At 39.5% G+C, this 70,679-nt stretch overlaps 7 protein-coding genes across 9 annotated transcripts; 2 read left to right on the top strand and 5 right to left on the bottom strand.

Moving 5' to 3' along the window:
• Positions 1-9,535: 9,535 nt before the first annotated feature.
• Positions 9,536-10,816, bottom strand: LOC126719755 (uncharacterized). The gene has a single exon (XM_050422276.1). It carries the CDS (start codon positions 10,814-10,816, stop codon positions 9,536-9,538), a length of 1,281 nt encoding a protein of 426 aa, XP_050278233.1.
• Positions 10,817-14,113: 3,297 nt separating this feature from the next.
• LOC126718300 (small heat shock protein, chloroplastic-like) lies at positions 14,114-15,584 on the bottom strand. Its single transcript, XM_050420418.1, has 2 exons — positions 15,162-15,584; positions 14,114-14,756 (listed from the first exon to the last, which is right to left on the bottom strand). The coding sequence occupies exons 1-2, from the start codon at positions 15,400-15,402 to the stop codon at positions 14,290-14,292; spliced, it is 708 nt and encodes a 235-aa protein (XP_050276375.1). The 5' UTR covers positions 15,403-15,584; the 3' UTR covers positions 14,114-14,289.
• Positions 15,585-23,831: 8,247 nt separating this feature from the next.
• On the top strand, positions 23,832-25,275 carry LOC126719754 (uncharacterized). Its single transcript, XM_050422275.1, has 4 exons — positions 23,832-24,011; positions 24,104-24,496; positions 24,589-24,804; positions 24,877-25,275. Exons 1-4 carry the CDS (start codon positions 23,832-23,834, stop codon positions 25,273-25,275), a joined length of 1,188 nt encoding a protein of 395 aa, XP_050278232.1.
• Positions 25,276-29,667: 4,392 nt separating this feature from the next.
• On the bottom strand, positions 29,668-30,042 carry LOC126719753 (uncharacterized). The gene has a single exon (XM_050422273.1). It carries the CDS (start codon positions 30,040-30,042, stop codon positions 29,668-29,670), a length of 375 nt encoding a protein of 124 aa, XP_050278230.1.
• Positions 30,043-34,214: 4,172 nt separating this feature from the next.
• LOC126718297 (tryptamine 5-hydroxylase-like) lies at positions 34,215-41,761 on the top strand. The gene is made up of 2 exons (XM_050420414.1): positions 34,215-35,270; positions 41,063-41,761. Exons 1-2 carry the CDS (start codon positions 34,356-34,358, stop codon positions 41,687-41,689), a joined length of 1,542 nt encoding a protein of 513 aa, XP_050276371.1. The 5' UTR covers positions 34,215-34,355; the 3' UTR covers positions 41,690-41,761.
• Positions 41,762-41,845: 84 nt separating this feature from the next.
• Positions 41,846-45,071, bottom strand: LOC126718298 (protein HHL1, chloroplastic). Of its 3 annotated transcripts, none has more exons than XM_050420416.1 (6): positions 44,754-45,069; positions 43,512-43,649; positions 42,799-42,885; positions 42,588-42,635; positions 42,273-42,431; positions 41,846-42,162 (listed from the first exon to the last, which is right to left on the bottom strand). In XM_050420416.1, exons 1-5 carry the CDS (start codon positions 45,024-45,026, stop codon positions 42,285-42,287), a joined length of 693 nt encoding a protein of 230 aa, XP_050276373.1. In that variant the 5' UTR covers positions 45,027-45,069; the 3' UTR covers positions 41,846-42,162; positions 42,273-42,284. The 3 variants fall into 3 exon arrangements, with proteins under 3 accessions (XP_050276373.1, XP_050276372.1, XP_050276374.1); XM_050420415.1 differs by having other exon boundaries at positions 42,289-42,431; positions 44,754-45,067; XM_050420417.1 differs by lacking the exon at positions 41,846-42,162 and having other exon boundaries at positions 42,297-42,431; positions 42,588-42,658; positions 42,764-42,885; positions 44,754-45,071.
• Positions 45,072-49,313: 4,242 nt separating this feature from the next.
• On the bottom strand, positions 49,314-50,612 carry LOC126719752 (GRAS family protein RAD1-like). The gene has a single exon (XM_050422272.1). The coding sequence runs from the start codon at positions 50,610-50,612 to the stop codon at positions 49,314-49,316; it is 1,299 nt and encodes a 432-aa protein (XP_050278229.1).
• Positions 50,613-70,679: the final 20,067 nt, after the last annotated feature.

Here is a 70,679-nt window from a genome sequence, read left to right as displayed (position 1 = left end):
CTCTCTCTCTCTCTCTCTCTCTCTCTCTCTCTCTCTCTCTCTCTCTTTCCAGAAATACTTTGAAGTGAAAATGAAAGTGTAAAATGATTTCCAAAGTCAAAGCCTTTTTTTTTTCGGTCAACGGAAATCAATTTCCGGAAAATTCTATTTTCTGGACCAACCAAACACCCGCATTTCCGGAAAAGCATTTCCGGAAGTGATTTTCACCCAAAACAAACACACCCTTAGTTTTTGTAGGGTCGGTTTTTGGGGCCCAGGTCCAGCAAGTAAGTGGATCTGGCCTAAAGGACCCTATACAATGAATTTGTAGAGAGCGGGTTATAGAACTAGGGCTGGACGAAGTGAACGTTAGTTAATTGTATGCCATGCAGCAGTCTGAACGTAAGACTATCTCCTTTATGTCCACGGAATACTCGGTCCGAAGAGACGTATAGGTGCACCTCTTTTTATGATTAAAGACTACAGCATTCCTCTCTCTCGCTCTCTTCTTTCTCTTCTCCAATTTTCGATCCCTTCTTCAAGGGGATTTCCTTCTCTTATATAGCCTCCTTAAATTGATAAGAGCCTTACACTTGTTAACCATCTGGACCTTCACTTGAGTGCCTGTCCCATCGGACATCCACCTTATCTTTCTGTGAGTTGCATCCACCTTATCTTTCTGTGAGTTGCACTGGAAAATGTATTCAGGTTGTTTGGCTGTCTCGGAAATTGTTTTACGGAAAATCAATTTCGGTGTTTGGTTCGTCCAAACATTTTTACAGAAAATGCTTTACATAGCCAAGCCACCCAATTTTCCATACACTTCCTCAGCTGTAAACATGTGGATAATGAATCAATTCCACACTCATTCACAAAAGAAACAAAACCCAGCAAAAAAAATCATCAAATCCGGTCAAATTGAGATCGCGCGGCGAAGGAGAAGGTGAGATCGAGCGGAGGCGAGATTGGAGACGAGATCGAGCGATGAGATCGAGCGGCGCGGTGCTGCGATCGAGCGGTGCGGTGCTGCGATCGAGCGGTGCGGTGCTGCGATCGATTAGCGGCGCGGTGCTGCGATCGTCGGACTGGAGCTTCGTCTGTGGTCGCCGGCGAAGTCTCTTCTTCCTCTCTCTCTCCGATCTAGGCTCTCTCTTCTCTCTCTCTCTCTCTCTCTCTCTCTCTCTCTCTCTCTCTCTCTCTCTTTTTCCAGAAATACTTTGAAGTGAAAATGAAAGTGTAAAATGATTTCCGTAGTCAAAGCCTTTTTTTTTTTGGTCAACGGAAATCAATTTCCGGAAAATTCTATTTTCTGGACCAACCAAACACCCGCATTTCCGGAAAAGCATTTCCGGAAGTGATTTTCACCCAAAACAAACACACCCTTAGTTTTTGTAGGGTCGGTTTTTGGGGCTTAGGCCCAGCAAGTAAGTGGATCTGGCCCAAAGGACCCTATACAATGAATTTGTAGAGAGCGGGTTACAGAACTAGGGCTGGACGAAGTGAACGTTAGTTAATTGTATGCCATGCAGCAGTCTAAACGTAAGACTATCTCCTTTATGTCCACGGAATACTCGGTCCGAAGAGACGTATGGGTGCACCTCTTGTTATGATTAAAGACTACAGCATTCCTCTCTCTCGCTCTCTTTTTTCTCTTCTCCAATTTCCGATCCCTTCTTCATGGGGATTTCCTTCTCTTATATAGCCTCCTTAAATTGATAAGAGCCTTACACTTGTTAACCATCTGGACCTTCACTTGAGTGCCTATCCCATCGGACATCCACCTTATCTTTCTGTGAGTTGCATTGGTCAATGTAACACTGTTCGCCTGTCTTCTCCACATTAATGCGGCTGGAAAAGTAGTTTCCTTGCATTTAATGCGGCAGTTGTGGTTTCCCCCTGGACGTCTTACATTTTCTTCCTTCTTCCTGCTTTGTGAGGCTCATCCTACTACCCACATTTGTTTGGGATGATTCTTCACTGTAGATGGGGCGCATATTGGGCCTGTATTTGGTGTGTTCGAGGAGACATTCCTCCTCAGACGTCTTTTAAGTAAGTTGGGCTCAACAGGATTGGGCTGGAAATCTTTTGGTCCCCCTTTTCCCTTTTGGTCATGGCTAGACTCCGTGCAGGGCCCAAGGCCCATTGTTGACTCGGGAATTTTACCCCTACAATAGCCCCTCAAAATTCCGGCTCTTTCTCTCTCGTCCGAGGAGGAAAGGCGGGATTTTGACATTCGTAGGATTATTTATTGTGGATTCCTGCTTCACCCGTGCGAAGATATGCTTCCCACGTGCCTCATTAATGCTGAAGGCGTTTAATGAGCCATGAGGTGCTAATTATTGCTTTTAGCGGTTTTATATCTTTTCAATCCGACGGTTGGGTGCCAGATCAACGGTTGATATCATTTCCATTTCTCTAGGCGGGAGTATGTCTGTCTAGCTTCTCCCAGATATATAAGATTTTTAAAGGCATTTCCTCCCCATTTTTTGGACAAGCACTCAAGCACTCAGAGCACTCCAGTACCTTCCCTTTCAAAGTGTTCAAGCCTTCGCAGTCATCCCTTTGAAGATTTCTGACAAGTTCCTCACCCGTAAGTGCACATTTCTTTTCCGTTGCCTTTCCCAGCGTTCTTCCTTAAGTAAATCATCTTTGCATTGCCTAGGATTAGGGGGATGGGTAAGCTTAAGAAAATGGTAGACTCTCCGGCTGGTATGGAAGGCTTTAGGGCGAAGTACCGTATTCCGCCGGAAGTTGGTCTAGAGTATTGCCATTTGGAGGAAATTTTCATCAAGAGAAAGACGGGGCAGGTCGCCATTCCAATGATAGCCTTCGTGGAAGGAGGAATGACGATCCCAATAGGGAGGATAACTAGGGATTATTTGCGTGGTCATAGGTTGGCCCCCCACCAGTGCGCCGCGAACATGTTCCGGATCCTGGGTGCATAGATGCCTTGAACGATCAGATGAACCTCGGCCTTTCGTGGCACGACGTGGTTCATCTATATGAATGCCATACCCTCGGCGACTCATATTACCTAAAGTCCAGGTCCAACGAGGTGAGGTTGATATCCTGCCTTCCCAAGTCCAACAAAAGCTTGAAGGACGACCTTTTGATCGTCTTCGGACCATGGCACGACGGTATTCACTGTCCAGTCAGGGCAGGAACACCAGGTGGGGCATCGTAGAATTAGATCCCCTAAAGGGGACCTTAGTTTTGAGCTTTCTTTTCCTTTTTCAGTTCTGGTTTTGTTTATTTGCCTCCTCGGACTAACGTACCCCTTTTCTTTGGGCTTTGCAGACAAGGAGCGAACGTCTCCTCGGCTAAGCTTGGTTAACGTCCCGGCACTCAATTTTCTTCTAAGATCTGAGATTTACGTGAACGCGGACGGGCAACTGCGGTTCGCTCCTCTGATTTTGGACTACGTGCCTCTCTCGCGATCCGTAGTAGACGCTGGTCAAGCCATCAGGGCCGGTAGTCCAAGGTTAGCACGCATTGACGTTTCCATACCAGGATTTCTCGCTTCGAGAGACCTACCTCCTGTCCGGCTGCCTGCTCAGCGCGTTCTTCCCGCAGCAGTTGTCCCAAGGGAAGAAGCTGGTTCCTCGCACTTGTCCTTGGAAGATCAGATAGATCGGTTCCATTTCGCCGAGGAGGGAGAGGTGTCAGCCAGGCCAGTAGAGCTCTCGGACTCTGATTCAGACTTAGACCGCGCCTCGGCAGTCCCTAATCTTGGTTTGGTAATTACACAAATTGATACCAGCCAAGAGATCGAGGAAAAGGGAATGGATCTGAAACCAAGGTCTGGTCTCAGGGGCCTCCTTTCCAACAGAAACAAGGGGCAGTCCTCCAAAAATGCCCCAAAGGAACAGCCTATCTCCAAGGCTCCTCCTCCTCTTCCTCCCACATTGGATGCAGCACTACAACCTATGCCCAATTTGAGACGAAAAAGGCCTGTGGAAGAATTGGAGGAGGGCAAGGTTGGCCGTGAAAAGGCCAAGAACCAGAAAAAAGGCAGAGAGACTAAAGAGCCTAAGGAGAAGAGGACCAGGTCTGTTGATAGCCGAGACGAGGCAGCTATTCGGAGGGAATAGCGGACATGGTCGCCACGGCTCGAGTTGGACGGCGCCCCAATTTCCTGGGATGCGACTTTGTGGGAGTCCCAACGAGGGCAAGCGTCATTCCTGGGCGAGGCCCTACATCAGCCCCTACTTTTGCCTCGAGATATGGAGGGTCTTCGGGCTACTCGGCAACCAGACCTTTTCATGTTGCTAAAGAGGGACATGGCTATGGTAAGTAAAACTTCTCTTATCTAGCTTTCTTATTCAGTATCTATTTGTTCGTCATTCTCTTTTAATTTGGTGTCTATTTTTTGCGTAGGTCACTCAACAAATTTTCGTTGCCGAGGAGTGGGCCAAGAAGGCTCGCGAGGACCTGCATAATGAGGCTAAGTCCCTCCTCGCTACTGAGACGGCTGCTGGCGACCTTAGGCAGGAAAAGGATCGCCTGAGCAGCAAGGTGAAGGAGGCGCAGAGGGCTCGCGCGAGCGCCGAGGCCGGACATAAGAATGTCACCAAGCAGGCTGAGGATCTGTGCCAACAGCTCCAATAGTCTGAGGCAAACCTCGTGACAGAGAAGCAGGCGGTCTTAGATCTCAGGGTCGAGCTTGCAAAGGTCAAGGAGGCGGCTCACATGGCCAGGGAGGCGGTTGAGAAAGCGGTGTCGGCCTCATATGATCGGGGTGTTAGGGACACCTAGATTAGGCTGACTAAAGAGGTGGCCACCGTATGCAGGGATTACATCACTATATCTTGGGGTGTAGCCTTGGATCGGGCGGCAGTTCCAGCGGACTCCGATCTCCGGAAAGCTGAGAATATCTTTTTCCCGGAAGATATTCGAGAAATTCCGGATTCGGCTACTCCTGAGGAACCTCTTCCTTCGAAGGACCTAACTTCGAACTCCCATGTGCCCGAGGCTGAGGGGACACAACCGGCCGCGAAGGATAAATCGCCCGAGGACAGTCTCTCAATCAGGGATGTTATCGCTCAAGCCAAGGGGGCTATTCCGGGACCTCAGCCAGGAGATGTTCAACTTGAGCCTACTCAGGGTTAGGATTTAGGAAAGTAGTGTAGGACTTTATCTGTAGCTATTTTCTTTAATCCTTACATTTTGCACTGTTAATGTATGTGGAAGAACACTTTTGGATTTCAATGAATGATGTCATTTTCCTTTAGATTTTGTTGCACTGATATCTTTCTGCTTTCATTATAAATGAATATCTACTTTGCTACTAACTGTTGAGAACCAAGCATGAAAGAGTGAATGTGTAAAAAATGATAATCAATGAGTAAAAAATGATAGTCAACGACTAAGTAAAACTGCTCCCAGGTTAACTTCCTCAAAGCCTGTGATCTGAGGGACCAGGCAGGACTTGGATTCTATCTAATACTTAGCGAGAAATGATAGAGTTGTTAATTTCCCCCAAGCATGTGGTCCGAGGAGCCAAGCAGTACTTGGGTTCTGTTTAATACTTAGTGAAAATGGCTTCAAGGTTAATTTCCCCCAAGCCTGTGGTTCGAGGAGCCAGGCAGTACTTGGGTTCTGTTTAACACTTAGCGAAACTACTAGAACTGTTAATTTCCCCCAAGCATGTGTTCCGAGGAGCCAGGCGGTACTTGGGTTCTGTTTAACACTTAGCGAAACTGGTTTCAAGGTTAATTTCCCCAAAGCCTGTGGTCCGAGGAGCCAGGCAGTACTTGGGTTCTGTTTAACACTTAGCGAAACTGGCTTCAAGGTTAATTTCCCCTAAGCCTGTGGTCCGAGGAGCCAAGCAGTACTTGGGTTCTGTTTAACACTTAGCGAAAATGACTTCAAGGTTAATTTCCCCCAAGCCTGTGGTCCGAGGAGCTAGGCAGTACTTGAGTTCTGTTTAACACTTAGCGAAACTGATAGAACTGTTAATTTCCCCTAAGCATGTGTTCCGAGGAGCCAAGCAGTACTTGGATTCTGTTTAACACTTAGCGAAATTGGCTTCAAGGTTAATTTCCCCCAAGCTTGTGGTCTGAGGAGCCAGACAGTACTTGGGTTCTGTTTAACACTTAGCGAAAATGGCTTCAAGGTTAATTTCCCCCAAGCCTGTGGTCCGAGGAGCCAGGCAGTACTTGGGTTCTGTTTAACACTTAGCGAAAATGGTTTCGAGGTTAATTTCCTCCAAGTCTGTGGTCCGAGGAGTCAGGCAGGACTTTGGTTCTGTTTAACACTTAGTCCAAAGGCGTGGCACTACGTGTTCATCCAAATCTTCCAAAAAGTAGGCTTCTATGCCGGCTATGGAGGTGATACAATATGGGCCTTCCCAATTTGGTCTGAGTTTCCCTCACACAGGGTTTCTTGCAGTGCCAAAGACCTTCCTCAGTACCAGATCCCCAGGCACCAAGGGCCTCAGCTTCACCTTGGCATCGTAACCTTGCTTGAACTTTTGCTGATAGTGGGCAAGCTGGACCATTGCGCTTTCCCTTCTTTCCTTAATGAGGTCCAAGCTTTTTTCCAGAAGTCTGTTGTTGGCACCGGGGCAGAATGCAGTGGTCCTTTGTGTTGGGAAGTTTACCTCCAGTGGAATGACAACCTCGGCCCCATAGGTCATCGAAAAGGGGGTTTCCCCTGTGGACCTGCGAGGCGTGGTGCGGTATGTCCACAAGACATGGGCCAACTCTTCGACCCATCTCCCTTTCGCGTCGTCTAATCTCTTTTTCAGCCCGTTCACTATAGTTTTGTTGACGGCCTCCGCCTGCCCATTGCCCTGCGGGTAAGCTGGTGTGGAGTATTTATTGGTAATTCCCAGCTCACTACAGTACCTTCTGAAAGCTTTACTATCAAACTGGAGGCCGTTGTCCGAGATCAGTGTGTGAGGTATCCCGAATCTAGTGACGATATTTTTCCAAATAAATTGCTTAGCATCAACGTCCCTAATATTCGCTAGCGTCTCGGCTTCAACCCATTTCATGAAATAATCTATGCCGACGAGAATAAATCTCTTGTTCCCTGCCGCTTTGGGAAATGGTCCCAGGATGTCTAGGCCCCACTGTGCGAATGGCCAAGGGCTGGACAGCGGGTTAAGGTTTCTGCCAGGCTGGTGTATATTCGGAGCGAACCTTTGACACTAGTCGCACTTCTTCACATATTCCTGCGCCTCTTTCTGCATGCTCGGCCACCAGTAACCCTGCGTTATGGCCCTATGGGATAGGGACCTACCCCTCGTATGACTTCCATAAATTCCTTCGTGTAATTCCTCCAGGATGAGTTCAGTGGCCTCTGGGTGCACACACAGCAAGTACTGCCCTGAGAATGAGCACCTGTACAGTTTGGAGTCCTCGGACAACTAGAATCGTGAGGCCTTCCTTCTAATCTTGTCGGCCTCGTTCTTATCATCTGGTAAAGTATCGTGCTTTAAGAACAGCACTAGAGGGTCCATCCAACTAGGCCCAGCCCTAACGTTGTGAACCCGTATTTCATTGGCCCTCGTCATCGTTAGGCGGTAGAGATCTTCTACGAGAATGACCCGGGGAAGTGGTTGAGCCGAGGAGGTGGCTAGCGTTGCAAAAGAATCAGCATGGGTGTTCCCGCTTCTTGACACATGCAATAGATTGAAGTGACAAAAATGGGTCTGCAGGCGTTTAACTTGGACTAAGTACTCTTACATTCTTTCATCCTTCGCCTCCAGCTCCCCGTTTACTTGTGCCACGATGAGTCTCGAATCCGAGAACATGTTCACGAATTTTCCACCTAGTTTCGAAATCATTGACATTCCTTCCAATAGTGCCTCATACTCGACTTCGTTATTCGTGGCGGAGAATCCAAGCCTCAGCGATTTTTTGATGGTTATCCCCTTGGGGGAGATCAGAACGAGCCCCACTCCTGAGCCCCTTTGATTGGCTGCACTGTCGACGTGTGCTTTCCACCAATTGTGTTCCTGCTGAGAGATTGTGCTGATCAGTTTCCCATCAGGACTTAGTGATTCTGACCCTTCCTTTCCTTCTAATGTGGGCTCCGCAAATTCGGCTACCAGATCGGCGAGGACCTGACCTTTCACAGCGGTGCAAGGCATGTACCTAATGTCGAAGGCGCCCAGAATCGTTCCCCATTTTGCAATTCTGCCTGTGTAGTCGGCGCTGCAAAGAATGGATCTCAACGGAAGTTGAGTTAGCACAACCACAGTGTGTGCCTGGAAATAGTGGGGGAGCTTTCGCATGGCTTGTACGATTGTCAAGATGGCTTTTTCGAGAGGGAGGTAACGTGTTTCTGCCTCGTGCAGTGATTTGCTCACGTAATAGACGGGCCGTTGCGTGCCATTGTCTTCTCGGATTAGCACTAAGCTCACTGTATGAGAGGCCACTGCAATGTAGGCGAATAGCACCTCGTCGGCCTCAGGACTGGACATAATTGGTGGTCGGGCGATGTAATCCTTAAGCTGTTGGAAAGCTAAATCACACTCCTCGGTCCACTTGAAGCCCTTCCACTTGTTTAATAGGAGGAAAAAGGGTCTGCATCTGTCTGCTGAGCGGGAAATGAAACGGTTTAAAGCGACGATCATACTGGTGAGCTTTTGGACCTCTTTGGGATTCCGAGGTGGTTGTAGGCTATGTATAGCCTTAATTTGGTCAGGGTTGACTTCGATGCCTCGGTGGGTCATCATGTAACCTAAGAATTTCCTTGATCCCACCCCAAATGAACACTTGGACGCGTTAAGTCATAGCTTGTACTTTCTCAGAATTCGAAAGATGTCGCCGAGGTCTCTAACGTGGTCGGCCACCAATTTGCTTTTTACCACCATGTCATCTATATAAACTTCAATGCTCTTTCCCATCTGCTGTTCAAACATCCTGGTCATCATCCTTTGGTAGGTCGACCCGGCATTCTTTAAGCCAAAGGGCATCACCTTATAATGATAATTTCCAACGGAGGTGACAAAAGTAGTTTTTTCTTGGTCCTCAACGGCCAGGGGTATCTGATGGTAGCCCTGGAAGGTGTCCAAAAAACTCATTCGGGGGTGTCCGACGGTCGAATCTACCAATCGGTCTATCCGTGGCATGGGGAAGGGATCATTTGGGCAGGCCTTGTTTAAGTCCATGAAGTCTACGCAGACCCGCCATTTCCCGTTCTTCTTTTTTACCATGACCGTGTTGGCTAACCATTTGGGGTAGAATACCTCCTTGATAGCCCTTGCTTTCTTCAATTTTGTGACCTCCTCTCTCACAGCGTTTGCATGTTCTTTCGACGGTCGCCGAGGAGGCTGCTTCTTAGGCGTTATGGCCGGGTTAACATTAAGGTGATGGCAGATGAGATCTGAGTCAACCCCAGGGGCCTCGTAGGGATCCCAGGCGAATACGTCCACGTTCTGTCGGAGAAAATCAATTAGTGTTGACTTCTCTTGGGGCGGTAATTCTGAGCCGACCTGAAAAAACCTCTCGGGGTCTAATCCGACGAGTACTTTCTCCAGATCCTCACAACTCACCTCCATGGCTGGTCCTCCACCACTCAAAGCTAGGACCGGGGTCATTAATTGCTATAAACCGTTCTCGGCTGAGGTGGAAGGTTCACTATTTGGTCGTCGTGAGATTGCGGACATCATGCATTGCCTGGCCATCGCTTGGTTCCCTATTATTTCTTTGACTTGACCTCCTGACGGATACTTCACTTTTTGGTGTAGGGTTGATGGCACAGCCCCTAGTGCATGAAGCCATGGTCGGGCCACGATAGCTGTGTAGGGGGAATATGCATCTACCACAATGAAGTTCACTTCCACCACGTTTGAGTCTATTTGTACAGGCAGCCTGATCATGCCTTTCGAGGTGACTGTTTTTCCTTCAAAACTGACCAAAGGGGAGTCGTATGCCGACAGGTCCTCTGGCTTCAGGTTCAATCCTTTATACAAGTCGGGATACATTATTTCCACGACGCTGCCTTGGTCAACTAGCACCCTCTTGACGTCATAACCCCCAATTCTGAGTGTGACGACTAGGGCGTCGTCGTGGGGTTGAAGGGTTCCCAGTTTGTCCTCATCCGAGAATCCGATTAAGGGCGTGGGACTCGCTCTGGCCCTTTTAGATTCCCTGTCATCGGCTTCAGACGGGAGCCTGCCCACTGATATTACTCTGAAAGGATTGGATCCGGTCCTTCCAGGTGCGGCGAGGATGACATTTATTGTGCCAATGGACGACCTCAATACGTTTTGTCTGGTTTCGTTGTTTGATTGTTCCTGCCATCCCACAGGGTGATGTAATAAATGTCTCAACTTCCCCTCTCGGACTAGCTGGTCCAAGTGGTTTTTCAGATTCCTACAATCATCAGTGAGGTGACCCGGCTCTTGGTGGTACGCGCAATACAGATTCTGGTTACGTTTTGAGGGGTCACCTGCCATCCTACTCGGCCATTGAAAGAATGGTTCGTACTTCACCTTCTCTAGGATCTTGTGTAATGGTTCTCGGAACACAGCATGGACTGCCTGTGCCCCAGTGGATCCAGACTGTTCCGCGTAGTCTCTTCTCGGCCTGTTACTACTGTTAAAGCGGTCAGACCTGAAGTCTCTCATTTCTTGAGGGACAACCTTCGCTATACCCTTCCCCATCTGCTGGTCCTCCTCGACCCTTTTGTACTTGTCAATTCTATCCATGAGTTGGCGCATGCTAGTGACCGGTTTCCCAGTCAGGGATTTCCTTAAGCCATGCTCCGTCGGCAAGCCCCTCTTGAACGTACTAATGGCGACATCGTCGTAGTTTCCCTCTATCTCATTATACATTTCCCAGTACCTGTCTGAATAAGCCTTCAGTGTTTCTCCTTCTCGCATGGACAAGGATAGGAGGGAATCTAGGGGCCGAGGGACTCTGCTGCTGGTGATGAAGCAGGAACCAAAAGCCTATGTCAGCTGCTTAAAGGAATTTATGGAATTTGGCTTAAGGTCATCAAACCATCTCATCGCCATAGGTCCCAGGCTAGACGGAAACACCTTACACATTAACGCATCGTCTCTGGAATGGACAACCATCCTCTGGTTAAATTGGCTTACATGCTCTACTGGGTCAGTCCGACCATTGTATATGAAAAATGTTGGTTGATGGAACCGCCGAGGAAGCTCTGCCCCCTCTATTCTACGCGTGAAAGGCGACTGGGAGATGCGATCCAGGGCCTTGCTCATGGCATCGTTGGCCAGGCCTTGGTAAGATGGGCTTTTGTGGCCACATTTGCGAGGTCGCTCTTCCTCATAGGAAAAAGTCTCGCTTGGAGGGGTTCTTGATCTCCACCTGTATTCATTATCCTCATCACTGCTAGTGTCCGAGCCAGGTGAAGGATATTTTCGCTGCGCTTGGCACAGCTTCTTCTTCAAATCATCAATTTCTTACTGTAAAGCTTTTCGATCGTTTTGCTTATGGGATGCATGACCTTTCCCTTTCGAGCGGCTCCTGCTTGTGTGAGAGGTGTTCACACTGCCCTCTCGTTGCTTGTTTTGATCTTTCTCCCGTTCGAGATTCAAAAAATTGTCCTGCTGTTGGGAATCTGCACGTCCGGTTTGGCGCGGACCTGATCCTTCCATTTCTTACAGTTTCACTTGTCGAGACACAAGTTTCCCCACAGACGACGCCAATTGTAGGGTCAGTTTTTGGGGCCCAGGCCCAGCAAGTAAGTGGATCTGGCCCAAAGGACCCTAGACAATGAATTTGTAGAGAGTGGGTTACAGAACTAGGGCTGGACGAAGTGAACGTTAGTTAATTGTATGCCATGCAGCAGTCTGAACGTAAGACTATCTCCTTTATGTCCACGGAATACTCGGTCTGAAGAGACGTATGGGTGCACCTCTTGTTATGATTAAAGACTACAGCATTCCTCTCTCTCGCTCTCTTCTTTCTCTTCTCCAATTTTCGATCCCTTCTTCATGGGGATTTCCTTCTCTTATATAGCCTCCTTAAATTGATAAGAGTCTTACACTTGTTAACCATTTGGACCTTCACTTGAGTGCCTGTCCCATTGGACATCCACCTTATCTTTCTGTGAGTTGCATTGGCCAATGTAACACTATTCGCCTGTCTTCTCCACATTAATGCGACTGGAAAAGTAGCTTCCTTGCATTTAATGCGGCAATTGTGGTTTCCCCTTGGACGTCTTACATTTTCTTCCTTCTTCCTGCTTTATGAAGCTCATCCTACTACCCACATTTGTTTGAGATGATTCTTCACTGTGGATGGGGCGCATATTGGGCCCGTATTTGGTGTGTCCGAGGAGACATTCCTCCTCGAACGTCTTTTAAATAAGTTGGGCTCAACAGGGTTGGGCTGGAAGTCTTTTGGTCCCCCTTTTCCCTTTTGGTCATGGCTAGACTCCGTGCGGGGCCCAAGGCCCATTGTTGACTTGGGAATTTTACCCCTACAATTTTCATTTTCAGTATCCTAAAAGTTGAATTTGAATACAAAAAATAAAAATAGCTTTTTAGCATTTTTGTTTTCTATGAATATGAATGTAGAGACACATTGGTAAATATTATGAAAATACAAAGTTACTTTTTTTGAGTGATAAGTGTGTGTAAGTGAGAAAAATTACTTAAAAAAATAAAATAAAAAACAATGACCAAACTAAAATATGATGTATCCTATACCCAAATTATGTATTTAAAACAACTTATCAAATATTACCAAATGTGAAAATAAATGATTTTTTCTATATTCAAATTCAGAATTTGAATATAGAATAAAGAAAATGAAAAGTGGATGCACCACTTTTTGAAACCAAATAGCTTCTAAAGTCTCTTTCATCTTCTCACTTTTTCATCCCCTCCTTATTTCCTATTCTCCTATTTTTCCATCTCCCAACTAAATGGATCCTTGAGTGAGAAGGTTGTGAATTGACTTAAGAGGAAGGAGCACTCATTCTTAATAGTAATTTACCACTAGTCCTTTATGTGAGGCAATGCATACAGATATAGCCCTAAACGGCTAAACCTCTTTTAGTTTTCTACCTGATATAAACATGCCACGTCTTGATGGAATAGGTTGGATAATTAGTGAATATTCTCTTAAAATAAAGCTACAATATGATGAAATATGACATGTTATTATTATATTTGATAAGCACACATGCTCAAATCTGAGCGTGGTATGATGATTTGTGATTATGACAAATACGATGAACATATAATTCTTTTTTGATGATTTTTTTTTTAATTTTTTTTATGAATGATGAACGTATAATTCTAGTTATGATTGTCAAAACTATTTTGATAGTATGTTCATGGTATGATGATGGCATGATATGTATTGTATGTTTGATTTTTTTTTTTTTTTTTTTTTTTGAGAAAGTTGTATGTTTGAATTTTCATAACATGATATGACTATTAAATTAATCTTTTAAGACCGACTTTTAGCTTAGTGCCTAACACCTTTCACTTTTGTAATCTTGCCTTCAACTTTGATTTTGGGCTCTGGATTAGCTAATTATCCATCTAAGTTTATATTTTGCCCACCATGTTTATAGAATTAGGAATTCTTATGATGAACTATTTGGAGTTTGGATTTAATGAGTTTGGGATTTATGAGAGTCTCCTTATTACTATTATTTTATTGTAACTTTCTTATACTTTGTCTGTGAATATAGAGGCAGAACAAGTAAATCTTTGTCTTTCATGTGTAATTATTATTATTTTTTAAATTTCTAATTCGCATAAAATTTTTATTTACTTACATTCTCAGTATCAAGGTTTCCGTAATCTCAAAATTGCCTCCATTATTACCAAAGAAATTAGATATTGCAGCCTGTCAAGTTATATTGTTTGGCATGTTAGTGCTGCTACAATCATGCAAACTTGCTCACATTACCTTAAACTTGTTTTAATTAGGAGACCGAAGATTAAATAGAATGTTCAAGAAAAAGTCCCGAGGCATTGAACACTCTGGAAGCCTCAAGCGTCTGTGATAAAGGGCCAGTGTTTGTTGTCATGTTGTGAAATGTAGTTTTCACAATGTCTTCAGAAGCTACCTTTTACTATTACATGATTAAGAAATTCAATCATATTCACAAGGGCCCTTGAGGAAAAATATAGACTACTAGAAACTAAGGTTACACACACACACTCACAATTGCTTTGCAGACCTTCGCATTAAGTCATAAACAGGAAATAGCATCCAAAACATAGCTAAATAAATCCAAAATGAAGTAAATACACCTTAAATTTGCAAATGATTCTCTTTACGCCTATAACTTTGAAAGACATTTGCTAAAATTCATTAAAAAACAAAACAGAAAAAGCATACATTTACTCTAGCACACAAATTTTCATTCAACACTGATGTCCAAAACTTTGCCAGGCCTGTTAGCCTTAGGAATAGTTATATACAAAACCCCATCTTTCACCTCTGCCTTAATTTTCTCAAACTGAATATTATCTGGCAAAGCAATCCTACAGCTATACTTCCCATAGCTCTTAGCAGACCACTCTTCTTCTTCCTTATTATCCTGACCTTCGTTTTTGAGCACCTTCTCAGCCTTCAAAACCAGCATATTCTCCTCCACACAGACCTTCACATCTTCCTTTGCCATACCAGGCATGTCAAACCTCATCTTGTACTCACTCTCACCCTCCTTGATCTCCCATGGTGTCCTTCCCCTACTGTACCCTCTTCCCTCACTAGGCACAGGTGATGCCCACCCACTAGAGTAGGTAAATGGGTCCTCCATCATTCTTTCCATCGTCTCCATCATCTGCTGCACTGTCCTTGCTGATGGAAATCGATCCCACAACCCTGCATATGTACACACAAATTAAAATAAAAAAACAAATAAATCAGTACCCAACAATTATAGTACTAAGTTCATGAAAGATTAAGATTAGCTGGGCTAATACTAAGAATAAGTGCAAAATTCAAATCCCTCCACCCCAATTACTAAATATAAAATAAATAAAGTAATAAACCAACAATGGCTAATAGATTTGGCCACAAAGTGTTATTTTTAGCTGTTTTTTTGGTGTTTCGTCTAAACTAATGTATTTTGATATGTTATGTCACTCCTTTCCCTTACATCTTGTGTTATACATAGTTGTATGTAGAAGATCTTTCTCTGATAGTAATATTTCCCAGTACCTACATCGAAAAGAAAAAAGAAAAAAAGAAGGTAACTAAACTAAGATTGAGTTTGGATATAGTTACCTATGGGTGCAACAGGCGCAACTCGGCTCTTGGGGTTAGGTTGCTGTTGCTTGCTGTTGGTTCTCTGCAAGTGGTCAAGATTGTCTTTGGTCTCCCCTGCCATGGCCCTGAGGCTTAAACCTCTGCAGCCAATTGGTTTGAAAAAGTGGGGGAGTGTTGAACATAGAGGCTTATAAGAATTACTGGCTCTTCCACATGGCAGAGGCAAAGAGAGGCTCAAATTTGAAACAGCTTGGGACATGATGAAGAAATGGTTAGGGTGTTTAAGGTTGTTGCTAGTAGTCTAGTAGATGTGAGGCAAAGATTTTGATGAGAATAAGAGTTGGGGACCAAATATTTAAAGGGAAGTGATGAGGTTTCTGGAAAGTACATTGCCACATTGGGAGAGTAGTGTAGAAGGTTTTGGTTTCTCGAGAAATCCAGAAACCTTAGCTTGGATAAATGAAGATCCCCTATGGGCAGAGAATTTCTAGTAACTTCTGATATGACAAAATTGACTACTTTTTAGTCCAAACGACTCAAAACCGGTTGAGGGAAAAAAAGTAACCAACATCTCAATTCATAATAAACGACATGCCGTTCCTACCATCTTCTCAACCACGGCAGACCGTACTTGTGTAAACCAGAACTGTTTTTAAAAATATTTGTTTCACACTTCCTATAATCCTATGCGCACAAGGTATACACTTTCATATAGAATGTCCACAATATTTTATTTATTTATTTATAAATATCCTCATTTAACACGATGACACAGGATATGTATAGAGTGTGAGACAGTTAAAGGTCTTTTAAAATTAATATTAACCATGAAATCAATGAAATGCATCAATTTCGAACAAAGATTTGTTTTACCGTTCTTTCTTTGATTTCTCTACACGTCTAATGTCACTTTGACATGTGTAACTAAAAACCAATAATTATACTACTCTTAGGCCCGTTTGGTTGGAGAATTTTATTAGGAAAAATTGGTGGAATTTGAATGTTTTCTCTTGGACACGCTAAAATGTTTTTTCTTTAAATCGGGGAGAAAATTAAGTTGATTTTATGGAATGTTGCTTCAACCCGTACTTTTACGTTTTTACTACTCTTTAAAATAGCAACTATGTGTGGGTTCCAAGTAGCTCAGCTGATAAAGTTTCTAAAGGTTGTATAAGAGATTTGGAGTTCAATCCCCGCCTACACCAAAAACTGATTAGTGTCTTGGTCTGATGATAAAGAGCAATCATTAGAAGCGGACGCTATAGGTTGAAACTCTCTCAAAAAAAAAAAAATAGCAACTATGTCCCACTAACCACACATCTTATCTCTCTCTCTCTCTCTCTCTCTCTCTCCACTACATTCCACAGCTCTCTCTCTAGAGTCTCTACCCAGCCAAATCTTCCCTATTTTGTTTTTATCCCTCATTATAATGTGTCCAGATTTTTATTTTTATTTTTATTTTTTTATACAAAATATATAATATAATATAATAACAAGTAAAAGTAATATGATATAATATTTATGATGTATAAATTTTTATAAAATGTTATTTTATTAATTTTAATTAAAATTAAGTAATTATTTGATGAGTATAAAAAATTATTGAGCATAAGGATAAATTTATACAAATTATCTTTTCCATCCTCTCATTCTAATTTCTCTACTTTTCCAACTCCAACCAAATACACAGAAGAAAAACTAAAATCTCTTCTATTTCCCAACTTTTCCATTTCCTCCCCATTTTTTGTTATCCCACTTTTCAATCGCCCAATCAATTAGACCTAGGCAAGCCATATTGGAAACCGTTTTAGTTTGGTCAAGAAACAAAATATTTGGGTACTGGTGTACCATTTCAAGGTTATCACTCTCTCTATATATATGTGTGTGTGTAATCAAATGTAATAATTGTAATTTACATTGACTTTTAAAACAAATAATTTTAATAATATGCATCTCAACAAGATAAAATTTTTCTTGAGTAATCTTTTTTTTTTTAAGTAATTATTGAGCTAATTAATATAGTTTTGTTTTTATTTTTGTCCATACCAAAACAAAATACACTAGTCCAAAATTATTTCCTTCTATTTTTTTCCTCATCTATTCGTTTCTCCCCATTGAAATGTGTCCTTTTTTCCTCCCACCCGCACCCACACCCGCACCCGCATGTATGGTTGGTAAAACAAATAGTGCAAAGAACCAGAGAATGGAGATGTTCAAAGGTTTAAGGCCAAACTGGAGTTCATCAAGAATTTGAACCATGATGATGATATAATTAATTTAATAATATATAAAGTTCAATAAGATAGAATAATTTTTATAAAAAAATTAGTGACCTTGATTGTAAAAAATGTTATTGAAATTTAAGTCATTTTCAAACAAAGTCATTATATATATATATATGTATGAGAAGCAGATAATAAAGTATTGGTTGCGTTAACAGGCACCACCCGTTAACAACTAGGTTTGTGTTAGTATTTTTGTCAGCCTTATAGACTTGGGGGTTAACTTTATATCGTATTTTTTTTTTCCTTCCATTTATCCAATTTTTTTATTAAGTGGGACCCACATTATTTTAACCTTAACAAGTACCACACAATACTTGTTAACATTTTCCATAAAGCATTAAAATATAAGAACTCTAAAATTATAGTTAATCCTTCAAGAGTTCAAGTACAAGGGATAATTTTATTTTATTTTTTTGAGGGGAAAGTATAAGGGATAATTGTATCAACGAAGAAATAGTTTCAAATTTTCCAAAAAAAAAAAAAAAAAAATTATGTATAGATTTTCCTTTTAAAGAAGACTAACTAAAATAAAATTATGTGGCACTTTAAATAGAATATTTTTTGCTGGGATTTCATCCCTTGTGATATCTAAAAAATAATTGCATTAGTTTTTCAATGTGCAGTGTATCGATCAAGAAGTGGGCTAGTTTGGTGGTTGGTGCTTAGCTTATAGTTGGAGCAGTAACAGCATGGGAATTGAACCTTTCAATTGCATCCAAAGAAACATCAGACCCAAACTTGGTACAATGAACCACCCAAAAATTTTTCCTCACGATTTCATATAAAAAATAATTTTCTTCATGGATTCATATATAAAAAATTGCTTTCTGGTTATTAATTTTCTTTCCATCTACGTCAAAAACTGATTAGTGTCTTAATTTGATGATAAAAAACTATTATTAAAAGCGGACTCCATAAATTTAAACTCTCTAAAAAAAAGTTAAATTGGTCGAACAAGACAGACTTGTTCGGGTTTTAAAACAGTGTCCATGATCTTCTTCAATGTTGAATTCTCTCTCTCTCTCTCTCTCTCTCTCTCATCAATGGCTCAGTGGTTGAAGTAGCGAACCATCCTATACCATTTCCTATACAATATTCAATGCTCGGTATGGTTTTAAATATTTTGATAACTATGACTTTAAAGCGTTCACAGTACGTAAGTGTACAGAATTTTGAGTACATTCTAATTAAAACCCAATTTTTTTAATTAAAAATCTATTCGCATACATGCCCATCAAACTCTATTTATTTCTCAATTCTATTTAAATATTATTTAATTTTTTATTATTTTTTCTTGTCCAAGATAAATATATATATATATATATATATATATTTTTTTTTTTTATTTCACTTTTGGCATGTCTTCTCTTCTATTAACTCTCCTTGTTCACAAGAAAAAAAAAATCACAAATTTAGAAAAATAAAAATTTCTTACAAATTTATGGTCCGTTTGGATTAAGAGAGAGTAGAGTAGATTTAGCACAAAATTAGCTTATTTTTAGTCAACTTTATTCTACTCCTTTTCACTCCCCTCCTTTCTTCCTCCATTCAAACAGGCCATTAGAGCAACAATTGTGGATGCCATGGGCAATTTTGTGGTGTAGAAGCCTCAGTTGCCTATTTGACTCTATTGAAACAATGGTGGTGATGTAGTTTTGTTGTTGACCACCGAGAAGACCGCATCCCCAATGCAATTTCACATTCACCTTCTTTTGGAACTTGGACTTTAAATTTGCGATCGAACCATCCAACAAAAATCCACATCAAAAGAGCCATTAGTTATAAATGGACTTCAATGAGAGAGAGAGAGAGAGAGAGAGAGAGATCAAAAATGGTTTGTTGAGATACATTTAATGGGGTGAGGTAACATTTCATATTTTTTTAGGGGGTTTGGCTTACTTTCGGTACTTTTTTAATTGGAAGCCTCCTTTTGTTTTAAATACACCATGGTAAGTGGTAGTGAAATTTAATCTCCACATTTTATTTAGGTAGTGAGTAATGTGACAATTTCTCATTAAAATAAAAAGAGATTTTAATTAAAGCAGTACTGGAAGTAAACCAATTTTTTTTTTTTTTTTTTTTAGTTAAGATTAATGAAAGGATCTTTTTTTTTTTTTTTTTCTTTTGGTTTTAGATAGATAGGTAGTAATTAAGAGAGAGGTGAGGTTCGAAACACATAAATGAGATATCATAAAATGATACTATTTGCCTATTTCTACATGGAGAGCTTGGTGTGAACAATGATATTCATTTGCTTTAAAACAAAGAATGTCAATCCTATGGTAAAGATGTGATATTCCATAATTTTAAAGAAATTTATGATGTTCTTACGTTATTTAAAATCTTATTTGATTCAGTAAGAAATGATAACTAATTTTAAATAACATGATACCATACACATTTTTTTATAACCTTAAATTGTTTTTTAAAAGTTTTTGGCTAAACATATTTTTTAGCTTTTTTAAATTATTCAAAACTTCACTTTTTCTAAGTTCAACTATAGTTTTATCCTCTTATTTATTTATTTATTTAAGTTAAATATATAAGTCAAGCAAGTAAGTTATCATAAAAATTACATAAATTTTGATAGTAGAATAGTATCTTTCTTTTTCTCTCTTTATTTCAAACAACTAGTATGAGGGTTAATACTAATTAGGGTTGTTAATGAACTAAGATGTTTATGATCTAAGATGTTTATGACTTGTTTGGTGCTTGACTTGGGAAAAAATTTGTTTAAGTTCATTTATTTAGAAAATGAGTCAAGCTCAAGATTAACTTTAGGCTCGATATATTAAGTAAGCCGAGTTCAAACACAATAATGTGCTCTGTAAATAAGCTTGTGAGTATGTGGCTTAATTTAAATATATATATATATATATATATATATATATATAATATTATATGTCTATGTGTCCATTTGGATTTTGGATACCTTATTTTTTTGCTAGTTTATTTTACTATTCAGCTTATTTTTGCCACTATTCATGAACTCTATTACACTTTTTGGTGCTATTCATAGGTCTCACTATACTGTTTCGGTTAACTTTTATCTTTATCTACAGTACTTTCAATAAAAAGTTTTCAGTTTCAACAAAATAAATGGATCCCAAACAGACTCTATGTGTGTATTTGGCATAAATTATTCTTGCCAACTTATTTTATTATTCAGTTTATTTTTATTACTATTTATAGGTCCCACTGCAATTTTTGGTACTATTCATGAGTTCCACTATATTATTTTAATTAACTTTTATCTTTATTTACAGTACTTTTAACAAAAGAATTTCAATTTTAGCAAAATAAGTGGATCCCAAATGGACACATATGTATATAATGTATAAAATATACTTATAAAAATTTGAAATTAAATTGTATAAGTTTATAAGATATTAAACTATTATTTGAAATATTATAATATGAATAGTCCTATTTTTTTACGTTGGCATCCTATTTTATATAATAATATAAATAAAATCATTCTATCTTATTAATTTAAGTAGTTCACAATAAGTCGAGATTGTTTAATAAGAAAATAAATCAAACTTGAATATGTCATATGGTTTGGTAATGAGCTTAAATTTGACTTGTGTTTTAATATATACATATATATATATATATATATATATATATATATATATATATATATATATATATGTAGGAACACGATTTTTGTGGACCCGACCCTTATAGGTCAGATCTTGGCCCAAAAGGTCCCACACAATGAATTTTTTGTAGAGTATGGGCTGGAGAACTTGGTTTCAGTTAGCTAAACAGTTTATTGCTTGGGCTCAGGGTATATGGATACTAGAACAAAAAGAGGTAGCAGTGAAGAGAGGCCCTTCTCAAATGATCAGGTCTCAAACTTGATTAATAGCACAGATTCATACGAATAAAAGTTCTCTACAGTGTTCTCTCTTCTCTCTTTCTCTCCTTTTTGTCCCCTTCTCTTGGGGGACCTTTACATATTATATAGACCCTCTCCTATCATTTGAGCTTTACACTTGTTGATCATCCAAACCCCTACTTGAGCACTTGTCCCATCAGACACCCTTATCAGTTCTTTGTGAGTTGCAGTGACCAATGTAGCACTATTCAGGGGTCTTCTCTTCATTAATGTAGCCAGGAGAGTAGTTGTGGTGCATTTAATGTGGTGGAGGCAGCTTTAGCTGAGATATTTTGGGTTTCCTTTCTTTTCACGTGCTTAGAGGAAGGACTACAGTAGCCAGGACGCACCCTTGACTCGGATTTTGGAATGTCCAAGGAGGAATTACTCCTCGGATGCGTTCTCTTTTCCCTAGTGGGCCTAAATAAGGATTCTGGGCCATGACGTCTCCTCGGACGGACCGTTCCTCGGACGGGCCCAAGGCCCAGCCAACCAATTATTCTGGGCCGGTCCCCACAATAGCCCCTCAAAACTCCGATTTTTGATCTCCTTCCGAGGAGGAAAGTGGGGTTTTGACATTGTGAATGATGGAATTAATGGGATCTTGGTTTGTGCGTGCGGGCAGTTACTTTTAACGCTCTACAATTTACGAGGCGCGACCATTTACTCCAGGTAACTTTATGTTTCCTTCATCCAACGGCGAGGCGTGGATCGGACGGCCAGCATTTTTCCTCGAATTCTTGAGTGGGAGTGGTTTTCTCTTTCTCTCTCTTGCTATATAAAGCGCTAGAGAGGCTCATCTTTTCTTTTTTATCTGCATATCAGAAGTCCAGAGAACTCCAGAGAACTCCAGCGCCCAGAAGTCCACAAGCACTTCCGTTCTTCAAATTTCCATCACCATTTCTGCGAAGTGCCCTTCCTAGAAGATATTTTCAAGCATCTTACTGGTCGTTTGTGAAGATACTCGTAAGTTCCGTTCGTTTCGTTGCTTCGAATTTCTCCTCGGATTTCACTTTTCTCCTCGGTTTTTATTTCCGTCCCTCCAGTTCAACTTAGATGGGTAGATTCAAAGACCTAGTAGACACTCCGGCTGCCATGGAGGCTTTTAGGGCAAAATACCACATCCCGCAGGGGGTGGTTCTGTGGTACTGTCCCCCAGAAGGAGTATTGGTAGATAGAGACGTGGGTGAAGTGGTCATTCCTATGATTGCCTTTATAGAAGGAGGAATGACACTTCCCATGCGTAGGATTACCCGGGACTACTTGTTCCACCATAGGTTGACACCGCATCAGTGCGCTCCAAACATGTTCAGGGTATTAGGCTGCATAGATGTCTTGAACGAGCGGATGGGTCTAGGCCTGACCTGGCATGATGTGGTTCATATGTACGAGTGCCATTACCTCGAGAAGGGAGGGTATTACCTTAAATCTCGATCCGAGGTGGTTAGGCTAATCTCCTGTCTCCCCATATCCAATAAGACTATGAAGGATGACTTCCTCATTGCCTCAGGAGAGTGGAGCGATGGTTTTCATTGTCCAACTCGGGCAGGAATTCCAGGTGCAGCGCCTTTAAGGCCAGTCATTTAGGGAGAGGGCTTAGCTCTTCGAACTCACTCTCTTTGTTTTTGCTTAAGTCATAAATTTTATATTTTAATTCTAACTTCCTTCTCGGCTGTATTGCAGATAGAACTCTGGTTGCCCCCAAGTTGATCCACGTGAACGTTCCGGCCTTGAACTATCTTCTAAGGTCTGAAATCTACGTTACCGAGGACGGGCAGCTGCTCGCGTGTCATTTGGTATTGGGCTACCGACCACTAACCCGCTCTTTCCAAGCCATTGGCTACGCCATAAGAGCTGGTAGTCTAAGGTTGGCTAGGATTGACGTATCCAAGCCCAAGTTTCTAGCCTGACAAGATCTTAAGCCCGTCGTGTTACCTAGCGCCTGGAATCCTCCACCAGCCGTGCAACTACCCCCGCCAGACAATCTTGACGTTGCTGCGCCAGTTGAAGGAGAGACCGAATCATCTCGTCTTTCTCTTGAGGAGGAGATAGACGAGTTCTATTTTGAAGAGAAGGCTCATCAAGCCCCTTTAATTGAGCTTTCAGACCCTGAAGGGGAGCAGGATCGAAACTCCGTGGTCGGCGCTCCGATTATTATAGCCTGCTCGAACGACTCATCAGACGAGGAGGTAGACAATATGGCTGGCAAAGGAAACCTTACGAGAATTGATGTCCTCCCGAGGAAAAGGCCAATCTTCGAAGGCGCCTGCTTAGTCGCAGACCCAGGACCTTCCTCCAGTTGCTCCTCAAGTTCCTTTTGACCTTGGCTTCAAGGTTAACCCGGACCTAAAAAAGAAAAGGCCGACTGAAATCCCCGAGAAACGCGAGGTGGTGCCCCGCCAAGGCAAGCAGCAAAAAACCACCCGGGGGCAAAGGAATAAAAGGGCTTCCTCCGTAGAGAGCTGAGAGGAGGAGAACCGGGCTGAAGTGCGTGTTCAACTGCGTACTTGGAGCCCAAAGATGGAGCTGGATGGGGTTGCTATCCCTTACACTGCATCGGTCCGAGAATACAATAGAGGTCGAGCAGGATACATAGCTGAGGCCCTGGAGCAGCCAGTACTCCTTCCTCGGGACATGGAGGCTTACAGGCGATTCTCCCAGCCTGAGCTCTTTTTGTCCCTCAAGAGGGACCTTGCAATGGTAAATGACTCTTCTATCCTTCCATTAAATCATTAGACCTTGTAGCATTCTAAGACGTTGTCTTCTTGTTTTGTGGGCAGATCACTCAATAGGTGTTTGTGGCCGAGGAATACTGCTACGACAACCGCAAACTAGCTGAAGCTGAGGCTCAGTCTCGTGCCGAGGTTGAGAAGTTTGTAGAGTCCTTTAAGCAGGAGAACTTTGAACTTACGGAGAAGTTCAAAGAGTCGAAGAAAGCCCGCAAGAGCGCCTTAGCCGGGCTAAAGAACGCCGAAACTCAAGCTGAGGACCAGCGCCAAAAGTTATTTGTGACCGAGACCAGCCTTGCAACTGAAAAGCAGACAGTGCTGGATCTCAAGGCCACGCTACAAAAAGCTGAGGAGGAAGTCCGGCGGGCTAAAGAAGAGGCTCAGCTGATTCGGGAGGCTCACAGGCGATTCTCCCAGCCCGAGCTCTTTTTGTCCCTCAAGAGGGACCTTGCAATGGTAAATGACTCTTCTATCCTTCCATTAAATCATTAGACCTTGTAGCATTCTAAGACGTTGTCTTCTTGTTTTGTGGGCAGATCACTCAGTAGGTGTTCGTGGCCGAGGAATATTGCCGCGACAACCGCAAACTAGCTGAAGCTGAGGCTCAGTCTCGTGCCGAGGTTGAGAAGTCTGTAGGGTCCCTTAAGCAGGAGAACTTTGAACTTATGGAGAAGTTCAAAGAGTCGGAGAAAGCCCGCAAGAGCGCCTTAGCCGGGCTAAAGAACGCCGAAACTCAAGCTAAGGACCAGCGCCAAAAGTTATTTGTGACTGAGACCAGCCTTGCAACTGAAAAGCAGACAGTGCAGGATCTCAAGGCCACGCTACAAAAAGCTTAGGAGGAAGTCCGGCGGGCTAAAGAAGAGGCTCAGCTGATTCGAGAGGCTGCCGAGGCTAAAAAGAAAACTGCTTATCAGCTCGGGGTTGGAGAAACTGAAGCCAGGCTCTCCGAGGAAATTCCGGAGGTATGTAGGGATTATTGTAGCATCTCATGGGCTCATGCCCTTGATGCTGCAGGAATTCCTGCAGACTCGGCGCTGAGGATGCCTGGGAGTGTGTTCTTTCCGCCGGAGATCCGAGAGAATCCTGATGGCGCTCCTGAAGCTTCTGAGCAGGCTATGACTATTCTTGATACCATCCCTTTGCTTGATAAAGCCAAGAATCCTGCCAAGGAGTCTATCTCCGAGGTTCCTCCTCCTCAGCCAGAGCAGAAAGAGAATCCTCCTGCTGAGGCTTAGATTTTAGGTTTTTAATTATTGTATTTTTTTTAATGAGAGTTGTCTTATTTTTGTTCTTTTGTAAAGACCTCTCTTTGTATGGACTTCGGCTTATTAATATAGAATGTTCTCTTCTTTCTTCCTTCTTTTTTTATTCTCTCCTGATGTTTACTAACACTGTTCCTTTATTTAACGTTTGCAACAATATAAACGAGTATAAACGAATAAGAAAGAGGAATGCCGTGCAGCGAATTTGAATGATAGTGGTAATAATACTAAATTACGCACGTACCTTGAAATTGCACAAGAGTTCCAAGTTATTAATTTCCCCTAAGTCTGTGGTCCGAGGAGCCATGCAGGACTTAGGTTCTGTTTAAAACTTGTGGAGATGCCGTAAGTTATTAATTTCCCCTAAGTCTGTGGTTCAAGGAGTCATGCAGGACTTAGGTTCTGTTTAAAACTTGGATAGATGCCATAAGTTATTAATTTCCCCTAAGTCTGTGGTCCGAGGAGCCATGCAGGATTTAGGTTCTGTTTAAAACTTGGATAGATGCCATAAGTTATTAATTTCTCCTAAGTCTGTGGTCCGAGGAGCCATGCAAGACTTAGGTTCTGTTTAAAACTTGTGGAGATGCCGTAAGTTATTAATTTCCCCTAAGTCTGTGGTCCGAGGAGCCATGCAGGACTTAGGTTCTGTTTAAAACTTGGATAGATGCCATAAGTTATTAATTTCCCCTAAGTCTGTGGTCCGAGGAGCCATGCAGGACGTAGGTTTTGTTTAAAACTTGGATAGATGTCGTAAGTTATTAATTTCTCCTAAATCTGTGGTCCGAGGAGCCATGCAGGACTTAGGTTCTGTTTAAAACTTGGATAGATGCCATAAGTTATTAATTTCCCCTAAGTCTGTGGTCCGAGGAGTCATGCAGGACTTAGGTTCTGTTTAAAACTTGGATAGATGCCGTAAGTTATTAATTTCCCCTAAGTCTGTGGTCCGAGGAGCCATGCAGGACTTAGGTTCTGTTTAAAACTTGTCGAGATGCAACTGGACTAATAGGTGTGCGATGATCGTGGAATAAAACATAGGCAGAGCTACTTTCATTAATAATAATATCTTCTTAGATTATTTACATTCCATGGGCGAGGTACAATTTTTTCATCTAAGTCTTCTAGGTAATAAGCACCTATTCCGGCCACGGATGTGATGCGGTATGGTCCTTCCCAGGTTGGTCCCAGCTTGCCCCAGGAAGGGTTTTTAGCACTGTCGAGAATCTTTCTCATCACGAGGTCACCTGGACTCAAAGGTCACAACCTTACATTAACGTCATATCCCTGCTTTAGCTTCTGGTGATAGCAGGCCATATGGATCATCGCCCTTTCCCTTTTTTCCTCGGCCAAATCTAGACTTCTCCCCAATAACTCGTCATTATTGTCTGGGGTGAAGGCGTTAGACTTCAAGGTGGGGAAGTTGTTCTTGATTGGGAGTACGTCCTCGGCCCCATAAGTCATTGAAAAGGAAGTTTCACCCGTTGACCGCCGCGGCGTCGTCCGATAGGTCCATAAAACATGTGGGAGCTCTTCCACCCATCTCTCCTTTGCCTCATCCAACCTCTTTTTCAGCCCACTCACTATGACTTTGCTCACGGCCTCGGCCTGTCCATTTCCCTGAGGGTAGGCAGGAGTGGAATACCGGTTAATGATCCCAAACTCCCAGCAGTACTCCCTGAAGTTCTTACTATCAAATTGGAGACCGTTGTCCGAGATAAGTGTGTGCGGAGTTCCGAAGCGTGTAATAATGTTTTTCCAAATGAATTTCTTGGCGTCCACGTCCCTGATGTTGGCCAAAGGCTCAGCCTCCACCCATTTGGTGAAATAATTAGTTCCGACTATTATGTATCACTTATTCCCTGCTGCTTTAGGGAAAGGACCGACAATATTAAGACCCCACTAAGTAAACGGCCAGGGGCTGGAGAGAGGGTTAAGGACTCCTCCGGGTTGGTGGATATTTGGGGCGAATTTCTGGCACTGATCACACTTCTTTGCATATTCTTGGGCCTCTCTTTGCATGTTTGGCCACCAGTATCCTTGGGTAAGTGCCCTGTGCGCCAGCGATCTCCCTCCGGTGTGACTTCCACAAATCCCCTCATGTAACTCTTCAAGCAAGGACTCGGATTCTTTTGGGTGTATACATAATAGGTACGGCCCAAAATAGGAGCGTCGGTATAGTTTGTGGTCTTCCGATAACCAGAACCAAGGAGCATTCCTCCATATTTTCTCAGCTTCCAGTTTTCCTTTTGGTAATGTATCGTCCTTGAGGAAGTTCACTATAGGATCCATCCAACTAGGACTCTTTCTAACCTGATGAACCTGAGCCTTCTTTCTTCTAATGGAACTTGCCTAGCATAAATCCTTAACAAGGATCATCCTAGGCAGGTCATGTGCAGAGGATGTGGCTAGAGTGGCTAGGGAATCCGCATGTGTGTTCTCGCTTCTCGGAACATGCGTTAAGTTAAAGGATTCAAAGTCTGACTGTAGGCGTTTGACCCGGCCGAGATATTCCTGCATTCTAGCATCTCTAACTTCTAACTCACCCATCACTTGGCCAACGACCAATTTGGAGTCCAAGAACGCTTCCATTGCCCTTCCACCCAATTTTTGAACCATCATCATCCCTTGAAGTAAGGCTTCGTACTCGGCCTCGTTGTTCGTAGCCGAGAACCCGAATCTTAGCGATTTCTCAATGGCAATGCCTTCGGACGATATTAAAACTAGCCCAATTCCAGATCCTCTTTGGTTGGCCGCGCCATCCACGTAGACTTTCCAGCGCAAGGTTTCCCGTGCTGAGATTGTGCCAACCGATTTTCCATCCATGTCTTTCTTCTCGGTTATTATTTCTATAGAGGGTTCAGCGAATTCTGCGACTAAATCCGCGAGGACTTGACCCTTGATAGAAGACCTAGGCATGTATTTAATGTCAAAAGCACCCAACAGCGCACTCCACATGGCGATCCTTCCTGTGTAATCGGCGCTTCGGAGCATCGATCGAAGGGGAAGTTGTGTTAAAACAATAACCGTATGTGCCTGAAAGTAATGAGGGAGCTTCCGTGTGGCGTGCACTACCGCAAGAATTGCTTTCTCCAATGGTAAGTATCGCACTTCGGCCTCACGTAATGATTTACTCACGTAGTACACTGGTCGCTGTACCCCGTTGTCGTCCCGTATCAGTACTGGGCTTACAGCATGAGGGGCTACGACTATGTATGCATACAGTACCTCGTCTGCCTTAGGGCTAGACATGATGGGTGGTCGCGACAAGTATTCCTTAAGTTGCTGGAAGGCCCGGACACAATCCTCCAACTACTCAAACCCTTTCCATTTATTTATCAAGAGGTAGAAAGGTCGACATCGGTCTGTAGATCGTGATATGAACTGGTTTAATGCTGCGATCATGCCAATAAGTTTCTGTACTTCTTTCGGATTCCGAGGAGCCTGTAGGCTATTAATCGCTTTGATTTGATCTGGGCTTACCTTTATCCCTCTGTGGGTTACCATATAGCCTAGGAATTTCCCAGACCTGACCTCGAATGAACATTTGGAAGCATTGAGCCGCAACTTGTGCTCCCTTAAGATGTCAAAGATGATCTCCAGGTCCTTTACGTGCTCGGATACTATTTTGCTTTTTACGACCATGTCGTCTATGTAGACTTCAATAATTTTGCCCAGCTGTGGTTTGAACATTCTGGTCATCATTCTTTGGTAAGTTGACCCTGCGTTCTTCAGTCCGAAGGGCATTACCTTGTAGTGATAGTTCCCGACGGGTGTCATGAACGCCGTCTTCTCCTGATCCTCTAATGCAAGGGGTATCTGATGATAGCCTTGGAAGGCGTCCAGGAAGCTCATTCGAGGGTGGCCTACAATTGCGTCCACCAGTCGGTCAATTCGAGGTAAAGGGAATGGGTCTTTTGGGCATGCCTTATTCAAGTCTGTGAAGTCCGCGCAAACTCGCCACTTCCCCGTTTTCTTTCTAACCACCACCGTATTTGCCAGCCATTCAGGGTAAAAAACTTCTTTAATGGCTCCTGCCTTTTTGAGCTTTATCACTTCGTCTCTAACAGCACTGGCATGTTCCTTCAAGGGACGTCGAGGTGGTTGCTTCTTTGGAATGGAAGATGGGTTAACATTCAAGTGGTGACAAATAAGGCTAGGGTTAACCCTCGGGGCGTCATAAGCGTCCCATGCAAACACATCGACATTTCTTCTCAGAAATCTGACCAGTTCCTCTTTTTCTTGAGGAGGCAACTCGGAGCCGACCTGGAAAAATCTCTCCGGGTCATTGTTAACGATAAACTTCTCTAAACCTTCACACCTCATCTCCTCGGCTGACTCATCGACTTGCCTTGCCGAGGTGGCTGGTTGCTATAAGTTCTCAGAGGCCGAGGACTCTGCATGGGACCTACGTGAGATGGCGGCCACCATACATTGCTTGGCCATGACCTGATCTCCACGAATCTCTTCAACTTGGCCTCTGGAAGGGTATTTTACCTTTTGGTGAAGTGTGGAGGATACAGCTTCTAGGGCATGGATCCATGGCCTAGCTACTATCGCTGTGTAGGGCGAGTAGGCATCGACCACGATAAAGTTCACCTCCACCACCTCTGATCCAGTCTGTATGGGTAGCCTGATCTGCCCTTTTGGCGTAACAGTCTTCCCTTCGAAACTGATAAGGGGAGAGTCATAAGCCGTCAAATCCTCCGGCCTCAGGTTTAGCCCCTTATATAGATCAGGGTACATTACCTCTACTGTGCTACTCGGGTCTACCAGCACCCTTCTCACATCGAAGCTTCCGATTCTCAGCGTAACCACTAAGGCATCGCCGTGAGGTTAGATAGTTCCCCTCTTATCCTCGTCCGAGAATCCTAATATTAACGAGCTTCCCTTTTTAGGCCTTTTAAATTCTCTTCCCCCGTCCTCGGCAGAGAGCCGAGCCACAGACAGCACCCTGGAAGGAAATGACCTGGTTCTTCCTAGAGCAGCGAGGATGACATGAATCGTTCCTGCGAGGGGTCTTAAGGATACATCTTTTCGAGGCTCTTGTATTGCTTGGCTCGGATGACCGCTTGAGGGGTGTAAAAGGTGACGTAACTTTCCTTCTCGGACCAACTGATCTAGGTGATTCCATAGATTCCTGCAATCCTCAGTGGTATGTCCATGGTCCTGATGATAGTGGCAATACAGGTTCTGGTTACGTTTTGAAGGGTCTCCAGCCATCTTTCCCGGCCATCTGAAGAAGGGTTCGTTCCTCACTTTCTCCAGCACTTGTTGTACTGGCTCTTTGAACACGGCATTCACCGTTTGCATGTTACTTTGTCCAGCCTGTCTCGAAAAATCTCTCCTCGGCTGGTTATGGTTATATCGTTCTGACCTGAAATCATTCGCTTTGGGGGGAATGATCTTCTCCTTTCCCTTTCCTTGTAGCTGATCTTCTTCCACTCTTTTGTACTTATCAATCCTATCCATCAACTGATGAACGTTGGCAACTGGTTTACCAGTGAGAGATTTCCTTAAGCCATGCTCGGTGGGGAGACCGCTTTTGAATGTGCTGATAGCGACTTTATCATGGTTCTCATCCAACTCGTTATACATCTCCCAATATCTATTCGAATACGCCTTCAGGGTCTCTCCCTCGTGCATGGATAAGGACAACAACGAACTTAGGGGTCGAGGGACTCTGCTATTTGTAATAAAGCGAGAGCAGAAAGCTTGAGTGAGTTGCTTATATGAGCCTATGAAATTTGTCTCCAGGCTGTTGAACCATCTCATTGCCATTGGTCCTAAGCTGGATGGGAAGACTTTGTACATTAGGGCTTCATTTTGCGAGTAAATAGCCATTTTTTGGTTAAATTGACTCACGTGCTCTACCGGGTCTGCTCGGCCGTTATAGATGGCGAACGCCGGTTGATTAAAGTGTCGAGGCAACTTAGCCCCTTCAATTCTGTACATGAAGGGTGACCTTGAAATCTGGTCTAGTACCCTATTCATAGCATCGTTTCCCAAACCCTTGCTGGATGGGCTCTCATACTTTCGTACAGGGCGAGGCTCCTTCTCGCAAGAAAAGGTTTCACTTGGGGGCGTTCTCGATCTCCATCGATAACTCATGTCCTCCTTGTTAGAGGACGCACCTGAGCTGGAGGGAGATCGCTTTCGTTGAACATGTCGCAACTTCCTTTTCAGGTCATCTATCTCTCGCTACATGGTCTGATGACTGTTTCGCCTTTGGGATACGTGACTACCTATCTGGGATACGTGACTACCTATCTGGGTAGTATGTACGCTTCCCTCACGATTTCTTCTGCTGCCTGGGTTGGCAGTATTATTTTGCCGTTGGGACTCAATGGGTTCTGTCTGTTGAGGGTTAGCTTGATGAGGATTCTCTTGGTGTGGACCTAATTCTGCCATGCTTGTCCGTTGTGCTTACTGATATTTTAGTTCTTTCCACAGACGGCGCCAATTGTAGGAACACGATTTTTGTGGACTCGATCCTTCTAGGTCAGATCTTGGCCCAAAAGGTCCCACACAATGACTTTTTTTGTAGAGTATGGGCTGGAGAACTTGATTTCAGTTAGTTTAAACGGTTTATTGCATGGGCTCAGGGGATATGGATATTAGAACAAAAAGAGGTAGCAATGAAGAGAGGCCCTTCTCAAATGATCAGGTCTCAAACTTGATTAATAGCACAGATTCATACGAATAAAAGTTCTCTACAGTGTTCTCTCTTCTCTCTTTCTCTCCTTTTTGTCCCCTTCTCTTGGGGGACCTTTACATATTATATAGACCTTCTCCTATCATCTGGGTTTTACACTTGTTGATCATCCAAACCCCTACTTGAGCACCTGTCCCATCAGACACCCTTATCAGTTCTTTGTGAGTTGCAGTGGCTAATGTAGTACTGTTCAGGGGTTTTCTCTTCATTAATGCGGCCAGGAGAGTAGTTGTGGTGCATTTAATGTGGTGGAGGCAGCTTTAGCTGAGATATTTTGGGTTTCCTTTTTTTTCACGTGCTTAGAGGGAGGACTACAGTAGCCAGGACGCACCCTTGACTCGGATTTTGGAATGTCCGAGGAGGAATTACTCCTCGGATGTGTTCTCTTTTCCCCAGTAGGCCTAAATAAGAATTCTGGGCCACGACGTCTCCTCGGACGGACCGTTTCTCGGACGGGCCCAGGGCCCAGCCAACCTATTATTCTGGGCCGGTCCCCACAATATATATATAGAAATATATATGTTCCAAATAAAATTAATTGAAATAATCTTGTATTTTTAATGATCCGTTCCACTTGTTTACAATCCTAATATTATTAACACTAACATCAAGAGTGTGTTTAGATGTGCTTTCTGGATTACTTATCTTCTAAAAGTACTATTGAAAATTGGAGAAATTTATTTTTATTTTTATTTTTGGATTGAGGTCTGTCAAAACAAATTACTAAAATGTGGCTTTTTATTTATTTATTGAAGCCATAAACTCAATTAATAATAGACTAGTTTGATATCTCATACGTGACCTCTCACATGCTAATTTTTTTTAAAACTTTTTCATGAGATATTGGCACTTATCACATCATCAAATTCTATTAAAATTATTGAAAATATCTCATAAAACAAACTATAAGGGAGGTAAATGTCTCATAAACAAACCACAAGAGATAAACCACATGATAATTAATGTCAAAAAAATGTTTAAAAAATTATGGTTTTAATATTATCTAACATAAATATATTTTTTTCCTGCCCCCTCCAAGTGCATAAGTCTTCATGACGTGAAATCAATTTTCATTTTCGGATTGAGGTCTAACAAAATAAACTAAAAAGAATAGCCTTGTTTTTTTTATTTTTTAAGCCACCAATGTAGACTAGTTTGATATCTCACTCTCGCATCTCACCTGCTAATTTAAAAAAAAAAAAAAAAAAAAAAAAATTTCTCTATATGAAATATCTGCATTTATCATATCATCAAATTCCGTCAAAAAATAATTGAAAATATCTTATAAAACAAACTAGACTCTATGAGAAAGAGTTTTTTTTTTTTTTTTTTGATCTTACTATATGTGAAAGGTAAATGTCTCGTAAGCAAACTGCAAGAGATATTTGTTGAAATAAACCATATGATAGTTCCATATTTTTTAAGAGTTAGCACTAGAATCCTTCCCGCAATTTATCAATTTAAAAAAAAAATTTTTTTTGTTACAAAAATTTAATGTGAGCGTTTGGTTTCAGCTGAAACCAACGTTCACGTTTTCATTTCCGCGTTTCTGTCCTTTTTTTTTTTTTTTTTCTTCAGCGCATGAACAGTAAATTTATTGTACAGAGACAAAAATTACTGTTTATGCATTGTAGCAGTACTGTTCACGTACTGTATCAGCACTGTTCACGCATTAAAAATATTAAAAATGGGTCCCACGGTATTTTTCACACATTTAAAAATTATTTTGTTACCGTGTTTTCAGTTTTCAGTTTCAACAACAATGTGAGCGTTTGGACAGGGCTGAAAGTTGCGTTTCAACCCTGCGTTTTCATGTCTTTTTTTTTTTTTTTTCTCTGCAATGAACAGTAAAATCACTGTGCAGGGGACAAAAAATACTATTTGTGCACTGTTCACGCACTGTTCATGGGTCCCATGACACTATTCACACATTTAAAAATTATTTTGCTACAGTATTTTCAGTTTTCAGTTTTAGCAATAATAAACTCAATCCAAACGGATCTAATAAACTCAATCCAAACGGACCCATTATTTTGATATTGTCTAGCGTAATTTTTTTTTTTTCTCTCATTATTTATTTATTTATTTTCTTTTCCAAGCTGATGAGACTCATGAGAGCACAATTAACCATTTGACAGATAAGAAATCATCATGTGATGTGAAAGCACATGAGTCTTAAAGAAAAGCACACTTTTTGTCAAACATATTGACCCAATTCTTTATGAGGGTTTATCTTGATCTCAACTTTGCATTACTTCACCATGGTTCTTCTGACTAATACGTAACTCTCTTCTTGATCTCTCTATTATATAGCCCACTTTCTCATCCTTCTTTCCCGCAAAAAATGTTGTCTCTTACTCCACAGTCTCTCTTTCTCTCACCACTATTACTTTTTTCCATCTTCTTCTTAATCTTTAACCTACGAAAATGGCGGAGCAGCTCACGGTCACAGTCACTGAAACCACCGTCACCACCAGGCCTCCCAATAATCGGTCACCTCCACCTCCTCACCGACATGCCCCACCACTCCTTGGCCCAACTCGCCCAAAAACTCGGCCCCATAATCCACCTCCAACTCGGCCGAGTCCCCACCATCGTTGTCTCCTCAGCTCACCTCGCTAAACTCGTCCTCAAAACCCACGACCACGTTTTCGCAAGCAGACCAAACCTTCTCTCGGCTCAGTACCTCTCCTTCAACTGCTCAGACGTCACTTTCTCACCCTACGGTCCTTACTGGCGCCAAGCCAGGAAGATCTGCGTCACCGAGTTGCTCAGCTCCAAACGGGTCAACTCGTTCCAACTCGTCAGGGACGAGGAGGTGAATCGGTTGCTGGGCTCCGTGTCAGCTCAGTCCGGGTCGGAACTCGACCTGGGTAAGATGTTTTTCACTCTGGCAAACGATGTGCTGTGTCGCGTGGCGTTTGGGAAGAGGTTTAAGGAGGAGAGTGGGGAGGACGAAGGGCAGAAGCGTCATTTGGTTGGGGTTTTGACCGAGACACAGGCCTTGTTTGCTGGGTTTTGTTTGGGTGACTTTTTCCCGGGTTGGGACTGGGTTGACTCACTGAGTGGGTACACGAAAAGGTTGAGCAAGAACTTGGAGGATTTGCGAGCTGTTTGTGAAGAAATTATAGAACAACATGTGAAGGAACAAGGTGTGGGCAATGGTAAAGAGGATTTTGTTGATGTTTTGCTTCGAGTACAACAACGTGAGGACTTGGAAGTGCCCATTACAGATGATAATCTCAAAGCTCTTGTCCTGGTATTTCTCTTTTTTTTCCTCTCTTTATAATATGGGAATTGGCTAAATGTTCTAAAAATCATATTAAAATTTTGATATACAAAATGAAAATGTAAGAATAAAATTAAAATGGAAGGATAATCCATTTGGACTAAATTTATTGTTGCTGAAACTGAAAATATTGTAAGAAAATAATTTTTAACTTGTGAAAAATACCTTAGATCCATTTTTAATGGGTAAACAGTATTACTACGTTATGTAAACAGTATTCATACAGTATATAAACAGTAATTTTTATTTTTATACAGTAAATTTACTGTTCATGGAAAAAAAAAAGAAAAAAAAGAAAAGAGAGACGAAAACGTGAAATGTGGTTTCAGCTGAAACCTAACGCTCACTATAAAATGCTGAAACCATCTAAACTCCGAAAATACAGGTTTATGCTAATGCTAATAAAGTTCAAAATGTTTCAAAACTGATTTAGTCCTTAAATTCAATTTGGTTCTTTAAACTATTACTCGTTTTTAAAATACCAATACCCATTTACACAACATCAACATGACATTCATAGCAAATAACTTAAGTACACATTCATTCTTAGTTTCTTACACACACAAAAAAAATACATTGAAATCATAACTTAAAATCACGATTACACACACAAAAAGCATTGAAATCATAACTTAAAATCAAGATTTTCAAGTTAGAAATTTATGCCTTCAGAGTTCAGAATATTTAAAGTGTGTGTATTGGTATTTTCCCTAATCAAATTTTTATAATAGGTTAAAATCAAGATTTTCAAGTTAGAAATTTATGCCTTCAGAGTATTTCAAGTGTGTGTATTGGTATTTTCCTTAATCAAGTTTTTATAATAGCTTAAAATCAAAATTTTCAAGTTAGAAATTTATGCCTTCCAGAGTATTTCAAGTGTGTGTATTGGTATTTTCCCTAATCAAGTTTTTATCATAGCTTGTTTCTTCTTACTATTAGGATTTCTCTCACCACGTGAGGATATAGGATATTATAGATAAGATTGTCCATTATTAAAAAACTGGACAATACTCAGATTTTTTACATTCATTTTTCTAATAAAGATGACACAGCTGCTTGATCACTTTTATAATTGGTAGTGCATGCAGTATGAAATTAATGATCAAATTAATTGAATAGTTGCTCTGGTGGAACACCTGCGCTGGCCACTGTGTTAATAGTGGCATGACTGAGTGGCAATAAGGTTTCGGCCCACTGTGTTACCTACTCTATTACAATTATCTTCCTCTTCCGTTTTTGATTTTTTAGAATAACCATTAAATAATCCTACTCAAAAAAAGAAAAAAAAAAAGAAAAGAAAAAATTAAATAACAACTGTGCTAACGAAACACGTTAAGGAATAATAAATGTTAGATTTATAAGTTTTAATACTCATTTTTTGAAAAAAAAAAATAGTTATTACTGTATTACTTTATTAGCTTGCACTCATAAGTTCATTGGAATTATATATATATATATATATATATATATGTATGTATAGTTTGACTTAAGTTTTTGAAAATTGTATAAAGACGTACCCATGTCTTGGGAGCATTAAATATACCTTAACCTATGTCTAGGGGGTATACAAAGGGTATTAATTAAGAAAATGTTTTTATAGAAACTTTTTATGAGAAAAAGGAAAAAAAAATGATTATTTTGACAGTTTTTTATATATTTTTTTATTAAAGTGGTATCAAAACTTTTTAAAAATAGTTAATTAATAAATGCTCTAAGGGTACTCGTTAACTGAATCTTATTACAAATTTTCCAATTTAGTCTTTACAAACTAATTTGTCATTGATCATTAAAAGTACAAATTTTCCAATATGGTCTTTACAAACTAATTTGTCACTGATCATTAAAAGTAAGTAAAGATTCATTTATTATGTTTTTAAAAATCAATCAATTACATTTATTTCTCAGTTTGTAATGGTTATATAGTGTAGTGGTGATGGTGGTTGAATGCTTGAAGATATAATATATTAATATTTGAATTTTGTGTGAATGCGATGGTTTTGAAATGAGTAGCTATTTGAGTAAAGAAATGTTAGTCTATTTGTGCTATGGTACCATATAATAAACAAAATTATTGATAGTAATTTCCCATGGAATAAACTGAGTTTTATTTATTAAAAATTATCAAAATTATTATTTTTTTTAAAGGAAAAATTTGGTTACTTATTCGGCTTTGGCAAATTACACTATTTCACTATTTTGCACAAAGTGCTTGGGAGTATGAGGAGAAAGGGGTTGAATTGCAGGATTAGTAGCATATTGTAATTATCTCTCTCAAAAAATATTACGCTCAACCTTTTGAACTACTCAAACACATGATGGACTTTTCAAATTTTAAATTCATTTTCAATGTACCCCTTGCTGTCTTTTTTGTTTTGTTTTGTTTTGTAAACGTTGATGAAAAAGAGATGCACTAATACCACATGTGACTTTTAGACCCACTAACTAAGGTGAAGCCTACCACTTATAGTTAAAAGATAAAAATACCCTTCCAACTTTGTTTGTTTCCCTAGAAAATTAAAGAGCAGAAAGAACAGCTTAGACAATTGGAAGCAAAACAAACTAAAAAAACCCACTTAAAGAACAACCCAAAGAAGGAAAAGCCTTCATAGTTATTAGACTTGTACTTTTTATTAGTAAGGGGTACCATTTAAATTTAAGATGCATATGTTTAAGGGACCAAACAAACCTACAATATAAGAGTATTTACATTAGCTCGTGCAAAAATTTGTATTTATTTTAGTATAAGAACCTACTTTTTCTATTTTACAAACTTTTCAAAAATCCCACATCAAGTGTGCGTTTGGCAAAAATGATTTTTGCCAACTTATTTTACTATTCAGCTTATTTTTACTACTATTCATGAGTTTCACTGCACTTTTTAATACTATTTATGGGTCACACTGTACTATTTCAGCTAATTTTTACCTTTATCTACTGTATTTTTAGAAAAAAGTTTTCAGTTTCAGCAAAATAAACGGATTCCAAACGGATTATAAATCATCTATTCTACACTCAATTTTATTAAAATATCAAATTTTCTTTATTTTTAAAATTTTTTCAATTTCTTCACACACAATAACCACTATCCACTCTCTCCCTTCATGGGATACATAAAGAAAAAGAAAAAAGAAAAAAGAAATCAATAATGTCAATGTAAATTTACATAGTTACTGTAACAACTTTGTAAATTTACACATTTTTAACTTGATTAATATCGGTGATTTTGAGGTTTAAATGTGTAAAATAAAGCTAGTTTTCTATTTTGCATTATTTGATGCAAATGCTCTGAGACAACTATTAAAGATGGAAGCAGTAAAATCTTTCTAAGAGTGATACAAGGTACATGACACATTTTGAAACTATTGACATGATCTATTATGATTGAAGTGACATCAATTTTACATGAGTCTACCATTAACACAACTTTTATTACACATTATATCAATAATTATGTAAACATTGTAAAAAATGGGAGAAATTACATTTTACTCTCCTAAATTATACCCCATTTTATACTTACCTCTCAAACTATGAGAATGCACATTTTATCCCCCAAACTATTACCCGTGTAACACCTAACCACTAAACTATGAGAGTGCACATTTACTTCCTTAAACTGTTACTTGTGTGGCACACCACATCCTATGGGTAATAATTTAGCGAAAAAAGCATTCATTCTCATAATTTAAAGAGGTAAGTGAATGAGAGTGCACACTTACCTACCTAAACTATACACTTACCTCTCTAAACTATTATTTGTGTATCACTTTATACCACATCTCATGGGTAATAGTTTAGGAAAATAAGTGTGCATTCTCATAATTTAATAAGGTAAGTGTAAAATGAGTCATAGTTTGGGGAGGTAATTGTAAAAAGAATTATAGCTTAGGGGGTGTAAAGTGTGTATTTTCATAGTTTAGGGAGGTAAGTGTAGAATGATGTATAGATTAGGAGGGGGGAAGGGGGGGGGGGAGGGGGGAGGATAAAGTGTGCATTCTTATAGTTTAAGGGGGTAAGTGTAAAATGGATCATAGTTTAGGGGGGATAAAATGTCATTCCCCTTAAAAAAAATGTTGTGTCTCTAGACTTATTGTTTTTCTAATACTTTCTATAGTTATCCTTCGAAAGTGATAAGAGAACACCATCAAAAAGGAAATAATGTAGTAAAAATGTAGTTTATTAAGAAAAATGCTAAAAATATTACAAGTTTTATTACATTAAAGTTAAAACTTACAAATTAATGTAACAATGAATGTGATTAATGAATGTCAACAACCTCATAAAGGAATATTAGAATTGCTTTTACATGATTGGTGACACATCAGTTTTTAATGTAGTAAAACTTATAGTAGTTGTAAGTAACACTACTATTTTACTAATTATGAACAAACATGCTGGGGAAAAAAAGTTAACAATTTTTTATAGAATTGAAAATAATATCCTTAATTTCCCAATTTTATTTCGGTGGAAAACCTTTTTCTTCTTCAAAATGCACATCAATGGAAAATAAGTCCAATAAAGCAAAAAAACATTTTTCAATTTCAAAGTGAGAAATTTTTATTTATTTATTTATAATTTTTAAAAGTTACTATGGCAACAGACAACTATAAATAAAATTGCCACAAACAATTCTCCCAATGATAACTTCTCTCTCCCACGAATCGATTGTTGACTGTCGTTTACCATCAATTTAATGTTAAACCACCATTGACTTAAATTTTCTTTTTTGATCAAATAAATTGTTTTCCCATTTAATTTTGCGAAGATTCTAAATTCAAAGTTTGTTCTTAATTTGTAGCTCCCAAATTGTCCATATAATTTTATTTTATTTGGTGTTTATTCTCGTGAATAAAATTTTCTGCTTATAGAATTATAAGAAATATTGATTTTTCATGCTAGCCAAACAATCACTTTTTGCTATTTTATATGAAAAAGAATTAGTTTTCTAGAAAAAAAAAATTAGTTCCTTTTTCATAAAATAAGTCATTTGTCCAAAAAAAAAAAGTTTTTTTGTTGAAAAAAAAGTAAAGATAGTTTTTCATATTTTACTACGTTTGGTAACATAAAAAAAAATAAGTCCAAAGAATACTATCTTTGGTTACTGGAAAATCTATCAAAAATATGACTTATTTTACGGAGATTATTTTTTGCTAAAATTTTCCAAAAAAACAACTTTATCTTATTTGCTAAAATTTTCCAAAAAAACAACTTTATATTATACCATGTTAAATAAAGGAAGTTAAGAGGCAATATAGAAATTATTGAAAACAACTGTCTTTCATTTTGAAGTTGCTACTAAACATAGGAAAATGAGACATTTTTCCAAATAATACTTTATGAAAAATAGCTTATTTTTTGGAAAACGGCCTGTTTGGTACATTAGTTCAAATACATATTTTCAGTTTTTAAACAACATTATATGTATTTTCATATACTTTTTTACCAACACGTATTTAAAAAAAAACTAAAAGATGTTGTTTAAACACACGTACCAAATGTGTTGAAACAAGTGAAGCTTAGTGCCATTCTCCCACACCACCCCCCCCCCCTCCCCCCCCCTCCCTAACCCAAAAAAAAAAAAAAAAAAAAACCCTCGGGTGAAATTTTTGAAAAATGGATGAGCATACACTCTACATGCTTTTCAAGGAATCCTGCAAAAGTATATTCTTCCTCCGAGTTGTTCTAAGCTTGTTTGTTTATGTTTCTGTAGCAATAAGATCGTAGTAGACGCCTCATCCAATGCAAACTTCTTTTGTTTTTAGGACATGTTTGTTGCCGGTACTGATACATCATCAGCAACACTAGAATGGACAATGACAGAACTAGCTCGACATCCCATGGTAATGAAAAAAGCGCAGGATGAAGTTCGGAATGTAGCATCCAGCCTAGGAAAAGTTGTAGAAAGCCATCTTCAACACCTTCATTATCTGAAAGCTGTGATAAAAGAGACAATGCGATTGCACCCACCAGTCCCTCTCCTGGTTCCCCGAGAATCCATGGTGAAATGCAATCTGGATGGGTATGAAATACCTGCAAAAACTAGGGTTCTAATCAACACCTACGCAATTGGAAGGGATCCAACGTCATGGGAAAATCCTTTGGAATACAATCCTGAGAGGTTCATGGACAAAAACATTGAGGTTAAGGATCAAGATTTCAGGTTTCTACCATTTGGTGGAGGCAGGAGAGGCTGTCCGGGTTATTCTTTTGGATTAGCCACTGTGGAGATTGCATTGGCTCGCCTCTTGTATCATTTTGATTGGGCATTACCTCAGGGGGTTGGTCCAGATGATATGGACCTTGGTGAGATTTTTGGGCTTGCCACAAGAAAAAAGACTGCCATTGTTCTTGTCCCCACAGCCAATAAGCAGTATGAGTTCAAGGGCTAATGATACTTCGCAGTATATTACTGTACTCCCAAGAATGTCTATTTTGTAATTTTCTTGTGGTTCCTAGACTCAGCCGAGTGTTTTATTTAAGTTCCTTGTACTAAAATACACCCAATAATCCTCACTCTTTTATCAAACTATTAAAAAAAAAAAAAATGGAAAGCAGCATTTTCACCAAGCTGCCAGTTTCCCACAAGGTAGTTCAACCGAACTCCAAAAAGTTGAAAACATTATGAGGTATGTCATATATGATTCAAAACAGCCTAATTTGCATTTAAACAATACTATAAACAATACCGGGCTTTAAATTTTTGTTACACCACCTTGTAGTGCACAAGTCTGCGAAAACTGCAGGATTGTGGAACTCACAGAACCAATAACCAATGTGATATGTCATGCAAATGGCGTCTTCACCTTCAGCCTTTAAGCCTGGTAATGAAAGCAAGTGGTGCATTCTCCTTCAGCCTTTTACCCTGGGAACAAAATTATTATAGTCGTAAAGTGCTGAAAGGACTCATGTCTGAGAGAAGAACCAAAAGCTTCAGCTAATTAAACCTATGCATGACCATAATAAAAACGTTACTTTTAATTAAACTCACTTGGCCGCCTCTTTTGGCTTTTCCTCTGACTTCTCTGTTGTGGTTGAATTCAGAGCTGTCAGCTTCCCAAAGGATTCTTTTGCGTCCCCAAAAAAGTCTTTCACTTTATCAAGAACTGTTTTGAGCTGATCTTCTGTTGGCAGCTGAAAATTTGATCCAGAATTATAAAAGATACTTCAGAATCCACAAAAGGTCAGATCTGACTTGAAAAAAGAACTTTGCAAATGGTATTGTAGATCATCACTGTATTTAGATTCTAACTGAACTCATTGTAGATTGTAGTCCACTAGCATCCTCACCTCAATAACATCTGTGGTAGAAAGAGCAGCTCTCAAATTGCCATTTTCCTGCATATTCAGCACTCCTACAACTTGAGACAAAGGATGGCAGAATCGTTTTTGACAAACTTGTGCAAAACACATGTATGTAATTATAAATTATGTAGTTACATATGTATGTCATAAGTAGTAGAGACCATATAATATAGCGTAAAGGTATAGGCATATTTACCACTAGTTTGTAGCCATATCTGAACTCAGTAGCTGTTCGCAATACACGATACTGCTTAAATGCTGTCTTCTGTATCTCCTTCTCATCCTATTTCAATCATACATCAGTGGTCAGCAGGGAGAAAATTAGAAGGAAATTGACTTGAGAGTTACTATAGAAGAAAATGTGGTGCGCACTCCATGAAATTGTTTGCCTAACAATATCAATTACGAGATACAGTTGTCAAACTAAAATTCATATTTGGTTAGCTGAATAAAATTTTTTATCAGAGTCAATTTTGGCAGCAGCGGTAGCAAAGATCTCAACTCAGAATTCCAAATTTCCAAACACAAAAAACATTCCAAAGTGTGTAACATTGGTGTGTGTGGGTTGTTTTTGGGTGCATCACTGCAGACTGTTGCAATTGACAATAAATTAGACATGACACAATTTTTGCAAGCTTCACCATGTACAAACTACAGAGGCATTTGAATTCTTCTCTTGATTAAAATGCTTATATCAATGGTTAATAATCAGGAATAACAAGAGAAAAGATAAGAAAGTATATGATATGCATACCCCCTCTTTCCCTTCTCTTTCCACTCACATACACAAAAAGAAAAAAGAAAAAAAAGAAAGAAAAAAACCCCATTATGTTTTCCTGAACAGTTAACTTTTGAATCCAATGGCTAGTAGCAATTTAGAGATAAGATCTCAGTGAAAACAGAACTTACACGGTAAATAACTGCTGCGAGATTTCTATCTAGTGTATCTTTGTAGATGTATTTCCCTAGAAAGTTATCCTTAGCTGCAACCATGATTTTGGCAGTGGTTCCTCCTGTTATAAGACTAAGCGGATACCAAAGATAAACCTGTACAAAATAGCAAGATTCTGAATTTTGATATATGCTCACTGGATATGTCCTATAATTCCAATTGGTAAAATATTATAATAGAGACAGACGAAAATTTATTCAAAATGTAAATAATATCAAAACAATGACCAAAAATCCATGGCCAATGACCAGAGGATGGGCAGAGGGGGAACATAACTAAATTACCAAAACCCACTAGTACAACCTTGATTACATATGGATAATTTTAAGGTCAAAATCATGTTACATGGAGAAAAGTACTATAATGAAGTATCGGAAGGAAGATAGAGTAAGGAAATTAGTATTGTTTGTTTACAGAGAAAAATAAATTATACAGAAGACTACTGTCAACAAAACAAACAAATTGGCAAACGCACAATCCACCAGAGTGTAAGAAACCAAGAATAAGATCTTAGCAGCAAAAAATATATCAAATTCATAGTTCGTTTGGATAGAAGTACATAAAGAGAAAGAAATGGATTTCAATTTTTAGTTTGAAAAACGGTATGAAATGTCAAATTGTTTTCTATTGATGAAGTTTACAGAGGAATTTGAGCTTTATCAATATGTACATTTGAAATAACTAGGCATAAGATGTCATTTCAAATCCATAACATCAGTATATCACAAGTGTTTTTGTCTAACTAAAATTTTCAAAGTTCACATCAACATGTGTTGTTAAATTTATATCAAGCAATTTATACTAGTATTTTTTTTTTCTTTCAAATTCCTTGATTTTATATTCTCAAATCCAAATGCAACCGTTATGAAATTAACTCCAACTGCAGGCCTCAGCAAGTTAAGAACCCAGCTGGTGGATTTAAAATTTAAAGAACCTTCAATGAATCCATTAGAGTAATGGAAAATCTGATGAACATACAATAACAATAGAATCATGCAGGCATGCTTTGTTTGGTTACTCAGAAAAAGGAAAAGCCAGTAAACTTGAAACCCAGAATTATATTCAAAATGGGACTTCAAAAACAATAACTTCCACTCAATTGAGCATGTCAGGCATCATCAAACAAAACCAAGCTTATAACTTTCTCTATCCAACATCAAAAAGAAGAAGAAGGAAAGATAAAGATAAAGAGAACACACATTAGCTATACGGATGAAGATGACAAATCTGGGGTTGCCATCATCTTCAATCTTAGGCAAGGAAGGTGGTGGAGTTTTCTGAAACTGACGAGCTTGCATTCCTCTCTTGCCTTTTGCTTCAACCACCAATATGTGCCTCTGCCTCTGCTGAGGCTTCTGGGTCATAGTCCTAGAAGAGAGCAACAGTGAATGCTTCATTAACACATCTTCGTGTGTCCTAGAATTCGATAAGGGAAGCCGAACCAGCGCGTTCAGAGACATGCTCACTTCCATTTTTTGTTCACTTTACTCACAGTTTCTCTGTGTGTCTTTGTTCAATGGGGTTCTTTTTGTATTGCGCGGTGGATAGGGGGACAACTCATCAACAGTGTCCGAGGACTCTTATCCACACGCGCTCAGAGATGTCTCAGGGAATGGGGTGTGACACACGGAGCATTATCATTCATTCACGTGGCATATGATAAGGCCTCAACTATTATACAGTCCCATTAGGGACCATGTCATTGGTGCCCTGCCTCATTCTCATAGGAGTTGAATGTATGATCTATAATGTTATGGTCTCATGGTCACGATCTCTCTCACAAATTTTTATTTATTTTCATCAAATGGACTCATAAGATATATATATTTTTTCTATATTAGAATTACTTTGCCTATATTAATTTTAATAACACTAACCAAAATCTTTTCCATGCAATCAATATATTACTAAAAGCTGAAGTATAGAGTTTAATTCTGCTGCTTTCACGTTGCGTCACATCAATTGCCACGTCATTTTTAAAAAAAAAAAAAAATTTCCCTTCAATTTTTAAATGGTTCTTATAATTTACAGCCCTATAAATCTCATCAATATAAATCCCAGCCCACTACTTCTTTATTTACTCCCACTATCACCCTCTAATAAATTTGTATAATTAATCCAGCCCATCTTTTATTTATTTAGTTCTACTATGAAGCCTAACCCAAAGCCTTTTCAGTTCACCTTAAAGGAAAAAAAAAAAAAAAAAAAAGGAGGCTTAAAGAGAGGATAATATTACGTTCAGGGTTTTGAAGATATCTAACATTCATGCCGGTTTGAAAAAAAGAAAAGAAAAAAAAAAAAAGGGAAGCTTAAAGGGAGGATTGGGTTTTAAATATGTAACGTAGAGGGGAGATTAAAGGGAGCAAAAAGGAAAACAAAAAAACAAAAAAAGAAACGTACATTCAAGCCGGTTTGGAAGAAAGAAAAAAATAAATAAATAAATAAAAGAAAAGGGAAGCGTGGGTTTTAAATATGTAATGTAGAGGGGAGATTAAAGGGAGCAAAAAGGAAAACAAAAAAACAAAAAAAGAAACGTACATTCAAGCCGGTTTGGAAGAAAGAAAAAAAAAAAAATAAAAAAAAAGGGAAGCGTTCAGAGTTTTGCATTCAGGGTTTTGAAATATTGTGTTCAGGGTTTTGAAATATGTAACGTAAAGGGAAGCTTAAAGGGAAAAAGAAAAAGAAAAAGAAAACGTTGAAGCCTTCCGGTATTGTTTGAGAAAACAGAGAGTTTGAAAGCTACCCACCTTTCTGCTCTATCGTTTCTCAGTAACGACTACCTATCTAATTTCCTTCCTCCCTTTATTCCTTTCCACGTGGTTTATAAATGCTGACAGAACCTCCTTGCTTTGGTTGAGGTATCTCTACATCTCAATTCTTTTTTTGGGTGCAAAACTTTTATTCTCTGTTCAATTATTTTTTTGGGGGTGCAAAACTTTTATGCTCTATTTATATTAATATGAGACGCTTTTATTTTATTTTATTTTATTTTTTGTTTGTTTGTGTTTGTGTTTATATTATTTGAGCATCCTTGGCATGCCATTGATGTGTTTGTGAGATTGCTTGAATGTCGTTTCAATAGTGCTATAATTTTACTGCCCAAAAATGTATTTTATTTTACCTTGGTTTATTTGGAAATAGACAGGCTTATCAGCAGTTCATTTGTGGCTGCTGGGAATGGTGTCAGTGTCACACCTATTGGACATGTGGTGCTTTGTTTTGCGAAGGAAGTCAAAATTACTACTCCACCGAGTTATTCTTCTATAGAACGTACAAGGTCTACCTACTACTACAAACTTTTCTTAACAAACGATCCTGCTGAGTGCTGAGGAAGAATCTAGCGGATTTCACTCCATGGCAGCAAAAGTAAATAAACATATTACAACACTAAAATGTTATTATTGTTATATATTTTGAATTAGTATATTATTGAATTACAATTTTTTTTATATTTTTAAGGTCCATGTCATAATTTATATTATATTTTTCCTTCAATTTTTAAATGGTTCTTATTGATATTTTTCACTGCACTTTCCATTGAAGAGGTATCGTGATCATCTCTATTAGCTGTATTCTTGGGAACCCACCAAACTCTTATGCTTTTGTCAAGGCTTCCACTATAGAGCAAGAACCCACCACCAATATTACTTGGTCATTCCTGCAAGCATTTGACTGGACCTTCATGGCCACTTAATGTTATTATTGTTATATATTTTGAATCAATATCTTATTGAATTACATTTTTTTTTTATAATATTTTTAAGGTCCATGTCAAATTTTGTTCAATTTATTTTTTAGGTTCAAGGCCACCGTCAACTTTAATGGTGAGGAGTTGTTAGATGCTGAGCTATTGATATCTACAAGGTTTGTATATCAAGTTGAGGCAGGTTATGTATGTTTACTGTTTTAATTTTCATGTTGATGATCATGACATGTATCGGTTTGGGGAAAAAATATAGTTGCGCTTTTAATGGTTTTCCGCTCACTATGAATATAATTTAGTATAAATGTGTCCACATCTTTATTTGATTAATCTTCAATTGCATAAGAAAATTAAGCTTAAAGTATGTAATATGGATATGTTTTACACATTTTGATGAATCGTTTTCCTTAAATGTCAAACATTGTAAGAAACAAAAAAAAAAAAAAAAATTGTTGTAGGAAAACCAAAGGCTGCCAACTCCATCAACAATCAAAAAATAGAAGTAGCAGAAAGTTTAACTAATAATTCTCCACTTGCTTCCCTCATAATTGTTGAAGCTCTAAAATGCCAATCCAAATGCTTCACAAATAATTAAATAACTTATCTTTCCTATTTTTTTTCTTGAAGGAAACATATATTTTATTGCAATTGCATCAAGGATAAATTGTTGTTGGACAAAGCTTCATCCATCCACACTATCAAATTCGTCCCAAATTGGGCATGCCTAGCCACTGTAGATTTTCCATGTTAACTTCTCTTTTTACAACAAAAACTTCAAAGTGCTCAAAGTTGTTCAGTAATGGTCTTACCTCCTCAATGATGTTTCTAACCATGTTGATCAATATCCATATGGATATGTAGCTGAATCACCTTCTAAAATATAAGCATTTTTCTATTCTTCATGAGCAAAATTCCAGCAACACAAACAACCACCAGCTCAACTTCTAGAGGATCTTCGAATTGTCTATTTTTTTTTAATGCATAGCATTGTCATTGGAAGAAACACTGAATTTTAGATAATGGCACACATTATTGTTAAAGTTTTAAATTTTATATCCAAATTTGCTGCTAAAATATGATTAAGGCTTTGGTCATTAATTTCCTTTGAAGCACTATTTCTGCATGAATTTTTTGAAGAAGAACAAGGGGTTGGTTATTTGAGTGAGAGTGCAATTATTTATGTAAATCTGAATGCATATGTAAATTGCAAATATGACTGCATTTCTTTTTTAGAAATTTATTGTTGAAAACTTTCACAATCTAACACCTTTGACGGTTGAACCAATTGTTACTTGCTGCCGACAATCTTTTATTTACTATATTGACAGTTAGTAACTGATGGTTTGTAGGTACTATGGAGTCTTCTTATTATGCACAATTGAGAAGAAGGATGATTACATGTAACATGCAAAATGTGCTCAATTGACTTGGAAATGTACAAATTAGCCAACCAAGTTTGGTAGAAATTATGTTTCCAAAAAGCATAATACAATAAAAATTCCTCATCCTATTTATAATACTAATCTCTATCTTTAAAGGAATAGATCTTTTTTTATTATTAATATTTATTTAAAAACACTTGAAACAACTTAATTACAGTCCTCTAAAGTTTTCACCTAACATGACACTAACTTCAAATTTATAAAATTCTTTCTATCTAATTTTAAATTAATTAAATTTTACTAACTTGGAAAGACGGATGATCAACTCTTCACTGACTACAAGGCCAACTATAGTTGTATCATTTCCACATCTAATTCCAAGACAATACCTTCTATCATCATGAATCCTACAATATATTGTTTATACATATATAATACAACTTAAGTAGTAATACATTCAAAAATATTTCAAATAATAACACGATCATAAAAAAAAATAACCACGCGCAAAGCGCGGGTCCGCGACTAGTTTATATAATATTTAAGACCGATTCTAGCATATAGACGATTAAGTTAGTTCTTAAGGCCCCTAAATAGAAGAAAGCCCCACACTTTTAATTAATAGGGTAAATTACACAAAACTATCATTTGATTTGAGGAAATACCAAACAGATCTACAACTTGTAAAAGATGGCCAATTTAATCCGATCCACCCTCGCTGGACCCTCACAGCTTACTATATTTTTAATCTCCTCTGCAAAAAATAACTGCTCCATTTTAGCTCGCCTTGTGTCATACCTGGTCAGCATTGTATCTAAGGAGTCAAACAATTGCTCAACTAGAACAAAAACCTTTGGTGATAGCTCATGTAATTTCTGTAACACAGAATTTAAAGCTCCTCGGCTTTCTTTTACCACACAGTGAAACTGAAGGATGCTATTGATGACTAGAACCTCTCCATCAAGAATTTTGAAATCTTGAGGTTTCAGGTTTTCCAAGTTGCTTTCCACCACTAAAAATTCAAAATTCAATCCTAAGCTTTTGGCATAGAGCTCTAACTCAAACCCAGTTGCTTGGAGGCGCTCAGAAGAGTTACCAACACCAGTAATTCGAAGGCAGCTAACTGGTTTGCCTTTACGGTTGGCAAGGCTTTGAATCAACTTGCGCCATTGGTGCCTATGTGGCAGGCCTAAAGTCATGCCTAAGTCCACCACATGAACAGAACTTTTCCCCTCAAAGGCTTCCAGAATTGATGCATTGGCTATAAAATGACTGAATTGGATTTGTGGGCAAATCTCATAAACAAGGTGTAAGGCCTCATCCTTCTCTGAAGTAAAAGCCAATGTTTTCACTGCCGGGCCTATGAATCCCACTGCCCCAAGTGGTTGAACCATAGCTAGGCGGTCAGAGAGCCCCTGGACAAAGCAGGAAGCAACTCGCTGAAATGCAATTCCAAAGACCGGGGCATTAGCTCTTAGCAGAGATGGTAATGTTGAAGCATGTGCTTTGTCACGACAAGCCACAGCCTCAGCACAAGCAATGAGTTGTTGGACTGGTTTGACCTCGTCTCCACTCCCTTCTTCCTGAACCTTGTGTTCTTCACCTCCCATCATCATTGCAGCTGCTTCTTCCATGGCCTCAATTGCTAAGTATCTCTGATTATAAGACCATATATGATCACGAAATTGGAGTCCTGGCAAGCTACTCAAGGTTTTAGTACTCGTGCTTCCTTCGCTACCATGAAAATTGCCTTCAGTTCCGATTGATTCATCTCCACTTGGTACCTGCTTCAGCCTCTTATAGTTTCTTGTTTCACCTAAGGGCATTGGACTGGGAGAATGATTTTTTGCAAATTTGGCAAGAGACGGAAAATGATAGCATGATATGGTCGACTGGTTGAGATCAAGAACATTAACCTCATTACTTTTCTCATCACTTATGAATTGAGTTCGAGGATAGACAATAAATGTCATACTGTTGCCTTGCAATGTATAAAAAATTTATGTAATGAAGCTTTAAAGAAAGACCCATCTATTTATAAGAGGTGGCTTCAACTTTCATTGTTACTCGAGCTTTACAAGGTTATACAATATAGAAAAAGAACTGTTAAGGAATAATGCTCTAAAAAATAAATTTGAAAGTTGCCTTGCTCCTATCAGGCATAGAGCTATGTGAACATAGAGCAATCAGAGTATAGCTTCCATCATTTTCATGAAATTCCTAGAGGTTAGGAGTCATAATGTTTTTCTCTCTTGTCCTTCAATGCTCTGACCGCCATGAGGTTTATGCTCATACGACTGCCATGTTTATACATACATATTTTACCCATTTTTCTTGTGGCTTTTAGAAAGTATTATTAATATGTAGTCGTTTAACTAAACCTCAGTAAGTTTTTTTTTTTTTTTTTTTTTTCGGTTGAGAAACAACACTGTGATTTTATTAAGCTGAAGGCAAATCTGCCTGATACATTTCAAAACAAAAGGATGGAACATCCTCCATCAAAATAGAAAAATCTGTGACATGTCGTGCATGCCTAGTAAGGTTATGAGCTACGCTATTTCCTTCCCTACCAACATGCTGGAATTTTACATTAGTAAGCTGATTAGCCAAGTCAATTGCCTCTTTTATGAGAAAGCCGAATGGAGCAAAGCTTGGAACCGGATCTGTTGAGCCTCTAATGACAATGCTGGAGTCGCCTTCAAAAATAACTCTATCAAGACCAATTTCTGCAGCAAGTTCCACTGCCTGTGTGGCTGCCAATGCTTCCATCTCCACCACCGAGCTAGCCAACTGAACATTCTGAGTTAGAGTAGCCATTGCAAGACCTTGGCTGTCACAGATTATCACTCCAAGACCAGCCCTGCCACCCTCATCAAAGATTGCTGCATCAAAGTTAGCCTTATACCAGTTTGGAGGAGTAATCCATCTCGCCCGCTGTCTGGTTGTCAGCGCTACCAAAGAATGGCATGGTTGTGAGCTCGGTATTCTACTAACGCCTCATAAGCTCTCTGCGCTATCAGATTTAAGGGGAAACCTGGTGGAGTTGATCTGACTTTGTTTCTTCAGAACCAAATTGTCCAAATCTGCATAGCAAACAGCTCGGCACTACATCCCGACTCAAAAACATGGCTGATCAGATGGCTAAAATCTGGGAAGACGTTTTGGCCTCTAAAACTCCATTAAGGGTCTTCGTTCCACACCTGTGCAAGGGCCGGGCATGACCATAAGGCATGGATAACATCCTCATCGTGTTGGGAACAGAGAGAACACTTTGAATCTACCACCACGCAGCGGCGCTTCAGATTATTCAAAGTTGGAATAGCGTTTTTGCAGGCCCTCCAAAGAAAATTTCTGACCTTACACGGCATTGATAAGCTCCATATTCTCTTCCAAACTGGTTTCATCAGTTCAGCTTGGGAAGGGGACTGCGAGTTCACCAACTGAGCTTCTGTCTTGAGGAAGTAATAACCGGACTTTGTGGTGTATTGACCGGACTGCACATACGGCCAAAAGATAAGAGTCCTCAGAGACGGTGTGGGTTAGAGGGATTTTTGCAATCTGGTCTGACTCCATCTGGCTAAAGAGAGTAGGTAGCAGCTGAGTATTCCATTGGCGAGTTGAGGGATTAATTAGAAAACTCACCATTATCCCCCCAAACCTGTGCGGGGGCATTGGAGGCTTGGGCTTTGCAAAGAAGGCAGCCATTTATCCCCCCAAAGCTTAATAGATTCTCCATTGCCCACTCTCCACTTCGCTCCTTGCCTTATAACCTCCCTACCTTTCAAAATACTCCTCCAAGCATACGACCCTCCATAGACCTCCTTAGCGTCCATAATAGAACAGTTTGGAAAGAACTTGGATTTAAACACTTTGTAAAACAAGGAATTTGTGTTGTGCAGCAACCTCCATGTCTGTTTGGCCAAAAAAGCATCGTTAAATAAAGACAACTCCTTGAATCCCATGCCACCTTCAAATTTTGGCTCACACATTTTTTCCCACTTTACCCAATGTATTTTCCTATGATCTCCCCTTTGTCCCCACCAAAAGCCACGAATAAGTTTTTCAATTTCATTACAATGACCTAGTGGGAGCTTGAAACAACACATGGAATATGTTGGGATAGCTTGGACCACGGCCTTAATCAAAACCTCTCGCCCCACTTGTGATAGTAGACTTTCTTCCCATCCTTGAAGCTTCCTCCAAACCTTCTCCTTAATGTAATCAAAGCTTGCCCTTTTACTCTTCCCTACAAATGACGGCAACCCCAAGTACTTCTCATATTGCCTAATTTCCGGAACCCCTAAAACTTCTTTGATTTCATTCCTCATGTCTAGAGTGGTGGATTTGCTAAAGAGGATTGATGTTTTGCCTCTCTTAATTTGCTGCCTGGACATGCTTTCATAGGAGGCAAGAAGATCGAGTGCCTTTTGACATTCATTTATATTAGACCTGCAAAACAATAAGTTATCATTCGCAAAAAGCAGATGCGTTAGTTTTGGACTTCGCCTACTCAAAGCAAATCCATGTATGGAACCCTCACTTTCCGCCTTCACTATTAAATTATTAAGGCCTTCCGTACACAACAAAAGTAGGAAGAGGGATAGAAGATAGCCTTGGCGAATTCCCCTTGTTGGTTTAATCAATCCCTTCGGTTCACCATTTACCAACACTGAATATGAGACTGTTTTTACACACTCCATCATAAGGCCTATCCACCTTTCATTAAACCCCAATTTTCTCATCACATCCTCCAAAAAACACCACTCCACCCTATCATACGCCTTGCTTATGTCTAATTTCAATGCCATGTAACCAGATTTTTTGGAATTATGATTACTCATGCTATGCAATGTTTCAAAAGCCACAAGAATGTTATCTGAGATCAAACGGTTTTTTGTAAAGGCACTTTGGTGTTCGGTTATGATTGAGGGTAGGAATTTTTTTAACCTATTAGCAAGGACCTTTGAAAAGATTTTATAAAGGACATTACAAAGGCTAATGGGGTGGTAATCAGTGACAGCCATAGGATTTTTTATTTTTGGTATTAAGGTTATGAAAGTATGGTTTAAGGGATGGGGGATTGTGGTTGAATTTAGGTATGACAATATGGTTTTAGTGACATCATTACCAACAAGATTCCAATAATTTTGGTAGAAAAGAGGAGGCATACCATCGGGACCAAGGGCTTTTAACGAAGCCATCTGTTTCAGTGCAACTTCTACCTCCCACACCATGAACTCTTGTGATAGTTGAGCATCTAAATCATCAGTTACCACCTTCACCACTGAATTGAGACCCAAGGTCAGATTGGAGGATTCAAAAAGGTGTTGATAGTGGGTAGTAAAAGTTTTAGCAATTCCCTCGGGTTGAGCAATCCATGCACCAGAAGAATCTTTGACCCCCAAAATCTTATTCTTGTGGTGCCTTTAAGTAGCCCTAGTATGGAAATACCTAGAGTTTTTGTCACCATCAACCAGCCAAAACGCTTTTGCTCGTTGCCTCCATATCAAATTTTCCTTCACCAACAATTCATTGATCAATCCCTTCACTCGATCATTACTCCTTCCAAGCATTGCTTGTTGTTCAGCCTGAAGCAAGCTTTTCCTTTTGTCAATCAATTGTCTCCTCACATGGCCAAAGTTCTTATGGCTCCACTGTGTTAACTCCGCCCCACATTTTTCTATTTTTTTTTATCACTTGTCTTTTGGCTTCACAAGGAAAGGAGCCTCTCCACACTGCTTCAATAACCCTTCCACACCCCTTGTCGGACATCCACATATCTTCAAAGCGAAATGGCTTAGAACTTGGCGGAGGATCTATACCACAAGTAGCAATCCATAAAGGAGAGTGATCCGAGGTATTGCATGTGAGATGAACAGCCTTGGTGCCAGCAAAGTGGTTGAGCCAATCTGTTGTGCATATGGCTCTATCTAATCTCTCCCGAATTGAATGACCTGAATTGTAATGCTTACTCCAAGTAAACCTTGAGCTCGTATACCCTAGATCAACAAAACCACACGCATCAATTGCCTCACAAAACAATTGCATTTGATTGTGACTTCTTCTATTGTCCCCCAATTTTTCATCTCCTCTTACCAACTCGTTGAAATCCCCCGCACATAGCCACGAACTCTGAAATTTCATTTTTAAAGTACGTAGCAAATCCCAAGACTCATATCGCTTTTGAGTATCCGGTTCACCATAGAACCTTGTGAAATGCCATTCGGAGTCTTTGCTCTTATCTATGATCGCATCAATATGGTTCTTATCCGACCCCTTCACTGAAACATCTATTGTTGATCTCTAAAACAGAACTAAACCTCTATCTCTACTTGTTCTTGGTGATACAAACATGTTTCCAAACTGAATTTTCCTTTTCACAACTTTTAGCCTTGTTTCATTTGCCCATGTTTCGACTAAAAACACGACAGAAGGATCTTTTGCCCGCACCATCTCTGCAATCTCGTTAACTGTACTTGGGTTCCCAAGCCTATGATAGTTCCAAACTAAGCAACTCATTGTGTTTGGCGGGGCTGATTAATAACCTCCACCATTGAAAAAAGCTTGTCACTCTCATCTTTTGAAACCCACCTGTGCTTGCAAGGTAACTCCAGATTAACATCCCCACTCCTCTTCCCACAAATCTTTCCCCCCCCTTCTGTATGGCCCATGGATTTTGAGTAATTCACCCCAGGGATTAGCTTTTTTGTTCTTAGGTTGCTACTGGTAGCAGCCCTCAAATTGGAGGAAGGAGTTATTTTCCGTGTTTCCCTAATTCCAGCTTGCCGTGTTGCTTGCTTCTCGGCTGAGGTGGCATGCTAACCAGGGAAAGGAATATCCTCATTCAATGCCGTCTCCTTAATTTGCTTAAATCAGAATAAGTATAGTTAATTCCCGTTACACCCTCATTAAACCCCTTGATTGGAATTTCAAAAAGTTTAGATGTTGGCATTTGATTTGGGAAAGACATCATAGCACTATTCCCTTCCTTAATTATAGGAGCTTTAATAGGGTTAGAACTGATTGGGAAAGACTCCAAATCTGGCTCACCCTCTGAATCAATGTGTAACACCTCAGCCTTATTAAATTCACCATGCGTTATGCCATTAACACCCTCATCACTGCCTCTACTCGTTGCCAAGTATGCTTGATTCGCCTCTATCAGACCACTATTACCCGTCTGCCCCTCCGCCACACCTGGAGTTGAATTAGAGACCTGAGCCGTGGATTGAGCTCTGGTCTTACTTTGTTCATAGTAACTAGGGATGTAAATAACGTCCTTACCTATTGACGTATACAGGGCCGCCTTCAATGAAGAATCAAATTGTTGTTACTCCGGTGTAAGTGTACCCTTACTATCAATCCATAATTCACAGTTCTTATCATTGCGATTCAGCCGTCCACACCAAAAGCAAATGTTGGGTAGCCGCTCATACTTGAACTTCACCCACACTTTTTCTCCATTCTCCATTGTAATTAACCTTCCATGGCATAGGGGGAGGGAGATATCTATGAGTACTTGGATTCATATGAAAAGACCACCATCATCATCCACTGCCCCTACTGATTTTTGCACCTCACCAATTACTTCACAAATATCTTCAGCCACTCATCTATTCATGTAACGAACAGGAATATCGTGAACTTGGACCCATAATAGGGTCGTTTTGAAAATCAAGTCACGAACAGGAACATCAAAATTGTATCTTTGTAGCATGACTAAGTGCTTGTCAAAGCTCCATGGTTGATTCTGCAAAATTCTATCCACATCACCCAGATTGTCAAAAACAAATAAAACTCTCTTCTCCTTATGGTTTTGAATTTTGAAGCCATTGGTAGACCTCCAAAGCTATTTGAAAGTCCTCGCCATTGCTTCCATATTCAAAAATCGAGGGGTTAAGAAATGTGCTGCTAAAAGAAATTTCCCCGATCGTTGGTCACGTTGAAGAACAAAACCTGTTGTCTCCCTCTCAGACAAGGAGAAAGTGCTCCACTTTGCAGCCAAATCCTCCACGATACCGTTTTGAGAGAAGACAGCCTATTTAGTGTTTCCCTAAACCCTCAAAAGGAAAACCCACAAAAACTCATGGAATAGCTAGAATATGCTCATTGCAAGTTAAAACCTAAATATTTTCTTGCATCTCATGATTATTATTATAACCTCGGTAAGTTGGTGAATACAAATTCATGGAATAGCTAGAATATGCTCATTGCAGGTTAAAACCATGGATCAGATATATCATGGCGAATTCTTCAGAAAAATTTGTGTCTTCCACAATGGAATCTGATAAGTGAGATTTCGAGTAAGTGTTTACGTAATCTTCTTTCTGTTCAAAGAAATGATTCATCGAAATAATGAGTTACCATTGATATCGACACATCTGAGATTGAAAAATGTTCAAGAGTTCCTCTATTCAATCCTTTTCCTTCTTCTTGTTGCTGGATATCTTGTTCATACACATCTTCTCTTTGTGTCTCGAGCCTATAGTGAGTTATAGACAGAATTTGAAAAGATCAAATCTTTGATGATTCCATCAATACATGATTGAGTTGCGAAAACTTCTGGATAGGTATCCTATATCTGAGCTGAATTCTTTTTGGTTAAAGAATCTCTTTCTAGTTGCTCTGGAACAATTAGGAGATTATATAGAAGAAATACGGGGTTATGCTTCCAGCGACAACATGCTGTGGGGCGGTGGGCCCGCTTATGGGGTCAAATCAATACGTTCTAAGAAGAAATATTTGAATATCAATCTCATTGATCTCATGAGTATCATACCAAATCCCATCAATCGAATCACTTTTTCGAATATACGAGACACTAAGTCATACAAGTAAAGAGATCTATTCATTGATAAGAAAAAGAAAAAACGTGAATGGTGATTGGATTGATGATCAAATAGAATCCTGGGTCTCGAACAGTGATTCGATTGATGATAAAGAAAGAGAATTCTTGGTTCAGTTCTCCACCTTAACAACAGAAAAAAGGATTGATCAAATTCTATTGAGTCTGACTCATAGTGATCATTTATCAAAGAATGACTCTGGTTATCAAATGATTGAACAATTGGGAGACATTTTCTTACGATACTTAGTTAACATTCATAAAAAGTATCTAATGAATTATGAGTTCAATACATCCTGTTTAGCAGAAAGACGGATATTTCTTGCTCATTTTCACAAACCTCGTGTGAGGCTAATAGTGTTCATTTCCCATCTCATGGAAAACCCTTTTCGCTTCGCTTAGCCCTATCCCCCTCTAGGGGTATTTTAGTGATAGGTTCTATAGGAACTGGGCAATCCTATTTGGTCAAATACCTTGCAGAAAACTCCTAATTGGGAGAGCCCAAGTACTCTCTTTCGGATTCAGGAAAAGGCTTTCAGAGATCATTTTTCCTTTTGAAAGATACAGGAGCGAAACAATCAACCTATTGATATTGGAAGAGCCAAAAGAGTCTTCTAATGTATCATTTCTAGGTCCAATGAAATTCATAGGTATAGGAAGAAGTCTTGTCAAATAGATATTTTTTTTTACTACCATCTTTCGATTGTTAACATGATATATAAGGACCATTACTACTAAAAGCTCGAAAATGTGTTAAAAACACAAGAGTTGTTTAGTCCTCCAAATTAAAGTTACGGCTCGATAGATTTTACACTAACTTAATTCTAAGTGCGGAATAGTGTAAGTGCGAGCGGATAAATAAACAAGCTACTCTAATCCATAATTAAGTCAACATAGCAGTAAACTGAAATGTAAAAGAGTAGGAAAGAAAGATGCAAACACAAGATAACACGCCGATGTGTTATCGAAGAGGAAACTGAAGAACTCGGCAAAAAACCTCTCCGCCGCCCTCCAAGTGTAATTGATCCATTAGAAAATCAGTTGGGATACATGAGTTAGCAAGAGACCCTCCAAGCCTAATCTACCCACTGTACTTAAGCCCTCCAAACTCCTACTCTAACAAGGCTTCTCGGAACCGTGTCTTGTCTAGCTCTTCGAATCCCGCAATAAGCTCTATGTTGCATCTGCCATCCTTGGCTTCTTCCAATGCTTCCTAGCAGCACCAAAAGCTCACTTGAGACTCTGAAAGGGTGTGGTAAGTGTTTGAGCTATCAACCTCTCAATGGTATGAAAATGGAGAAGTAGGAGTTAAGGAAATCCACAAGCATATGTGTAGAGATATATGGGTATAATAATCTCTATCTCTCAAGGTTTGAGGTTAGGGTTTTCTCTCAAAAGTACTCCTTAACATTTGTGGGTAATGTGGGTATATATAGTGTGGATACAGAAAGTGTATTTCAGATAGCACAGTATGGCAAAACAAAATGTTTTGCGGGTGTCTCGCGGGAAGGCCTTACTTGCGAGCTACTCGTAAAACACAACTGTCTCCATCTGTACTGACTCTTCGCATTCCAGTCATGTGCAAGGCACATGCTCAGTGGCGGAGCTAGGAATTTATATTTGGGGGGGGGGGGAACATAAAATTAGACAATTAATTATTTCTGTGTATATATTAATTAAATCCATATTAATGTACATACAATTTAATAATCAAAACCCAAAATTGTATTATTTCTGAATTACCAACTCCTAAACTTGTTCATGAACCTAGATTTTTCAAATTAAATTATCACCCATTAAATATAATGACTAAAATATTAGAAAATACTAATAATTTAAAGATTTTTAAATAAAAGACAAACAATCATTCAAATTTCAATATATAAAAAAATAGCTATAACTACAACCAAATACAAGTTATATTATTTTATATATAAATAAAATGATAAAAATAATATATTTTAATTATATACATTTATGATGTTATGATATATTGATTATTTTCATATTTTAAGTACAAATAAAAATATGAGAAAGTGAGAATAGCCTACACAGCTACACACCTGTTTTTGTAGGAAGTATTTTAACCACACACATGGTTATTTAGTGGAGGAAAATTATTTAAGTGCTACCTCTACAATATTTTTACAACAATTTCACAATAAATCCTAAGTGGTAAGTTGTTATTAGTTCTAATTTTAATCCACAACTAAATAACTTTTTTGTGCACACGTAACAGCCAATAATAACTTACCACTTAAGATTTATTGTAAAAATATTGTGAATATAGCATTTCTTTATTAAAATAACTCTACTATATATATATATATACACTAATTTTTTCAAATATTTTGGGGGGGCTAAGGCCCCCTTGGGTCCCAATGTGGCTCCGCCACTGCACATGCTTCACTTCGTGAGATGCTTAGTCGCGAGCTACCCACGAGAACTCTTCTGGCTTCAATTGCTTGAGTCTTCACACACTCTCTCTCTAACACACAACCTTTACAATCAAATCCCACAATAAATACAAGGTACAAAAGATTGAATATAATTACAATCAAATTTGGCACGGAATAAAAGCCAACAAAGTACATATTTGTAAATCACAACTTTACAACTACAAATAGTACTACACCCTTGATCGTAAAATATCTATTACTTGTTGAACCTTGTGAATTGCGTGAAAGTAAGATACTCCAAATTCGGGAGTCCAAGAGTTTTATAAAACGTTCTTGATGGAAAAAAAAATGTGAATGAAAGATCCCACTAAATTGAATTGGGTCCATGAATCTAAGAAATAGTGAGAATTCTTGATCTCTCTCAATATCTCTCTAAATTCGAAAATCCAGGATTTGAATTGATGTCCTTTCATTGAGTTCTCCTAAATTGCATTGATTTATTCTAAGGATTTCATTTAAGTTGGAATTTGGTTATTCACCATGTACGAGGATCCCCGCTAAGCATCCATGGCTGAATGGTTAAAGTGCCCAACTCATAATTCGCGAATTCGTAGGTTCAATTCTTACTGGATGCATGCCAATGGGACCCTCCAATAAGCCTATTGGAATTGGCTCTGTATCAATGGAATCTCATAATCCATTTTTCTTGTGGCTTTTAAAAAGTATTATTATATATGTAGTCGTTTAACTAAACCTTAGTAAGTTGGTGAATATAAACTCATGGAATAGCTAGGCTATGCTCATTGCAAGTTAAAACCTAAATATTTTCTTACCTCTCATGATTATTATTATAACCTCGGTAAGTTGGTGAATACAAATTCATGGAATAGCTAGAATATGCTCATTGCAAGTTAAAACCTATATATTTTCTTGCATCCTAATTATTATTATAATTATCTTTGTTATTTTAAGGTGCTGCATAATATGTGATGGTCTCTAGTATAACGAAGGTATACAACCCATAGCGATAATGTATACAACCCATAGCAATAATGACCTCACATAGTGTATGAGTCTCACAATTGTGTGGGATTTGCATGCTGTAAGAGAGATGATGCATATATATTCAATGAATGAGATACCTCCTACTCACATTGTATATATACACTCGTTACACTATGTAAAGTTGTTATTTACAACTATTGTGTGTTGGCTTTAATTCCTTGCCAAATTTGATTGTAATTATGTTCAATCATGTTTACCCTGTATTTTATGTGAGATTTTATTGTAAGGGTTGTGTGTGAGAGAGAGTGTGAAGACTCAAGATCTCATTGAGGACCAAGTGGATTTCGTGAGAAGATTTGCGAGAAGCTATCCCGTGAAGTGAGCCACATGTAGAGCACATGACTAAAATGCGAAGAGTCATAACAGTTGGTTTTAGTGAGTAATTCGCAGGTAAGGCCTTCCCGTGAAATACCTGTGAAACATTCTGTTTTGTTATTTTGGCATATCTACTCTACCATGTCTTCACCCACACTATTTATACCCTCATTAGCCACATATTGTGAAAAGTGCTTTCAAAGAGAAAACCCTAGCATACACACTTGAGAGTAAGAGATTGTCATACCCATAATCATCTACACAATCCTTTGTGGTTTTCCTTTACTCCTACCTCTTCATTTCCATATCCTTGAGAGGTTGATAGCCCAAACACTTATCACACCCAATCTAAGTGTAAAGTAAGGTTTTGATGTTGCTGGGAAGTATTGGAAAAAGCCAATCGTTTGGCGGATGTAATTGGGCTAAATTGCGTGATCCAGAAAGTTAGAAAAGACAAGGCTTCGTCAAGTTAGTTGATTAGAGGGTTCAAGTACATGGGGTAGACTAGGCTTGGAGGGCCATTTGTTATTCGTGTACTCCAACTTATTCTCTAGTGGATTAATTTATCGCTTGGAGGGCGACGGAGAGGTTTTTACCGAGTTCTTGAGTTTCCTTTTCGATAACACGTCTCAGTGTTATCTTGTATTTGCATCCTTCTTCCCTACACTTTTAGCTTTCATTTTATTGTTGTTATTTGATGAATATGGCTTAGAGTAGTTTTATTGTTTGTTCGCTCGCATTTACTCTTATTCTGCACTTAGTTTAAGTTAGAGTAAAAACAACCGAGCTGTAACTTTTAATTGGGGGTCTAAACAAGCTCTTGTGTTTTCAAACAAATTCGAGCTTTCACACTAGACAATATTTGGCATGATAGACATGATTAAAACACTATGATTTAATCGCTCATTTTAGCTAGTGTTATTATAGTCACATAATTTTGTACCCTTTATGACTTGAGACGCTGTCTCCAATATTGACACTCAAGGTCTCAATTCTCACAAGAACCTATTCAAGCAAGATGCAAGAGAATGACAAAATTGTTTAGAAACCATGCTAAATCCACTGCTAGGAGTTGAATCTTGCTCACTATTATTTCAATATCTCTTCAACAATAAGAAAACTTTGAGTGAAATTTGTTCCATTTGAAAGTAGACATCTATTACTTTAAAATTGTCACAAATTTGATCCAATTTAAATTTAAAATGAGTAAGATATGATCGTTTGAAGTTGACATAGTTGAGTTGTCACAATTGTGTAGTTGCATATGTAGCCAGCAACAGAAACCCCCCCCCCCCCTCCCAAAAAAAAAAAAAAAACCTTAAAATAAGTTTTAGAAGGAAAGTTTGATGCCTAAACATGTGCCACTTGATTTGGGTGCACTTTGCACAACAAAAAAAAGAGCTCTAAAAAACTTATCGCATATTACTCAGAAATGAATTTTCAACTCCAAAATACTCCTATAAAAAGGATTTTAAACCATTGGGTTGAGACACATAGAGCCACTTGATTTGGGTGCACTTTGCACAACAAAAAAAATAGCTCTAAAAAACTTATCGCATATTACTCAGAAATGAATTTTCAACTCCAAAATACTCCTATAAAAAGGAATTTAAACCATTGGGTTGAGACACATAGAAAGAGTCTATGCATTCGAAACTCCAAAGGGAGTTTTTCACTAAATTCCATCAAGTTCTCTTCTCTTTGTTGGCTAAGACCACCCTTGGTTTTTGGCCTTTACTTTAAAGGTTTACAAACCTCTTTTTGGTTTGTGTGATAGATCGACTGAGGGAAATGGTAAAATTAAGCTTTGGCTTCTTGCATTCGAGGCAAGTTTTTATTTATTTATCTTTTTCCTTAATTTATTTTCTTGATTTTTTTAGTTCTAATTTTATTATTTCGTTTTTATGTTTTTTTTTATTAGTTTGTAATTTAATTTAGCTTAGTTTAGTTTATTTGCTTTATAAAATAGGTTAGAAACATGCTTAAATTATGGTAAATTTCTTTAGTTTTGAATTTCAGCGCACCTTGCATGCATATAGCTTGAGGAGCCGTGTACATAGCTTGAGTCGTGTACACAAGCTTGTCCAAAAACATTATAAGGGTGCCTTGGTTGATTGGAAACATAATTAGTGTATTTTAATTGATTAGTAACATGATTAAGATGTTGAATTAGGAAAGTGCATAGGATTCGATTATGGGTATGATGAGATGATATGATAAACCGATGTTAACATTCTGTGATGAATTCTGTGAAGATGAATGTGAAAATAACATGATGTGTGATGGCATGATGCATGAGATGAAGAACATGAATTATGAAAATTAATGTTGAGATAATTTGATTTTGTTGTGTTTGTGCTTGTGTGTTTATTTTTGATTATTTGCATAATTAGCATAGGTCATTAGCGGGTTCATTGGTAGAATTAGGCCGTGGAACATGAAAGTGAAGGCTTCCCTATGGGCCGGTCGGACTTAAGTGCCTAATAACCAAGGTTTTCAGACCCGGACTGTTCATTGAACCGTAAAAGGAAGAGGTTCAAGGTTTTTAAGGTCAAACCGAGGTTGAACCGAGGTCGAACCGTGACGACGTCATAATTAATTTAATAATTATTTAAAATATAAATAAATTAATTAAACTTAGAAGATGAGTATTCTTAATATATATATATATATATTTTTTATTTTTGGTGAACTGTGGACTTATTATCAAAAAAAGTGTATTGATTTTCTATTTTTATATTTTTTAGATCAACGTGGCACTCTAATTTTTATAAAACTAAAAAAAAAAAAAAAAAAAAGTTGAATGACTAAGAAATCAAAACGTGGCATTGCCATCTGATTACCTCCACCTATCCCCACTTTCTTTTAATGCCCACCTACCTCCACTTTCTTTTAATCTTATCTGATTACTTCATTCTTCTCTACTTTTCAATTTTTAGTCTTTTCTTTTCTCTTCGTCAGTTTCTAAGCTTAACTTTGCTCTCTCTTCTGCAGATACGGAAGAAGCATCAACGGCGACGCTAAGATGTAATCTACCAAGAAAATATTACCTTCTGTGTTGGGGGGCATAAGTAGGATTTCTTTCTAGTAATTTATTAAGAATGTTTTTCTCTTTTTTCCCTTAATTTTATTTCTATATATGGGTCGGTTTTGAAAATCAGTTCCGACTGTGTCACCGCACCGGCGTCGGAAAGGTCATCAAGTTCCGTTCGTTGGCATCGGCTCGTTCAGTCGGCCCAAAGCTCGGTATGGTTTGGTCGATGAGGATCCGTTTTTCTGTGTGTTTTTTTTTTAAAGGTTCAGATCAAAGGGAAGTAGAGAACCGTGAGAAGCGGTCTGATCACGGTTCTCAAAATCGTGAGGTCTGACCGCGGTTCACACGGGTCCCTATTTTTTTCCCATTGAACGGTTTTTGAAGCTTAAAGAACCGCAAAAAGGAACGGTTCGAGGTTTTTCCGGTCGGACCGTACGGTCCGGTCCGGGTTTGAAAACCATGCTAACAACATCTAGTCCTTGATACATGAATTAAGTTGTTGTCCTCATATGATCGAGCTCTCTATTTTAAGTTCTGTTGGATCAAAGGAGAATAGAATGGAATCGCCCATTATCTAGCTAGGCGGGCTAAATTGTTGGTAGAGAATGTTGCCAATTTTGTCTTTGAGGCCCCTATTTGTATTTTGAGCCTCATCAGGGATGACCTAAGTAAGAAGGGCTATGCAAACCGGTTTCTTTGTTCCTTCTATCTCTTTGTTCTTTTCTATTTGTCCCTCTTTGCTTATATTTTATTTGGGCTCTTTCTTATTATTTTATTTTTAGAATCCTAAATATATATGGAGTTCGAACCCAAGTTTTTTATTCATTGAAATTTTACAAATTGAGTTAGTTAGAACTAAATTATTTGTGTTTTTTTAAATTGGGCTTTCCTCGTCCCAAAGCCTTGTCCCCATTGATGATGCTCAGATCGTCAGTCAAGTATGATCGTCCAGATGGAAGTCGTCCTCAACCAACCCAATCCTCAAGAACGAGTGAAGGGAAGAACGGATGTAGTTCGCCGGCGTGGTGCCTGCCAAAAAGTCTCCGATGCCAAAGTCAGAAAGATTGACAAAAGAGAACTGTGAAAATAATGTGCTAGAGTTTTTGCCTTACCTCCACCCCTTTTGGGGTTATGTATTTATATGCATGCACTCACAGGTGGTTTCTTCTAGCCGTTGGTGGAGTCTTGATGGAGACTTTATTCTTGCCTGGTAACGCCCTTGCGGGGTGTTAATGGTGAGCTGCCCCTCCCAACGGTCTGAAGGTTGATTAATGTTTTATAACGGTTTCTCGAGGGGTGGAGGTGGGTTTACTCGTCCTTGAGCGACGGCCATTTCTTCCATGACGATCTTGGTTAGGCCGTCCGTCACTAGTCGTGAACGTATGGACGATGATGATTTGATCGAGCCTATCAGCTGCCCCCCTATTCCTTGATCGTCCATATCTCGGACTGTCGTAGGAATATGAAAGGGTTTTACAGGTTCATTTGAGTAAATATATATACATATTTATTTTATATATTCTCTCTCTCTCTCTCTCTATTTTTTTTTTATTTTTTTATTTTTATTTTTATTTTTTTCAGTTATGGCGTTTGGGGTTCTGCTCTGCATTGATTGTTTAATGGCGGCTGTGGCTCACTTCGCGGCCACGTGGTTGATTCTCATTGGCTGGGGGATCTCGTTTTTGGTGAAAACCTTTTTAGTTTTCTCGCACTTTCCAAGGCAGAACCTTTTGATTTCTTTGGCCTTTCCTTTTCTCATTTCCCCATCTTCTGCGCGGTTGGTTTCTCCCTTACTTGCGTGTTTTGCTCCTAGTCTTCTCAGTTTTCTCCCTAATTTCCAGGTACGCCCCCCATTTATGCTTTCTTTCCTTTCTGAATTTTGCTTGTATTTGTGTCTTTTAAGTTCTTTCTCCTCTCTGCACTATCCCTTCTTCTTACTGAGTGGTGTTGTTCCTCTTTAATGGTGGATAACTTCAAAGTTAGGCGTAACTCTCCCTTTGTAGCCTTTCTCTTTGCCTGTTTAGGAGCCTTAGTGGAACTTTCCGGCGACCCATTGGGTGCGCTTTCGCCTAACGGTTCATACCCACAAGTTGAGGAATTTGTCTATAGGGGTAGTGGGTTAGGATTGGCGTTGGGTCTCTTATACCCTTTACTGTTAAAATCTCATGTCTAGTTTCGGTCCGTTTGAGGGATCCTAAGAGGGGAAAACATGGGTTTTGAGGAAGGGTCAGGTGACTTAGAGAAGGGCTCGTCCTCTAGCGTAGGTGAGGAAGGGGCCGGGGTTGATACAGCGACCACCGTGCCTTCTCGTGCTCCCTCGTCCTCCCATTCTCCCGCTCCGGCCGTCGTCCGTCCTTTCCATGCCCTTAAGGAAAATTGTTCCTTGAAAATAGAGGTTTTTAGCAAATTTAAAGATAGATTCCAGTTTCCTGAGGGGACTAGAGCTCGTCTTCCCAGGAAGGGTGAAAAGGCTTGCGCCTTTGCCCACGGGGAAGTTTGCTTTTATGAGGCTGCTTTTTCGTGTGGCCTCAGGTTCCCTGTCCATCCGTTCATCATGGAGTTTCTTCATCATTTTAACCTTGAACCGAGGCAACTTATGCCCAATTCTTGGAGAATAGTTGTTAGCTGTATGGTGATTTGGACGACCATCGCCGACGGAGACATGATCACGGTCAATGAGTTCGTCCATCTGTACCGTCTGAAAGAGTCCAAGGAATTTGGATATTATGAGTTTGTACCCTGGAATAGGAGGTCGCGTCTGGTAGTTGATCTCTCGTCATCCTTTTGCTACTGGAAGTTTAGATACTTCTTTGTATCGGGTGACGGTTGGGAAAAATTGCCTGATGACTTATGGGGGAACGTTCCTAGGCTGTTGGGCCGGTGGGAGACCCCTTTGATTGGTGCGTTTGCTCCTTATGAGATGCCCCCTTACCCCTTTTCTCTCATTCTCTCTCTTTTTTTTTTTTTTTTTTTTTTTTTTCCCTTTGCTGTTGTCTTTGCAGTGAAAGATCGTCTAGAGCTCGAGAGCAAATTCGAAGAGCGGGTTCAGGCGTCAATCAGGTACGCAAGGACGATCGAAGATTTTGGTGACTTGATCGATCCGCGCACTTTAGCTCGTCATTGTTTGGGGCCGGAGCCTTCCCTCTACGTCCTTAGTACCCTCGATCGAGAAGAGAAAAAACGTAAGTTGTACTTTCCAATAGATTTGTCTTCTTTTTCTTCGTTCTTAACTTCTTACTTTCTTTTTATTCGTCCTTAACCTTTTATTCTCTTTTTCTTCATCCTTAAATTCTTTCTCTCTTTTGTGCAGAAATGACGTCCAAGTTTAGCAAAGAGATGTACAAGAAAATTAAGGACAAGAAGAATGAGCCTCTTTCCAACATAGGTCAGAGGAGGCTGAGAATTACAGATAAGGAGAGGGAGAAAGAAAAGGAGGTGGTGGAGAGGGGCTCGTCCACACCTGCCCTTGACCTGGATGAGGGTTTGGCTGCCTCTCTTGGCATTTCGGTTGAGGAGGTGGCCTGTCCTTTCAAGAAGTAGAAAGTGGCGAGCAAGGGGAAGGAGAAAGTTGGTGCCAGTGTTTGGTCGGACGTCGAGACGGCCATGGACCGTGCCAACGAGCTCCTTACCCCCGGGGAGATGGAGGAAATTACGAGCGTTCCTTCCCACGAGATGGTGAGCCGTCACATTCACAAGCTCGTGCAGGTAATCCACCACATTTTTGTTTTTCTCTTCGTCTTTAACTGCTTGACCATTTTTGTTGATTTTGATTGAACTTTTTGTCCTCAGGTGTTGGGGGAGACCATGCACATTACCACGCAGTATCTGGCAAATAAGGAGAAGGCCGTCGTGGCCAACTCGAAGGTGGAAGCATTGGAGGCCGAAGCTTCGGGCTTGCGGAAGGACTTGATCGCAGCCATGGACTCCCTCAACACTTCCAAGGAGCAAGTTCAAGTCTTGACGGAGCAGCTGGACGCTGAAAAGCAGTCAGTGAAGCAGAAGGACGAACTCCTGGCAGTAGCTGCCCAGAAGATGAAAGTCGCTGTGGCCAAGGCCGTCACTGCTTTCCAGACCACGGACGAATATAACACCATCCTGTTCCAGTGGTACTTTAAGGGGTTTGAGTTGCTTCGGAGATATTTGATCAAGCATGGACCTGGTATGGACCTTGAAGGCTTAGATTTTGAGGCCGTTGACAAGGAGATCGAGGAGGATGAAGCAGCTCAGACAGCGGCATCTATCGGTGCGGAACCTTCCCAGGCGAAAAAGGACGACGATGTTGCCCCTCCAGCTTGATTTTGTCTTATTGAAATAGTTTTTATTTTCTGTTTTGTTTGTATGTATTAAGTTTCATAAACAGCTGATGTTTGGATGCCCCACTTGTTTTTTGGGGCCCCATTTTTGCCTTTGAACAATTTAGCTTTATATAGTAGGTCTATTTAACAATTTGGCTTTATATAAACGTTTGTGTGTTTACCTTTGCCTTTCATAATTGTATGTGTTGTGTCAAGATTTTCTTTTGGATGTTCATCTCTTCCTTGTTTGGGGACTTTGAAAAAGTTTGCTGGCACACTGAATTTATCCTTGTCATCCTGTGCCTCTTGGGGGACTTTTGTTCCGTGCACCTTTTTTGGGGATTTTGCTTCCTCGTTTTAGACGACGCCAATCTTTTTGTCTCTGGCCGACGTTCATTATCATTTTTTTTTTTGGACCATGGACGAGGTGCGTCTATTCGAGGAATTTAATCGTCTTGCTTTGTTGGACGATGCGCATCCATTTAAGGAATCTAGTCGTCTTTCTTTGTTGGACGATGTACATCCATTTAAGGAATCTTATCGTCATTTTTCTTTTTGGGACGATGTACATCCATTTAAGGAATCTTATCGTCTTTCTCTTTGAGACGATGTACATCCATTTAAGGAATCTTATCGTCTTTCTTTGTTTAGGACGATCGTTCGCCACTTTAGGGGATCTTATCGTCTTTCTTTGTTTTAGGATGATCATTTGTGTTTTTGGGAAAAATTGTGGTGCACGACTTGTTGAATAATACTTAAGAAATACTGGATAATACTTATGAATTGAATAATAAGTAACGGGTTTTGAATAATCGCTTACATAAGACAGGAAGTATTAAATTGGGTTTTACAATTAGGCTATGGTTCCTTTTCGTAATACCTCTTTAGATGTTCGACATTCCATGAACGAGGTAGTCTCTTTCCTTCTGAGTCTTCTAGATGGTAACTTCCCTGACGTGAACAATGGACGACTCTGTAGGGCCCTTCCCAGGACGGTCCTAGTTTTCCTTGTACTGGATCTTTTGTTGTAGGGGTGACTTTTCTAAGGACGAGGTCTCCAACGTTGAATCTTCTCAGCTTCACTCTTCGATTATAATATTCAGCTATCTTCTGTTGGTATTTGGTCATTCTTTGGGATGCCTGGTCTCTAATTTCGTCCAGGTTGTCTAGGTTCTGTTTCAATTGGTCGTCATTGGTTTGTTTGTCAAAGAATTCTCTCTTAAGGCTAGTGAGCCCTACTTCAACCAGGATGACCGCTTCTGTGCCGTATGTCAGACTGAATGGTGTTTCTCCTGTTGGTGTCCGTGCTGTCATCCTATATTCCCACAAGACACTTGGTAGTTCTTCAGGCCACGTTCCCTTTGCCCCCACTAACCGGGACTTGATAATCTTGAGCAGGGTCCGGTTGGTTACTTCCGTCTGTCCATTGGCCTGAGGATGACCTGGCGATGAGTACCTGTTTTTGATGCCCAAGCCTAAGCAAAATGATCTGAACTTTTGGCTGTCAAATTGACGACTATTATCTGATATGATCGTCCTTGGTATCCCGAACCTGCAAACAATATTTTTCCATACAAAATTTTGTACCTTTGCTTCGGTGATTGTCGCCAAAGCTTCTGCCTCAACCCATTTTGTGAAGTAGTTGATAGCGACGAGCAAGAACTTTACTTGTCTCTTCCCTTGAGGTAAGGGACCCATGATGTCGACCCCCCACTGTGCGAATGGCCAGGGCGAGGAGATTGTGGTCATCTTTTCCCAGGGATTCTTTGAACATTCCTATACCTTTGGCAACTATCACACTTCTTCACGAAATCAGCTGCGTCTTGCTGCATTGTTGGCCAAAAGTAGCCTGTTCTCATGATCTTCCTGACGAGGGACTTTGCCCCCATGTGGTCTCCGTAGATTCCTCCGTGCACTTCCTCCAGGATGTATTTGGCTTCCTCCCCTTCTACACATCTCAAATACGGTTGGGAGTAACCCCTTTTGTAGAGTTCGTCATTAAGTATCGTAAATCTGGCTGCTTGTTTCTGGACCTTTTTAGCTTCTTCTGGATCTGACGGTAGTCGTCCTTCTCGAAGGAATGACAA

Source organism: Quercus robur, chromosome 3 (assembly GCF_932294415.1).
Source record: "Quercus robur chromosome 3, dhQueRobu3.1, whole genome shotgun sequence".
In the NCBI taxonomy this organism is placed as follows: domain Eukaryota; kingdom Viridiplantae; phylum Streptophyta; class Magnoliopsida; order Fagales; family Fagaceae; genus Quercus; species Quercus robur.
This window is presented reverse-complemented; position numbering and strand designations above follow the sequence as displayed.

Bases quoted from the DNA above. Each gene is read 5' to 3' on its own strand.
- LOC126718300 (XM_050420418.1), bottom strand. From the start codon at position 15,402: ATGTCCCAAGCTGTTTCAAATTTGAGCCTCTCTTTGCCTCTGCCATGT. The intron at 14,757-15,161 runs GTAACTATATCC...GTACATATGCAG, and splicing joins TGCGCCTGTTGCACCCATAG to GGTTGTGGGATCGATTTCCA.
- LOC126719752 (XM_050422272.1), bottom strand. From the start codon at position 50,612: ATGACATTTATTGTCTATCCTCGAACTCAATTCATAAGTGATGAGAAA.
- LOC126719755 (XM_050422276.1), bottom strand. From the start codon at position 10,816: ATGCGAGAAGGAGAAACACTGAAGGCTTATTCAGACAGGTACTGGGAA.
- LOC126718298 (XM_050420415.1), bottom strand. From the start codon at position 45,026: ATGGAAGTGAGCATGTCTCTGAACGCGCTGGTTCGGCTTCCCTTATCG. The intron at 43,650-44,753 runs GTGTGTTCTCTT...TATTTTGTACAG, and splicing joins TCTTCATCCGTATAGCTAAT to GTTTATCTTTGGTATCCGCT. The intron at 42,432-42,587 runs GTGAGGATGCTA...TCAAATTTTCAG, and splicing joins CTACCACAGATGTTATTGAG to CTGCCAACAGAAGATCAGCT.
- LOC126718297 (XM_050420414.1), top strand. From the start codon at position 34,356: ATGTTGTCTCTTACTCCACAGTCTCTCTTTCTCTCACCACTATTACTT. The intron at 35,271-41,062 runs GTATTTCTCTTT...TTTTGTTTTTAG, and splicing joins ATCTCAAAGCTCTTGTCCTG to GACATGTTTGTTGCCGGTAC.
- LOC126719753 (XM_050422273.1), bottom strand. From the start codon at position 30,042: ATGTACCCTGATCTATATAAGGGGCTAAACCTGAGGCCGGAGGATTTG.
- LOC126719754 (XM_050422275.1), top strand. From the start codon at position 23,832: ATGGAGCTGGATGGGGTTGCTATCCCTTACACTGCATCGGTCCGAGAA. The intron at 24,012-24,103 runs GTAAATGACTCT...ATCACTCAATAG, and splicing joins TCAAGAGGGACCTTGCAATG to GTGTTTGTGGCCGAGGAATA. The intron at 24,805-24,876 runs GTGACTGAGACC...CAAAAAGCTTAG, and splicing joins ACCAGCGCCAAAAGTTATTT to GAGGAAGTCCGGCGGGCTAA.